At 43.1% G+C, this 70,746-nt stretch overlaps 1 protein-coding gene across 1 annotated transcript; it reads right to left on the bottom strand.

The window, feature by feature from the left end:
- Positions 1-36,990: 36,990 nt before the first annotated feature.
- Positions 36,991-68,531, bottom strand: PTP4A2 (protein tyrosine phosphatase 4A2). The gene is made up of 6 exons (XM_058718257.1): positions 68,393-68,531; positions 51,405-52,107; positions 47,767-47,859; positions 43,296-43,426; positions 40,359-40,433; positions 36,991-39,541 (listed from the first exon to the last, which is right to left on the bottom strand). The coding sequence occupies exons 2-6, from the start codon at positions 51,498-51,500 to the stop codon at positions 39,433-39,435; spliced, it is 504 nt and encodes a 167-aa protein (XP_058574240.1). The 5' UTR covers positions 51,501-52,107; positions 68,393-68,531; the 3' UTR covers positions 36,991-39,432.
- Positions 68,532-70,746: the final 2,215 nt, after the last annotated feature.

Below are 70,746 nucleotides of genomic sequence, written 5' to 3'. Positions count from 1 at the left end.
ATATTTTTTTTAAATTAAAATAAGGGGCGCCTGGGTGGCTCAGTCGGTTAAGCGTCCGACTTCGGCTCAGGTCATGATCTCGCGGTCCGTGAGTTTGAGCCCCGCCGTCGGGCTCTGGGCTGACGGCTCAGAGCCTGGAGCCTGTTTCAGATTCTGTGTCTCCCCCTCTCTCTGACCCTCCCCCGTTCATGCTCTGTCTCTCTCTGTCTCAAAAATAAATAAACGTTAAAAAAAAAAAAAAAAGAGCGACCAGTGAAACAAGGCATAGGTCCCTCTCCCTCCCTCTCAACTTTCTACCTTTATTTGTATGTTGGCCCCACACCCTCGTGTCACACGGTCTCTTTGTGACCGATGAGAGACCCACTGGCAATTTCACTGACAGCCTATACCTCATCCCCTTGTGACACCAGAAAGAGTACCAGCCATGCTGTTAAGTATAATAGTGACAATAGTAACAGTAATAAAACCTCCTGTCTGATCGCCCAGCTTGAGCTACAGCATCGATCAATCACAGGACTGGCCTGTGAATCACGACCCCCCCCCCCGCCCCCGCCATGGCTGTGGTGTTGGGGCACCATGACAGCTCCACCCAGCTCACACAGGCCTGGGGGGGGCGGGTAGTTCCCAAGAAGCCATAAGCCAGTGGAGGACCACAGTCCACTGTAGCAGTCTAGCACTTTCAGACAATGAAACAGGAAGCAACCAAGTTAGAGTGTGCAATAGATCGGAGACTGGCTAACGAATGGTGACCTCGAGTCAGACAAAGCCACGTGATGTGGCTAAAATTTAAGTAGGTGCTACCCCGGATAGTATTCGCTCCACAGTTAACATCTGTGGGGCACCAGCCTTGCTCCAGACACCGCTCTACGAATCAGTGAAGAACAAAAGAGACAGAGTATCTGAGAACACCTGTCCTCGTGGAGCTTGGGTTCTGTCCTTCGAGCTGGGCGACCCTAAAAGCACGACGGAATTTTTTTTTTAATTTTTTTTTAACGTTTATTGATTTTTGAGACAGAGAGAGACAGAGCATGAAGGGGGGAGGGGCAGAGAGAGGGGGAGACACAGAATCTGAAACAGACTCCAGGCTCCGAGCGGTCAGCGCAGAGCCCGACGCGGGGCTCGGACTCGCGGACCGTGAGATCGTGACCTGAGCCGAAGTCAGACGCTTAACCGACCGAGCCACTCAGGCGCCCCAAGCACGACGGAATTTAAGAGCCTATCTGGCTCAAAAGTCTTTACTGTAAAATGGAGAAACATGTTTACATACCTTAAGAGATAAAGAAATGCAAAATCCATCCCCCTCCTTGGGTGGGAGTGCAGCCTTCTTTGAGGAAAGAGAATTAGATGATATGAGTAACTGGAATCCAGAGCATAGCCTACAGGTTCTAGGTTACAGAGAGGCAGTCTAGAAGAGTGATTAAGCACATGCATTCTCAGCCCAAATCCCAGTTCCACCACTCACTGGCGAGGTGACCCGAGACAAGTTCCTTATCTTCCCTGTGCCTCAGCCTCCTCATCTGTTGGTTGGAAATGAAAATTGTGTTGGGGCACCTGGGTGGCTCAGTAGGTTAAGCATCTGACTCTTGGTTTTGGCTCAGGTCACGATCTCACGGCCGGTGAGTTCGAGCCCCGAGATGGGCTCTGTGCTGACAGGGCAGAGCCTGCTTGGGATTCTCTCTCTCTCTCTCTCTCTCTCTCCCTTTCTCTGCCCCTCCCTGCTTGCTCTCTCTCTCTCTCTCTCTCTCTCAAAATAAACAGACTTTAGGGGTGCCTGGGTGGCTCAGTCGGTTAAGCATCCGATATCAACTCAGGTCACGATCCTGCAGTTTTTGAGTTCGAGCCTTGCACTGGTGGTGCAGAGACTGCTTGGGATTCTCTCTCTCTCCCTCTCTCTCTCTGTCCCTTCCTCACTTGTGCTTTCTCTCACTCTCAGAATAAATAAATAAACTTAAAGTTTTTTAAATAAATAAACAAACTTTTAAAAAAATTGTACTTTTCTAATGTGACTGCTCATATAAAACATATTTAATGGGGGGCCTACCAAATGCCAGGCATTATTGTAGGCATTTAGGAGAGAGACATCAGGGAATAAAACCAAAGTCCTGGCCTCTAGCAGGAGAGATAAACAATAAACACAATAGGTAAGTAAATGATACATCTTTTCTCCAGAGATGGTTAAGTGTTGTGGGAATAAAAAGCAGAGTAGGGGGAAGGGAACAGAGGAGGTGGGGCGGGGTGGGGGGCTGGCTGCCATATTGGTAGGGTGGTTGGAGTTGGCCTCCTATAAATGGTGAGATTCAAGTGAGGACCTAAAGGAGGCGAAAGAGTGAGGGGAAGCAGGTATCCGGGAAAAGAGCTTTCCAGGCCCAGGGGGTAACTGCTATAAGGAACTTGCATGGGATGTTGGGGGAACAGGAGGCCAGCGTGGCTGGAGCTGACGAGGAGGGAAAGGAGTAGGACAAGGAATCAGATCGCAAGGCCCTGGAGGCCACGGCAAGGATTTTGGCTTTTATTCTCAATGAAATGGGAGTCATTGAAGGTTTTGAACAGCACAAAGACAAGATCTGATCCACATTTTAAAAAGATCCCTCCTGGGGCGCCTGGGTGGCTCAGTTGGTTAAGTGTCCGACTCTTGATTTCGGCTCAGGTCATGATCTCACGGTTCGTGAGCTGGACCGGGCTCTATGCTGACAGCATTGAGCCTGCTTGGGATTCTCTCTCCCTCTGTCTCTGCCCCTCCCCGGCTATCTCTCTCTCTCTCTCTCTCTCTCTAAACAAATAAATAAGCTTAAAAAAAAAATAAAAGGATCCCTTTGGATACTATGCTGAGAGTAGATATAAATGGACAAGGCAGAAGGGACATCAGTTAGGAAGCTACTGTAATAATCCAAGTAAGACTCAGACAAGGGTGATAGCCGCTGAGGTGGTAACAAAGGCCAAATTCTGGATGCAGCTTTACGGCAGAGCCAACGGAATTTTGCACTTGGAATATGAGATGTAAGACAGAGAAAAACTCACAGATTTTGGTCTGAGCACCTGGAAGGATGCTCGTCAACTGAGGTGCAGACTTGGTGAGCAGGTGATTCAACCCCCTGGTGAGCAGACTTGGGGGTGGGTGGAAGATCAGGGATTCCGCTGTGAATACGTTTGACTTGAGATGTCTACGCAACATGCCAATGGAGATGTCGAGCAGGTGGTTGGATACGTGAGCATGGAATTGAAAAGAGAGTTTTGGACTGATGATGTAAACTTGGGAAGGAGGGGCACACAGATAAGTGTATAAAGACCACGGGATGGGACGAGAGCGGAGCGCCAAGCGGGTGAGGGGGCATAGGGAGGAGACAAGCAGCATGTCCAATATGAAGAGAGAAGACAGAAGAGCAGAGAGAAGAACCACAGAGCGGCCAGAGGTGGTATGACAGGGAGTTAGGAGGAAACCCCAGAAGGAATTACATCCTGGCCCCGGACATGGCTTCTCCAGGAAGAGAGAGTCATTAGCGGTCAGGCACTGCTGATGGTCAGGTAAGATGAACCAAGGTGATTTAGTGGGCGTGCTGGGGGTGGAGGGGGGGCAGGGGAGAGGGACAACAATGCCTTTGAGGAGTTTTGCGGCAAAGGTGAGCTTTTTTAAAAAAAATACACTTATTTATTTACTTATTTTTGAGAGAGAGGGAGATCACGAGTGAGGGAGGGACAGAGACAGAGGGGGGGGTGGGAGAGAACCCCAAGCAGGCTCCACACTGTCAGTGCGGAGCCTGACTTGGGGCTTGAACTCACGAACCATGAGATCATGCGTGACCCGAGCCAAAATCAAGAGCTGGACGTTTAACTGACTGAGTCACCCAGGTGCCCCAAGGTGAGCCTTTTTTTTTTAACGGGCTGATAGCTAGCAAGGAAAATCTAGCAAAAAAAAAAAAAAAAAAAAAAAGTGGGAGAGACCACGTGTTTGCTGTGTAACAGGTCACTGGCTGAGATAGGGAGGTGTTGGGAGGTTGAGAAGTGGGCAGCATGTAGAAAATAGTCACTTAAAAACATGTGAGCTTGAAGGGTCTCATGGCATACAGTGTGGCTGCCAGGCAGCCCTCAGGGCTCACTTGAAGTTTGTGGTCAAGAGTTGGGACAATTAAATAAGCTAATACATAATATCTGAAAAGCACTTAGAACAGAGTCTGGCATATAGAAAATGCTCTCTTAGTGTTAGCTATTATTATTTTAAATTAAGTATAGAAAGGCCCAAGAGAATCAAAACTTCAGCATTAGAAATGTTGTGATAAGAAGTCTGGGGTGCCTGGGTGGCTCAGGCATTTTAGCGTCTGACTCTTGATTTGGGCTCAGGTCATGATCTCATGGTTTGTGAGACTGAGGCCTGTGTCCGGGCTCTGCACTGACGGCATGGAGCCTGCTTGGAATTCCTGCTCTCCCTCCCTTTCTCTGTCCTTCCCCTTCTCGTACTCTGTCTCTCTCCCCCTCCTTCTCAAAATAAATAAATAAGCTTAAAAAAAAAGAAGTCTCCTAATATTTGGTATTTTATGTAGTTGTAATATTTAAGAGCATTTGGTCGATTAGAATGACTACTGTGTGACTCCAATTTCAATGTGTAATTGAAAAAAAATTAAATGAAGTAACTAAAAAAATATTATTTTAATGTAAAAGAGGGGACACCTGGGTGGCTCAGTCAGTTAAGCATCCAACACCGGCAAAGGTCATGATCTCACAGCTTGAGGGTCCAAGCCCCCCATCAGGCTCTGCACTGACAGTGCGAACCTGCTTCGGAGTCTCTGTCTCCCTCTCTCTCTGCCCCTCCCCCACTCACACTCGTTCTCTCTCTCTCCCAAAAATAAATAAATAAACATAAAAAAAAAAAAAGATTCTCTCTCTCCCTCTGACCCCTCCCCCTCTCTCAAAAAAATAAATTAAAAAAATGTGTAATTGAGACTTCTGATTGCAAGTTGAAATCTTACTAAAGTAATGCATAATATTGGAACATCTAAGTGAGTTTTGGGCTCACTGTATTTATTAATTTCCTATATTGATAGGAATTATGTTGTACTTAGCAAGATTCTGTTTAAGTGAGAAAATCTAAATACTTAAAAAGAAATCAAATATATTTAAATGTATTCGTGCAGGTTTACAATGTGAAGGTGTTTAGCTGAGTTTGGAAATAGGACCAAACATTTAAAGTCTCCTTAAAAATTACTCCAAAGATGCATTAGGCTTGTAAATAGAACAACAAGATTTGTAAGTTGAACATAAAAGCCTAAGAAGAACTAAGGTTTTGGGATTTGTAATTTTAATAAATTGACTCCATTTTTAAAACCAAAAATAAACCTTAATAGTCTTCTCTGCAGACAGAAAGAATCCTCAAGGGCACCAAAGGACAGAACCAAAGAACTCCAGGGACAGCTGCTTCTTGTGGGAGAAGCAATCAGAACCCAGAACAAGCTATGTTGCTGGGAGGGGCATGTTGGGGGCTGGGCGCTGGGAGTGGGCACAGTGTGAGGCTGGGGGAGTGGTGTTGGGAATGGTGACTGGATAGAGGGAGGAGGTGGTCAGCCAGCTGGGGTGGGACTTGAGAGTGAAAGGCTGTGTCTTCAAAGCAGCTGGAAGGTGTGGGTAAGACACGACAGAGGAAAAGGAGGCAGCTTCAGTCGGGAGTGCCCTTCACTGAACTGCCTTTCACGCTGTTCAGGACCCACCAGGGAAAATGTGAATTGCTTTTCACTTTTGTCACTGAACAGTCTTTCTTCCAACACAATCCCAAGCCAGAGGGACCATGTGAGGCCTTGGTTTAGGAGAATGTGGGGTGTCCAGGAGGCAAGCTGACAGTTGAGAAGGTCCCTGCAGCTCTGTCCTGGCAAAGGGCAGGAAATCTGGAAGGCATATGGAGTGTGGGTGGTAGGAAGGGGGTGCTGCTCTGGGCAGAGATCATTTCTGAGGCTTTTCCTCAGCGTGAAAGGAGCCACCCTCAGGACTGCTCTTCTCTTTCGGCCTGATTCCTGTCCACCAAGTAGCCTGTGGTTTGTTTCGTTACATTCTGTTTTTCAACTCCTGTCTATTTAGTGTTTACTCTGTGCCAGGCATTGTTCTCCGTTCTATACACAATCATCCTGTTAAATTCTCCCAAGAATTCAGGGTGGGGGTGGGTGTCCAGGGTCAGTTGGCTGGTTACTCCAGCCCTAGAGTCCAACTCAACCACGATTCTACACTGCCTTTCATTGGCAAAGTTTGCTTCCCAGAGACCTTGCTATCAGGCTTAACGATGGCAGTCCTAGCAGATTTCAGTCTCCTCAGGTATAACATGAGAATAATGCAGCCTACATATTGGGCAGTTACATCAAGTGACAGGAACAACTTGATAAAGAAGAAAATAGTTTCTTTAGGAAGACCCTGTTCCCTAAACCCAAGGGTAGTGCAGGAAAGGAAAAGAGTAGACCAACCTTGCTCATTCTATTGATGCAAAACTCCTGAATAAAATCATGGCAGAATATGAAACGTGATATTTCTTGTGCAACTGGGTTTATTAATAGACTGAGTTCGTGCTCTTTAAAAAATATTGGCAAAACAGGTCATGATCCCAGGGTCATGGAATCGAACTCTGGGTCAGGCTCCATGCTGAGCATGAAGCCTGCTTAAGATTCTCTCTCTCTCCCTCTGCCCTTCTCCCCTACTCTCTCTCGCTCAAATAAAAAAAAACATTTTTTAAAGATAAGCAAAGTGAGCCTAATAGTGTATTAGGAAAGAAATATGCCTTGATCAAGTGGTATTTATTATAGGAATGTTAAAACAGTTCAATATTAATAAATCTATTAATATAATTTATTATAGGAAATAGACTACAATAATCATTTAAAAGAAAAATATACCATGACCAAGTGTATTCTTTACAGAAATAAAAACATAGATCAATATGAGAAAATCTATTACTATAATTTATCTTATAATAAGGAGAAAAAGAAAGCCATACAATATTATTAAAAGATAGTGAAATTGCATTTCATAAATTTAATATCTATAACTAAATTTTACAAATCTTAGTAAAGTAAAAGTGACACTTTCATATGATTATTGCTTTCAAATGTCTTAAACCAACTTTAAGCTCATGCTTCACAATAAAACTCTAGAAATAGTTTCATTAGTAAAGAACAATCTTGGGGTGCCTGGGTGGTTCAGTTAGTTAAGTACCCAACTCTCGGTTTCTGCCCAGGCACAGTTCGTGAGATCAAGCCCTGTATCAGGCTCTACACTGAGCGTGGACCCTGCTTGAGATTCTCTCTCACCGTCCCTCCCTCTTTCTCCCTCTGCCCCTCTTTCCTGCTCCTGTGCTCTAAGGTAAAATTTTTTTTAATTTTTACTTATTTTTGAGAGAGAGATACAGAGTGTGGGGGAGGGGGGCGGGTAGAAAGAGAGAGGGGGACATAGGATTTGAAACAGGCTCCAGGCTCTGAGCTGTCAGCACAGAGCCTGATGCGGGGCTTGGACTTGGGAACGGCAAGATCATGACCTGAGCCAAAGTCGGAGGCTTAACCAACTGAGCCACCCACCGCCCCATCTAAGATAAATGCTTTTAATTTAAAAAAAAAAAAAAGAAAAAGAACAATCAAGGATCCCTACTACAGTGCTTAATTAACAGTTCTGAACATTCTAGTTGATGTAATTAGAGAAACACATTAAAGGGGTATAAATATTACAAAGAATGAGGCAAAATAATCATTATTTAAAACTAATATGATTGTATATCTGGAAATCCTCCCCCAAATCCATTAACAATATAAAGTGGGTCCAAGAACGTGGCCAATTACAAAATCAATAGACAAAAATCAATAGCATTCCCATCAAACAATAAAAAGCAGAGGGGTCTAGTTTGGATATTGTGCTTGCGTAGAAAATATGTGTATTTGCTCAACCGGCTTGATGAGCTGATGAACATTCCAGAGAAGCGTTTCAGTTAGGAACCAATTCAAACAGCAGTTAGGACAGCTAACAGGGGCCCAACTGAGTAAGGGGATTTTAAATTTTTTTTTTTTTTTTTTTTTTTTTTTGGGACAGAGAGAGACAGAGCATGAACGGGGGAGGGGCAGAGAGAGAGGGAGACACAGAATCAGAAACAGGCTCCAGGCTCCAGGCTCCGAGCCATCAGCCCAGAGCCCGATGCGGGGCTCAAACTCACGGACCGCGAGATCGTGACCTGGCTGAAGTCGGACGCTTAACCGACTGCGCCACCCAGGCGCCCCAGTAAGGGGATTTTATTTTGGCTCCAGGGTCCTTATGGTGGCTTCTTGTGTCTCCCACTCTGCCATTCTGCTCCTCTGACGTCACAGTCACAATAAGGAAGACGGGGGAATGCATATAGAAAATGCCACTGGGGACACCTGGGTGGCTCAGTCGGTTAAGCGCCCGACTTCGGCTCAGGTAACGATTTTGTGGGTTCGTGAGTTCAAGCCCCACGTCCGGGTCTGTGCTGACGGCTCGGAGCCTGGAGCCCGCTTCGGATTCTGGGTCTCCCTCTCTCTCTCTGCCCCTCCCCCGCTCATGCTCTCTCTTTGTCTGTCTCAAAAATAAATGAACACTAAAAAAAAAAATTTTTTTTTAAGAAAATGCAACTAGCAGAGTCTTCCACATAGGGGATAAAGTCGCCAAGCCACACTTCGGCACCACCACTATGGAGCCTTGATTTAAAAGAAAGAAAAAGGCTTAAGAGCTTTGAAAGCCAGCTGATTAGAGGAGAAGCAGAGGGAAGTTTGGAGAAACCCTGTATCTTCAAGGTTCCACTCCATGTCTGGATCTATGGGTGGGCAGCCCTCAATTTCACCCTTGGCTCCCAGAGACTATAGGAACATTGGCCTTCGCCGGATGAGCAGGGCCAGTGGGCAGGATTTTCCAAGAGCCTTCACAGTGGAGCCTCATTCGGAGGGGAGATAATGCCCCCTAGAAACAGGAGTTTATTTGTTAGTTTGGGGACCCTTGTACTGGTAAACTGGCTCTAAATTTTTTTTAATTAAAAAAAAAAAAAAGTTCTGATAGGTAGCATTCACTGATTTCCACTGTATAAATACTCCCAGTGTGGCCAATTTCAAGCCACCACGGTATAGCAACCAGCTCACAGAATTCCGGAATATTTAACAATCAGCTCTTAGCAGCCGGCACGTGCTAACTCTAGCATGCCATTCCTGGGAGCCCTTCTCTGGGGACTCCCAGAAATAACTGGGGTCCCCTTGAGGAGAGGCTGAGGATTTGCCATCATGTGGGTGGGGTGTTAAATCATCATAAGTTGAGTATGAAAAGGTCATCAGGCAATTAAACCCAACCTTGTAGTAACAAGCTGATGAAGTTAGATACTTGGGCTACATTTGCATTAAAAGCTTTCGAGGCGCCTGGGTGGCTCCATCGGTTAAGTGTCCTGACTCTTGATTTTTGGCTCAGGTCACGATCTCACGTTTGTGGGCTCCAGCTCCTCGTTGGGCTCTATCCTGACACCACGGAGCCTGCTTGTGATTCTCTCTCTCCCTCTCTCTCTGCCCCTGCCCTGGTCGTGCGCGCATGCACACTCTCTCCCTCTCTCTCAAAATAAACACATAAATAAGTAAACCTTAAGAGAAAAATCTTTTAATGCACATCTCATTGCACAATAGATAACCTTGCGGATCCATCCATTCGACGGGTATTTGTGGAAAACCTCCTCTTTGCTTGGGATGGTTTGAGACACTTAGGGATGAATAAAGTAAATAAAATAAAGTCCTTGTCCGGGGCCCCTGGGTGGCTCAGTCGGTTAAGCGGCCGACTTCAGCTCAGGTCATGATCTCGCGGTCTGTGAGGGCTGTGAGTTCGAGCCCCGCGTCGGGCTCTGTGCTGACAGCTCAGAGCCTGGAGCCTGTTTCAGATTCTGTGTCTCCTCTCTCTGCCCCTCCCCTGTTCATGCTCTGTCTCTCTGTGTCTCAAAAATAAATAAATGTTAAAAAAAAAAAAAATTTTTTTTTTAAATAAATAAAGTCCTTGTCCTCCTGGAGCTTACACTCTAGTACGTAGGACATGATGTCAGGTGGTTAACAGTTGTTACGAAGAACATTAGAGAAGGGAGTAGAGTGAGACGATCTTATTTTAGAAAAGGCTTTTGGGGAAGCCCTTGATGATTAATTAATATTTGAGCAGAGGTAGGAGTGAAGTGAGGGAGGGACTGAAGGGAGGGAGCCAGGCTCGGTCTAGGGGGAGCACTCCGGCAGAAGGAGCAGGGAGGCCCTGGGATGGAGGAGCAGGATCCCAGGGCAGCAGGTGGACAGGGTGGGGTGAAGTTAGACACACACAGAGAAGCCCCGTCGTATACACTGTGTGTGAAGTTTGCCCTACGAGGAAGACATTGGAGGGCTCTTAGCAGGGAAATAACCATATCTCCTTCGCGTTATAAAAGGATATTGTGTCACCATCATGTGGGTGGTAAGAGAGGAAGCAGAGGGCCCAATTAGGAAGTTATTGCTACAGTTTGGCGGGGAGATGATGGTGGTTTGAGCTAAATTAGTAGAAGTGGCAGAAGTAAGAAGCGGTTAGATCGAAACAGAGTTTACGAGGCTGCACACAGAACAGGATTTGAGATGATGGAAAAAAGAGATAAATCTCAGATAGCGCCAATATTTTGGTACTCCCTGTCCAAATTTGGGGTTTGCTAGGGAACAGCAGGTTTGGGGTAGGAAGAACTAAGAGTTCAGTGGATGACGCTATGTCTTTATTGAGTCTTTGTTTTCGAAGGATATTTTTGATGGATGAGTTCTGAATTGACGGGGGTTTTTTTCATCATTTTAGACATGTGGGAGAAAAACAACCATAAAGGTGACATTTTCAGACAGAGAAAAGCTGAAACCGTTGCCACTAGCAGATCTAAAGACTCTAAAGACATTCTAAATATTTTATTTCAGACAGGAAACGATCCCAAGTAGAAAGTCGACGTGGATATTGAATGCAAATAATAACAGTAATAGTAGTCATAATAATAATAGCACATTGAAGTTTAACAACTGAATATTTCAGTCAAAAGGCAAATATTGCCAATTGGATAATAAAAATGAGATTATATATTTATTGTCTACAGAAAATACCTTTCAAGTATAAACATGCAAAAAAAAGATTGAAAGCGAGAAGGTAGAAAGATCATGTCATGCAAATACTAAACAAAAGAAAGCAGATATAGCTAGATTAGTTGCAGAATTAAATAGACTGTAAAGTCAAAACCATTTCACAATGGGAAGGTAGAGGTCATCTCATAATGATAAAAATTCCCTTTAAGAAGATATAACAATTCTATGGGGCGCCTGAGTGGCTCAGTCAGTTGAGTGTCTGACTCTCGATCTTGGCTCAGGTCATGATCTCATGATTCATGAGATCAAGCCCCGACTCAGGCTCTGTGCTGACAGCCCAGAGCCTGCTTGAGATTCTCTCTCTCCCTTTCCCTCTGCCCCTCTCCCCCCCCCCAAAAAAAATAAACTTAAAAAAAAGGAAACATAACAATTCTGAATTTGTATGTACCCAATAAGATGCCTTTAAAAGGTATAAAGCCAAAAAATGGTAGCAATGACAAGGAAAAACAGACAAATCAACCATCATAGCAGGAGATCTCAACATATCTCTTTCAGTGATTGCTGGGACAAGCAGACAGAAAACAGTAAGAACATAGGAGATTTAATGATTAACAAGTCTGACCTCGCAGACACCTGTAGAACAGGGTATCCAGCAACTGTTGATTTCGTGTTCTTTCTCAGGACACGTGGAACATTCAGGACACGTCAGAAATCAACCATATCCTAGGCTATTAAGTAAGTCTGAACAAGTGTCAAAGTATTGAAATCATACAGATTATGTTTTCAGGCCACAGTGCATTTGTTACAAACTAATGAGGGAAAGGTAACCAGAAAATCCCTATATACTTGAAAATTAAGAATTATGCTTCTGGGGGCACCTTGGCTGGCTCAGGCAGAGGAAGCATGCAACTCTTGATCTCGAGGTTGTGAGGTCAAGCCCCACGTTGGGTGTAGAGATTAGTTAAAAATAAATTCTAGGGGCGCCTGGGTGGCGCAGTCGGTTAAGCGTCCGACTTCAGCCAGGTCACGATCTCGCGGTCCGTGAGTTCGAGCCCCGCGTCAGGCTCTGGGCTGATGGCTCAGAGCCTGGAGCCTGTTTCCGATTCTGTGTCTCCCTCTCTCTCTGCCCCTCCCCCGTTCATGCTATGTCTCTCTCTGTCCCAAAAATAAATAAAAAACGTTGAAAAAAAAAAAAAAAATTAAAAAAAAATAAATTCTAAAAAAGAAAAAAAAAAAAAAAGAATGATGCTTCTAAATAACTCATGTTATCCATTGACGGCAAACAATCATAATAAAAATGTCTTCTGGGGATGACGAAGAAAAATAAGACTATAGAGGCTAGTTATTGGAGTGAGGGTGTTTTAAGGTTGTTGTGCCCGGTCCAGGGGGAAAAAAGACATCGATTAATTTTAGACGTTGATGAGACGTTGACGGCAAGGTGAAAGTTACTAGGGTAACTACTGTAAGAATAGGATCAGAACGTATTTCTTCCGGACTGATGGAAGGGGGCAGAAAAAGAAGATGATGAAATAACAGACCTCTCGTAATCGATAGAAGAAGCAAACAAAAGTATAAGTAACAACACGTCAGATTTGAATCCATCTGGAATCCCACGTGGGTGGCAAAATGTTTCCAGCTGTTTCCGGGGACTGGGTGGGAAGGTGGTGCGGTGTGGGAAGATTTCGTTGCCAACAGAGCCCTGGCCCTGGGAGTACTGGCACCAGGATGTAGCAGACATCGCTGATTCCCCCTCCCACACCGCTCGGAGGGATTTCTTCAGACGGCTCCAACCAGCTTCCGGTTTCCGCGTCACGTTATCTGAAGGCTTTTTCCAAAGCTGCAGAAGACCCCTGTGCCCTGAGAGTGACGACAGGGTAGGTATATAAATACCCCAGCTCCCTCGCCCCTCTGATGAGCTCACTTAGCTCTGGTTGCCCAGTGTGGTAGCTGGTGATAACATACCCTTCCCTGGCGGCCTTCCCAGCCCTGTGGTGGGATTTCCCCCACTCTTCTGTTGGTGTTTCTTGCACTTTCTGAAAAACTGTGTGCACTTAAATCCATGTTTCAGGGTCTGCTTCTGGGGGAAGCAGGTACTGTGTTAGAGAGAGGCTACTGGACCCAAGTGGCTTTTGGACGCAAGAGCCGCCTCTTAGTGGCTGCTGTTCCCAAGGAAACCATGGACCGGGACCCGTGGGAGGACCTTGTCTTTTTGACTGGGAAGGGCAAGACTCAGGGTTGGGCTGGTCAGCGTCTAGGCCTCAGCCGGCAAGAAAACCTGGAGGGTTCAGGGCGCTTCTCCTGGGGGCAGAGAGGACAACAGGTGAATCTGCTTCTGAAGAGCGCATGGCCTCAGGCAGCCTGGGCCTGCTCGATGACAGGGATGGTCCAGATCAAAGACTTTCTGGACACAGTCCCCAGGGAAGACTGAGTGTCTTTGTTGGCAAGTACATAAACTTTCTTAAGGGGAAATGGATCCAGGGCTGTGGGGCCTCCATTTATGTTTCAAAAGAGCTAGATGGGGGACCTTCCAGGTTCCTTTCCTCCTAGGGCTGCAAGAAAAGGACTTTTTTTTAAATTTTTACTTATTTTTGAGAGAGAGACAGAGTGCGAGTTGGGGAGGGACAGAGAGAGAGGGAGACACAGAATGCAAAGCAGGCTCCAAGCTGTCAGCACAGAGCCCAGTGCAGGGCTTGAACCCACGAACCGTGAGATCATGGCCTGAGCTGAAGTCCAGCACTTAACCGACTGAGCCATCCAGGCACCCCTGGAAGAAAGGGACTATAAGGAGTCTTATTTTAGTAGTTGGGACACAACACAACTGAGAGGAAAGAGAGTGGGCTATAGAATGAGCAGAGCTCCACTCAAATCCCTGTGTTGTCACTTGCTGGGTGATGTAGACAGGTGACTTAACCTCTCTGAACTGCAGTTCGCTCACCTGTGATACCGGGATTACAACTGTATTACCTTATAGGATTCTTGTAAAGATTAAATTAAATATTGCTTATAAAGTGCTTGGTGTAGGGACCCCTGGGTGGCTCAGTCAGTTAAGCATCTGACTTGGGCTCTGGTCATGATTTCAGTTTGTGAGTTCGAGCCCCACGTCAGGCTCTGTGCTGACAGCTCAGAGACTGGATCCCACTTCCTATGCTGTCTTTCCCTCTCTCCCTGTCCCTTCCTCCACTTGCACTCTCTGTCTCTCTCTCTCAAAAATAAATAAACATTAAAAAAAATTTTAAGTGCTTGGCATAGTACCTGGTACATAAGTAGTAATCAATAGATCGTACCATAATTATTATATTTGCCACAAGCTTGCTTATAATAACGAAGAAGAATGGAAACAGCCTAAATGTCTACCAGGAGGGGATTGGTTAAATAAAGATATTACATCCATATATACAGCAGGTTGCTGTGCAGCCATTAAAAATTATGACGCAGATCTATACTTGTTAATGTGGAAAACTGTTCCTGTACAGATGGTCCCCAACTTGCAACGGCTCGACTTTACGATGCTGGGAAAGTGATATGCATTCAGTAGACAGCGTATTTCAGATTTGAAATTTTGATCTCTTCCTAGGCTAGGGACACGCCGTACCATACTTTCTTGTGACGCTGGGCGGTGGCGGCCACAGCTTCCAGCCACGCAATCAGGAAAGGGAATAACCAGCCCATTTACAACCATGCTGCATCCGTACATCCATTCTGGTTTTCACCTTCATCACACCGTTCAATAAATTACATGAGATAGTCCACACTTCGTTATAAAATAGGCCTTGTGTCAGAGGAGGCCGCCCGACCGTAGGCTAAGTATGTGTTCTGAGCACGTGTCAGGCGGACCAAGCTAGGCTATGATGTTCGTAGGTCAGGTACATGCAGTGCGTTTTCAACTGTACAATATTTTCAACTAACAGTGGGTTTTGGGGGATGTAGCGTCATCTTTTTTTAAAAAAAAATATTTTATTGGGGGGGTGCGTGCCTAGGTGGTTCAGTTGGTTGAGCATCTGACTTCTGCTCTGGTCATGATCTCACAGATCATGAGTTCAAGCCCTGCTTCGGGCTCTGTGCTGACAGCGCAGAGCCTGGAGCCTGCTTTGGATTCTATGTCTCCCTCTCTCTGCCCCTCCCCCACTCACGCTCTCTTTCTCTCTCTCTGTCTCTGTCTCTGTCTCTCTCTTTCTCAAAAATAAATAAACATCGGGGTGCTTGGGTGGCTCAGTAGGTTACATGTGCGACTTCAGCTCAGGTCATGATCTCATGGTTCGTGGGTTCGAGCCCCGCGTTGGGCTCTGTGCTGACAGCTCAGAGCCTGGAGCCTGCTTCAGATTCTGTGTCTTCCTCACTCTCTGTCCCTCCCCTGCTCGCTCTCTCTCTCTTTCTCAAAGATAAATAAACATTAAAAAATAGTTTAAAAATAAATAAACATTTAAAAAAAATTTTTAGGATATTATTTTTAAGTAATCTCTACAACCCAACGTGGGACTCAAACCCACAATCCCAAGATCAAGAGTCACAATGCTCCACTGACCAAGTCAGCCAGGTGCCCTGAAGATGTAACCCCGTCTTAAGTCAAGGAAGATCTGTATTTATTACAGAGGAAAAAAAGCAGGTTATGTCTCAGCATATATCCTTTGACCTGATTTTATGTTTATACCCAGCTTTGTATAACTGTGTATGGATGAATATGGAATGCTAAGTAGAGGCACTTGGAAGGATGTTAGGAAAGAGATACACCAAATGGTTAACACTGGTTATCACTGCAAGCTGAGTACCTGAGTAGATTTAATTTTTCCTTCTGCTTATCTGTACTTCCATCTTTTAAATAACTACCGTGTGTGATGTATGTAATAAAAATAATAAGAAAGGAAAAGATAAAAAATTTCTGGTCCAGAATAAGGGCTCCAAATGAGGTCTGCCCGACACAAAGCAGAGCCAAAATGGAATGAGGTTTTTGGGTTTTTTCCAAATGAAAGGGAAGCTTTATCCAGCTTATTTATTTATTTATTTATTTATCTTTGAGAGAGAGTGACAGAGACAGAGTACGAGCTGGGGAGGGACAGAGAGAGAGAGAGAGACAGACCCCGAAGCAGGCTCTAGGCTCCGAGCTGTCAGCACAGAGCCCGACGCGGGGCTCGAACCCACGGACCGCGAGATCATGCCCCTGAGCCGAAGTTAGACACTTAACCAACTGAGCCACCCAGACGCCCCAACGCAGCTTGATTTTAATTGTGACAACGCATAACATACAGTTTACCATGTTAACCATTTAAAATGTACGGCTCAGTGACATCAACCATTTTCACACTGTTGTGTAACTACCACCACCATCCATTTCCAGAGCCTTTTCATCGTCTCGAGTCGAAACTGAGCCCCCACTAAGTCCATTCCCTCCTCCCTTCAGCCCCTGCGACCCCCATTCTAATTTCTGTCTCCAAGAATCCGACTGCTGTAGATACCTCATAGAAGTAGAGTCATACACGGGGCGCCTGGGTGGCTTAGTCGGTTGAGCGCCGACTTCGGCTCAGGTCACGATCTCGCGGTCCGTGAGTTCGAGCCCCGCATAGGGCCCCTGTGCTGACAGCTCAGAGCCCGGAGCCTGTTTCAGATTCTGTGTCTCCCTCTCTCTGACCCTCCCCCATTCATGCTCTGTCTCTCTCTGTCTCAAAAATGAATAAAAACGTTAAAAAAAATTAAAAAAAAAAAAAAAAGAAGTAGAGTCATACATTATTCGTCCTTTTGTGGCTAGCGTATTTCACTTAGCATTCCTTATTTTTGGAGGCTAAATAATATTCCATCGGGTGTCTGTACAGTTCGTTTATCCACCCACCTGTGGATGGACATTTGGGTTGTTTCCACCTTTTGACTGCTGTGAATGGCACTGCTACGGACAGCAGTGTTTTACCAGCTTTTAAATAAAAGGTCACCGTCCATCAGTCTCTGGCTGGCCTCTCTCCAATTGCTGATGAGGTTGAGACTCAGCTAACATTCAGCAAGTAGCTCTGAGCTCCAGGAACGAGGCTAAGTGCTTTCAATCCATTGCTTTATGTAAATCCGCAAAACAGCCCTGTGAGGGAAGTAAGCCACGATTATTCCCATTTTATAGAAAAGGATACTCAGGCTCAGAGAGGTCCAAGTGTCATGTCCAAGGCCACCGTATCAGGATGGGCTAGGTTATGCTGTAAATACCAGATGCCTCTCCCTGCCCCCAGTTCTCAGAGACAATTTTTCTTCTTTGACAAATATTTATTTCTCACTCGCATTACATGTCCTCATAGGTCAGCTTGTCTGTCCTCCATGTGACCTTCAGTCCAGGCCTCTCAGGGCCATTGCTGGATTTACGGCAGAAAGAAAAGAAAAAGATGGCAATCCACAAGCTAGCTCTTAGCGTGGCTTAGCTGAGAAGCATCGTGGCCATTTACACCTGCAGTTCATTCACCAAATCAGCTAATAATGTGTAACAAATATATATAATATGTATGTAAATGTATATATACAATTGTATATATATTTACAGATGTATATAGTGTGTGTGCATGTAATGATCTTGCCTGCCTACATTTTACATATATATACATTATATGCTATATATGTTATATATTCTACATAACATATACTATGTGCATATTATGTGTATATATAATATACGGGTGTGTATATAAAATGTAGGCAGACAAGACCAGTGGAAGAAGGTCAAGAAGGTTGTTTGCTGGTGATGTAATTATGGATATTTTGATTTTATGGATATATAGATATTTAGAAAAAAAAATATTTCTGATGTGCCTTGACATGGGCATGAACTCCTAGGGCTCCTGCAGTGAAAAAGGAAGGCAATGAACAAGTGATTTCCATAAAGTGTTACGGAGTCCCAAGAACCTGAGAGTAGTTAAGAGTTTTCCCAAAATTGCCCAGTGACTCAGTGGTTAAGGACACTTAAACAGAGTGTTTAAGGCCCATAGCCTTAGGTCTGAATTCAAAATCTTGGTTCCATCACCTTAGCCATGTGAGCCACCCCTCCACTCCAGGCAAATTACTAAACCTCCCTCTCAGCCTCGGTTTTGCGTTCCGTAAAATGGGTGTTTGTAAGATTCGCTGAGATAACGCTTATAAAATCCTGAGCTCTGTGCCTGGCGCACAGTGAGTCGCTGATATTTAAGAAGACGTTCGACCCAGGACTTCCAAATCCAAGTTTGTTGCCCTTCCCAGACCAGGGCCCTGCCTCTGGGGACTGGGCCTACTTCCCCAGTCACCACGGTGCTCCCTGCCTTGCGGTAGGGGCTTCATGTCTCTTCAAAGGTAATGACTGACAAGAAGCTGTTATCTCGAGAGAGAGAGAGGGAGCTGGGAGGCAGGAGACAGGATGCTACGTATCCTTCTGAACTGTTCCAAAAGACCATTTACTTGTTCCCGAATTCCTTTCAGATTTAAAAATATGAGAATGAAGTTATTTTAATGATTTGAATTCATGAACTATTCAGTGATTCCTTCAGCGGAAAGCGCTTTTCCCTCTGCAGAGCACGGTTTTCCTCAAAGTTTATAGTCTGAGGACCCGCTTGTGTTAGAATTCTGTGCTCCCCCCACCGCAGGCTCCAGTGAAACAGAGTTTCTGGGGCGGTGAAGGAGAAGGAAGCCTCCTTAGCCTCACTTTTAATTAGCTCCCCTGGTAATTCTTAAAGACACCAAAGTTGAAGAACCACTGCTTTACGAATCCTCTGGCATATCAAGGGCTTAGAAATGTTACCTCCCCTTTAGTCTGCCCTCACTGAGATTATGTTACAGTTTGGTGGGCCGAGAGAATCCACCTGTAACTTTGTCGTTACCTGCTGTGCAAGCTAAAATTATTCACTTCCTCATCCCGTGGTCCTACCAATACCAGTGGTCCAATGCTGCCGGACTGGTTAAATAATGGAATATTATGTAAACATAAAAAAAAAAAAAGAAGAATAGGCAGGCCCTTTCCACTGTAGTGTGGATGAAGCCCTAAGATATGTACAGGGGAAAAAATCAAAGTGTACCACAGGGTGCTTAGCCTGCTAGCACTCGTGTAAAAAGTGCTACACGCGCACACACACACATACAAGATGTACACACGCCTGTGCTCATACACGCAAATCTTTGCACCTGCAGATCTCTGGAAGAACATACAAGGGACTGGGCGGGGGGAGGCTGTGGTTGTCTCTGGGGACGGGAACTCAGTGGCTAGGGATGTGGGTAAGAGAAAGGCTTTTCTTTTTCTTTACATTTGTTTATTATTATTATTATTTTTTTTTTTTTTTTGAGAAAGAGTGCGGGCAGAGGAGGGGCAGAGACGGAGAGAGAATCCCGAGCAGGCTCCGCGCGGCCAGCACAGAGCCCCCACGGGGGGGGGGGGGGGGGCCTCGAACCCACGAACCGTGAGATCATGACCTGAGCCGAAATCAAGAGTTGGACGCTTAACCGACGGAGCCACCCAGGCGCCCGGAGAAAGGCTTTTCACAGCACTGTGTACCCACCCTCGCTCTTGGATTTTGAACCATCTGAGCGCATTCCTTTTTCAGAAATAAATTAAACGCCAGTGTAAAAACGTGCTGCCCAGGCAGTGCCGTCTTTAAGGTCTGAATGTTCGAGACTTGTTCTCAGCTCATCCTATGGCTCCCTGTCCCTCAGACCCTTTTCATCCCAGGCTGTCCTTGCCTGGAGTCCATCACTGTCGTCGTCTGTCCACAGACAGATGCTGATCGCACTGTTATGCCAGACGACTCTGCCGGCACTTAACATTCCAGTCCGGTGGCAGCGAGAGCGCACTTGAAAAAGATTCCCTGATGTTAGATTTTGGCAAAGAGCAAGAGGTCAGTGTGCTTATGTAAGCCAACATTGCTCTCAGATGTGACGTGCCCAGGAAGCCAAGGTGTTTGCTCAGCCCAGTGTGACAGCAGGGCTTGCACAGGACCAGAGGCAGCGCAGGGGGAGGCAGGAGGGAGGGGACTGAGTCCCAGTCCTGCTGAGGGACCTTGACCAATCCTAACCGACTGGCTTCAGCAAAAAGAGAAATATATTAAGAATAACCTAAGGATGGGGCTTACATCCTTACCTAAGGATGAGCCTGGGTGGCTCAGTCAGTTAAGCATCTGAGCATCTAACTCTTTCATTTTGGCTCAGGTCATGATCTCGCGGTTCTTGGTGGGGCTGAGCCCCGCATCCAGCTCTGCGCTGTCAGCTTGGGACTCTCTTTCTTGGGATTCTCCTTCTCTCCCTCTCTCTCTGCTCCCCATCCCAGAAAGAGGGAGAGAGAGAGAGAGAGAGAGAGAGAGAGAGAGAGAGAAAGAAAGAAAAGGAAGAAAGAAAGAAAGAAAAAAAGAAAGAAAGAAAGAAAGAAAGAAAGAAAGAAAGAAAGAATAAGGAAATAAGGAATAAAGAAATAAGGAATAACATAAAGATACCATATGATCCAGCAATTCCACTCCTAGGTATTTACCCATGAGAAGAAGAAATGTTATGTCCATACAAAGACTTGTACAGGAATGTTCATAGCAGCTTTTTATCTGTAATAATCCCAAATGAGAAACAGCCCAAATGCCCATCAATAGATAGATGGATAAACAAATCATGGCATATCCACTCAACAGAGTACTACCCCGCAGTAAAAAAAAAGATACTTGCCAGAACACGGGTGAATCTAAAAGCAATTACACTGAGAGGGGGAAAAAAAAAAAAAAAAAAGCCAGACAAAAAAGAAGGCACACTGCATAATTCCATTTATATAAATCTCTAGAAAACGCAGGCTCATCTACAGTGACAGAAAGCAGATTAGTGGTTGCTCAGGGGTGGGAGCGCAGGGGGCGGGGAGGGAGGGATTACAGAGAGGCAGGAGGAAACTCTGGGGAGTAGTGGAGATAGTGGTGATGGCTTCATGGGGGGGGGCGGGTCACGTGTGCCAAAACTTACGAAATGACTTTACATAGGTGCCGCTTACTGTATATCAAATACACCTCAACAAAGCTGTTTTTAAAAAAAGAATCTTGGGGTTACCATGTGAACTCCAGAAACAGGTTATGCATTTTGGGTTGAAGGAAATGTTCTATATCTTCACGGAGGACTTTACATTTGTGGGGTTTTGTTTTGTTCCGTTTTGAATTTTATTTTTAGGCCATCTCTATACCTACCACGGGGTTTGAATTTACCACCCCGAGATCAAGAGTCGCACGGTACTGACTGAGCCAGCCAGGCGCCCCTGTGTATTTGCGAAAGCCCTTTGAATTGGGTACTTAAAAATCAGGGTTTCGTCACATACACATTTTACCTCCACGAAACTGATTTTTAACCAACAGGACATACACATGAGCATGTGCACACACCCACCCAGAGAACAGGTTAGCAGCTGGACCCCAGGAACACCTGACACCCACCTCCCACTCCAGCAAACGTGCTCTCCCTCCGTCTTTCTCTCCTGTGTCTGGTTCTCCATATGCCCACAGCATTCTTCTCTCTCTCTCTAATCGTCTCACCCATCGATTCTTTTCCCGTTGTCTGGCCTAAAAGGTAGAACCTTTAGCTGCCAATACTCTCTGAGCTTTCTATGCTAAGGCCCAGGCATTAAAAAAAAAAAAAAAAAAAAAAAGCTACAAAATTCTTGGGGAACGATTTGAGGTTGTATGTTGGGCTTTAATTCACTTATTCAAAAAAATATGGAGCAGGGACGCCTGGGTGGCTCAGTTGGTTAAGTTTCTGACCCTTGATCTCAGCTCAGGTCATGATCTCACAGTTCGTGAGTTCGAGCCCCATGTTGGGCTCTGTGCAGACAGTGTGGAACCTGCTTAGGATTCTCTGTCTCCCTCTCTCTCTCTGCCCTTCCTCTGCTTCCACATGTTCTCTCTCTCACTCCCTCCCAAAATAAATAAATAAACTAAAAAAAAAAAAAAAAACCAGAGTGGGGCGCCTGGGTGGCTCAGTGGGTTGAGCGTCTTACTTCGGTTCAGGTCATGATCTCAGGGTTTGTGAGTTCGAGCCCCGCATTGGGCTCTGTGCTGTCAGTTCAGAGCCCACTTCGGATCCTCTGTCCCCCACCCCTCTCTCTGCCCCTCTCCTGCTCATGCTTTCTCTCTCTTTCTCTCTCTCTCAAAAACAAATAAACATTTACAAAAATATGGAGGGGCGCTTGGGTGGCTCGTTCAGTTGGGCGTCCGACTTCAGCTCAGGTCATGATCTTGCGGTCCATGGGTTCGAGCCCCACTTTGGTCTCTGTGCTGACAGCTCGGAGCCTGGAGCCTGCTTCGGATTCTGTGTCTCCCCCTCTCTCTGCCCCTCCCCCATTCACACTCTGTCTCTGTCTCTCAAAAAATGAATAAATGTTAAAAAAAATTTTTTTTAAAATACAGAGCATCTCTTGCTGGCATTGTGCTGAGTCCTGGGGTCCCCTGGCGAACGACACCAATGAAGTCTCCGCCCCCGTGTGCCTTCCAGTCTAGTGAGGAGACAAAGCAAACTTCAAACCAGGATCAGCACTTTAAAGAACAAAAATGAGGGTAAGGGCATAGGGAGTGATGGGGCATGGGGTAATTCTAGATAAGGTCGCCAAGGATGGTCTCTAAGGAGGTGACATCTGAATAGACATGGAGGATGAGAACTCAGTTCTCCGAAGATCTGGCTGAAGAGAAGTTAGGTCCGGGCAGAAGGAACAGCAGGTGTGAAGCTCCCGAGACAGGTGTGTGAGTCACTGCGGCTGGAGTTTCGTCAGGAGAACGGAAGGGGATGAGGGCAGATGGGCCTGAGGGCCTTGAGGGCAGCAGAGGAATTCGCATTTCATTCTCTGTGGGTCAGAAAGCCTCTGGAGCAGCTAAAGCAGAGGGCTGGCTTGATGTGATTTTTTTTTATTTTTTTTGTCATGGGTCAAGAGAGGAAGCAGGGAAACCGTAGTGGCAGGTGCTGGAGGTTTGGCGAAGGGACTTGTGGATGGGTTGGGTGTCGGGGATGGGATGGGATGGGTTGGGATACGTTGGGAGGGAGAGGGGAGAAAGGTGGTGTGTAGGCAAAGGCAGGAATAAAGTGACTTAATGTGGCCAGGGCAGAGTCCCGCTTGCCAACAAGGCCCTTCCCACGGTGATCATGTGGCTGAAGACGGAGAGATGGGGCGAGCAAGCAATCAAAGGAATATGTGCCTGTTTTAAATTCTCTCTCTGAGTCCCAGTAACTAGGTCTGGAAAAGGAGATGGTTGGAATAGCTTCAGTGGTTCTCAGCGGGGGTGGAAACACTGGCATTTAGAGGAGGGGGCTGGGGATTCTACACATCCAGAAATATGTAGGACATCCCACACGACAACGAATGGTCCCATGTCCCACTTTCGAATATATGTCCCACTGCAAATTTATGAAGATGAGAAGCCTGTAAAGAGCTATCTGAGCCTAGAATCGAACTCCATTTTACATACTAGGATGGTATAAATTTTTTTTAATGTTTTTATTTATTTTTGAGACCGAGAGAGACAGAGGATGAGCAGGGGAGGGGCAGAGAGAGAGGGAGACGCAGAATCCGAAGCAGGCTCCAGGCTCTGAGCTGTCAGCACAGAGCCCGACGCGGGGCTCGAACTCACGGACCGCGAGATCATGACCTGAGCCGAAGTCGGACGCTTAACTGACTGAGCCACTGAGGCGCCCCAATACTAGGATGGTTTAAAAAAATATTTCCCAAGGGGGCACCTGGGTGGCTCAGCCGGTTAAAAGTCCGACTCTTGATTTTGGCCCAGGTCAGAATTTGACAGTCATGAGAGCGAGCCCCTCGTGGGATTCAATGTGGAGCCTGCTTGGGATTCTCTCTCTCTCCCTCTGTCTCTGCCCCTCCCCTGCTCGTGATCTCTCTCTCTCTCCCAAAATAAATAAACTTTAAAAAATAAAACAAAATACATTTTATAAATTACTTGCCTTTTATTTCTTTTTTTTTTTTTTTTACTGTTGAGATTGCACTCCTGAACACATTATATATGTCAACTCCCTTACTCTTCAACACATTAGTATGAAGTAGACACTGTCATTGCCCCATTTTATGGATGAAGAAGCTGAGGCACAGAGTAAGACCCCCCCCCCCAGCTCACACAGCTAATAAGCAGCTGAGCAGGGATTCAAACCTAAGAAGTTTACTCCAAATTTTATATGCTCTAAAGCACAAGCACTATATCATATAGACTTTAGGTAGGTTTTCTGTGGATTTTAGTTCAGGATAGTAAGGTCGTTACTAAATATTGATAAGGATGAAACCCAGAGGGCATCTGGGCCCCTCCCAGCTCTAAAATCTGTTCACTCTGGCTGTGCTGCTACAGAAGTTCTCATTCAACTTAACCTTATGCTTGGAAGCTTGAGGAACTTCCTGAAGAGGAACAGTGTTATGTCAAATTAGTGAAGCTGGCTGGTGACCCGGCAGTGAGTGACCCCTTCTCAACAGAAGTTCGGTGCTATACTACGTCCTGTGACTCAGGAAAATCTTTCCTTGGGAAATATTTTTTATTGTGGTAAGACACACATTACATAAAATTTGGCATCTTAACCATTTTATTTTATTTTTTAATGTTTATTTGTCTATTTTGAGAGAGTGAGAGCACGCAGGGTAGGGGGAGGAGCGGGGGGGGATGAGAGAGAGAGAGAGAGAGAGAGAGAGACAGAGAGAGAGAGAGAATCCCAAGTAGGCTCCACACTGTCAATGCAGAGTCCCACACGGGACTCGATCCCACGATCCTGGGATCACGACCGGAGCCGAAACCAAGAGGCAGACACCCAACCGACTGAGCCACCCAGGCACCCTGCTCCTCCCTCACTCATGCGCGCTCTCGCTCTCTCTCTCTCTCAAAAATAAAAAATAATAATAATAAAAATAAAGGGTGCACTGCAGTAACGTTTAGTACCTTTACGATGTTGTGCAACCAGCACCACTGCCTTGTTCCAGAACATTTCATCACCCCACAGGGAAACCTTACATCCCTTACACAGAGCCACTCCCCCATCCCCCTCTGCCCCAGTCTCTGGCCACCACGAATCTGCTCTCTGTCTCTGAGAACTTATCTATTCTGGATATCTCCTAAAAGTGGAATCACGCAACACGTGACCGTCTGCGTCTGGATTTTTCACTCGGAATAATGTTTTCAGGGTCCGTCACGTGTTGCAGCACGTGTCGATATTTCATGCCTTTCACAAATCTTTCCGTTGAGGTAAAGTTCACACAGCAGAAAATGGCACATTTTAAAGTGTACATTTCCGTGTCGCGTGTTGCTAGGTAGAGGAACTACCACTCTACCTAGTTCCAAAGCGTTTCATCGCCCCCAGATGAAACTTGTGCCCATTAAGCGGTTGACTCCCATTCTCTCCTCCTCCACTAGCCCCGGGCAACCATCCGTCTGCGTTCTGCATCTACGGATTTATCTCTTCCGGATATTTCTTATGAATGCGATCACATAGTATGGGACCTTTTGTGTCCGGCTTCTTTCACTAAACATGATGTTTTCAAGGTTCATCCACACTGCAGCATACATCGGTACTTCATGCCTCTTTGTGGTTGAGCAACATTTCCTGGTATGCACAGACCACATTTTGTGTATTGTCTTCGTCCATTGATGGACACCTGGGTCGTTTCCACCTTTCGGGCATTGTCAATAGTGCTGCTACAGAAAGATATTCGTGTACACGTTCTTGTTCGAACACCTGCTTTCCACTCTTTGGGGCCGATACCAAAGAGTGGGATTTCTGTGTCATCCAGGAATTCTATGTGAGTTGCTAAGGAGCCTCCATCCGGTCCACCATATTGCACATTCCCAACAGCAATGTTCCGCCTTCTCCATCTCCACACAACCCCCCCACCCGCCCCTGCCTAACAATTTTTCAAAAAATTACTATGGCTATCCTGGTGGGCAGGAGGTGGTGTCTCATTATGGTTTGGATCTACATTTTCCTAATGACTGGTGACATTGAGCATCTTTTCATGTGCTTATTAGCCATTCGTGCATTTTCTTCGGGGAAATGTCTATTCAAGTCTTTAGTCCGTTTTTAAAAACTGGGCTGTGTGTCTTTTTGTTGCTGAGCTGTGCCTAAGGAAATCGTTTTAAATTTGCAAAAGCATCTAAACATAAAGATACTCACCACAGTATTATTTGCGTTAGGGAAAAGATTGAAAGTGACACTAATGTCTGACAATAGGGGATACGAAGACAATCCCTGTCCTCCAGGGGCACACTGTCCTGTCAGCAGACACACACACAAAAAAACAATAAATTCAGCAAGTCCCATATTGAGGGTGTGCACCGGGTACCAAAGGAACTCGGGAGAGGGGTGGAGGGTGTCAGACAGGGGAAGAAATGTGAGGGTAGGTGAGTACAAGGCAGAAAAATGGTACTCATCCAGAGCTGTGAAAGAGAAGGATACAACTAGAGAAACACAAACAATTTGGGGGTTTGTGGTGTAAGTTTCAGGCAGAGAGGCAGGAAGGAGCAAGAAGGTCTTTTGTGCTAAACATTTACCTGAAAACTCAGGGAGCTTCCAAAGGGGGTGAATTCCAAACATCAGCTTCATGTTTTGGAAAGATCATTCTGACAGCCACATGGAGGATGTGCGACGGTGGGGCCAGACCGGGGTCTCGTCAGGAGGGGTGTCACAAGACAGAATGAACCAAGCAGTGGCTATCGGGAGAGAGGAGGTGAGAAGGCTGGGGATCAGATATGATTCCTAGATCATCGTTCCTGCCTGATATGGGTTTGATCAGGGCTTCCCCAACCCCCGCCCCCCCCCCAAAAAAAAACCAGATATGTTGAAATCCTAGCTCCCAGGACCCTAGGATGTGACCTTATTAGGAAGTTAGGGTCATTGCAGATGGAATCATTAAGATGAGGTCATCCTGTACTAGGGTGGACCCTCATCCAATATGACTAGTGTCCTGATAAGAAGACAGCATGTGAAGACAGAGACACACAGCGAGAAAGCGACGTGGTGACGAAGGCACAGACCAGGATGTGCAGCTGTTAAGCCAGGGAACACCAAAGATTGCCAGCAAACCACTGGAAGCTAGGAAGAGGCAAAGAGAGAATCTCCCATAGGTTTCCAAGGGAACATGGCCCTGCTGACACCTTGATCTCGAACTTCCAGCATCCAGAACTGCGTGACAATAAATTTCTGTTGTTTAAGCCACCCAGCCCGTGGGACTTTGTCACAACAACCCTAGCAAACAAATACATTCCCACCTGTTCAGGATACCATCCTGGCATAGTTACTTAGCTCAATAAATACCAACAGCTAGCATTTCTTGAGTGCTTACTCCGTCAGGCTACGTTTTGAGTGTTCTGCTCAGAGCAACCCATTCCATCGCCTTAGTTCCCCGTGAGGAAGAGTCTATTACTATTTTCGCTTTCTATTTAAGGAAACGGAAACCCAGAACAGTCGGACAAGTTTCCCAAGGTTACAAAGCTAGGTAAGTGGCAGAGCCAGGATTTGATGCTTGGTAGGCTGACACCAAGCTCTAGCGTTCTTGCACAGTATGCTACAAAGCCGTTCTAATAAATATTTGCTGAAAGGTTCAATGGATGGATGAATGAATGAATGAGTAAATCTGGATATAGTACCAGAGTGAAAGACGGGGATGATGAAGAAACGAGAGGGATCGAAGATCACTCCCTGGTGTCTGGCTCAGATGACTTAGTAAATAAGGCATCTCTGTTGTAGAGGAAGGAAAAAAAAAGGGGGGCAACGTCAGATTTGAAGGGTGGAGGTTGAAAGCTGAAGAAGCAATGAATAAATACAGTCTTGAAATGCTGAGTTTGAATTGCTGTGAGACCAGCGAGTCCAATAGGCTGCTGGACAAAAGGCTCCGGCACTCCAGAGAGAGATGTGGTTAGGAATTACAGATTCAGGAGCCCTCGGGGCTCTTCGTGTCAGGGAGTTGGATGAGATCACCGAAGCAAGCTGTGTGGGAAGAGACAAGCAGACCACCCACCACGGAGCCCTGGGGAAAACTGGAATTCAGGAGGCCAGTGCAGGAAAAGGAGGCTTCACCTACTAGCACAGGGTCCGTCACAGAAGGGACAGAAGTCAGCTCGTGGTGGATTGAGGGTTGAATAGAAAATAAACCAGAGGGTAAACAGATGAGCTGCAAGTGAGAGAACGCCATGGCTTTGTGGTCTGGAGTTCACGAGCAGATGCAGAAATGACTTTCCACAGTGCCGTGCTGGAGTAGCTCCTACCCCGTGACTGGTAAATTTCAGGAATTGGGCCATTATTTAAAATTAAGTTGCAGGGGCGCCTGGGTGGCTCAGTCGGATGAGCGTCTGACCCCGGATTTCAGCTCAGGTCATGATCCCAGGGTTTGAGCCTCACATTGGGCTCCATGCTGAGCGTAGAGCCTGCTTAAGATTCTCTCACTCTCCCTTGGCCCCTCTCCCCTGCACACGCACACGCACTCTCTCTCCCGCTCTAAAATAAAAAAAAATTTTTTTAACCTGCTTGGGATTCTCTCTCTCTCTCTCTCTCTCAGTCTCTCTCTCTCTCTCTCTCTCTCTCTTTGCCCCTCCCCAACTTGTGCTGTCACTCTCAAAGTAAATAAATAAACTTTAAAAAAAAGAGAGAGTTTGGGGCACCTGGGTGGCTCAGTCGGTTAAGCATCCGACTTTGGCTCAGGTCATGGTCTCGTGATTCATGAGTTCGAGCCCTGTGTTGGGCTCTGTGCTGACAGCTCAGAACCTGGAGCCTGCTTCAAATTCTGTGTCTCCTTCTCTCTCTGCACTGCCCCTGCTCATGCTCTGTCTCTCTCAAAAATAAATAAACATTAAGAAATTAAATAAAAAGAGTTTGGCAAAAGTCAACAAATCATTCTGTGAGAACCAGTTGGCTCCATGGAATTTACAATAAAGAGCAAAGCACATTTTATCATTTTTAAGTTATATGTTACATCCTTTATATCAGTAAAATTTACAGTAAATTATTGTACGTGGGGGTATACACACACACACACACACACACACACACGTTGTTCAACCTCCTGACTCCACAAGGGGCAGAGAAGTCTCACCCCTTTAGGAACAGATCATTGGAATTAAGGTAGCGAAAGCCTTCAATGCTGAGGGGCTAGAAGATGCACTGAATTTTCCCAGGAGGATCATGACTAGGGGTGGCCTTTAAGGCCCAAAGAACTCCATGCACTGAGTGATGGGGAGGGTGACAGAAGTCAGTAGCAATGAGGAGTAGTGGTTGTAACAGCCTGATGGTAAACGGTCTCAAGCTGGTATTACCCAAGGGCAGAAGAGCAATGGTCTGAACATGGCCATGGATTGCCAAGCCCTCATCTCCCACTGGCCTTTGTAATACAAGGGTCATGGGAGAATGAGTAGCCTCCATTTTTGAGGTCCCAGGGAAAGCAGTATCCTCAGGGGATAACTTGGTTTCAGTTAATAACAGCTTTCTCTTACTGAGTGCAAGGGCAGTATAGTGTGGTGATATGATCAGGGTTTCTGAGTTAGACATTTCAGGCTGGAGTTCTGGGTCTGCCACTTCCTAGACACGTGATACGGGGCCAGCTACATACCCTCTGAACCTTCATGTCCTAATCCATAAAATGGAGATAATACAACCTCCCACTCAAAAGATAATATCCCTAAAACACTATAAGCACAGCGCCTGGCACATGATAAAGTTTCAATAAATTGCAAATATTTTTGTGGCTATGCAAGTGAAAAAGCAAAATAGTCATAAAATTACAACTACACATGGCAGGAGGCAGGAGAGTGACAGGAATACATCGTGATATTAACAACAGTTGTCCCTGAATGGCAGGACCATGGGGTTTATTTCTTCACCTCCTCTGTATTTCCCAAAACTTCTACAACAACCCTACTTTGGCTTTCATTCGGAAAAAAATATTTTTAAGTTTATTTATTTATTTTGAGAGACAGAGAGCAAGAGAGCGCACCCAAGCAGGAGAGGAGCAGGGTGGGGGGTGGGGGGGAGAGAATCCCAAGCAGGTTCCATGCCCCCATCAGCACAGAGCCCAGTGTGGGGTTCCATCTCACAAATCCATGAGATCCTGACCTGAGCCAAAACGAAGAATCTGTCACTTAACCGACCAAGCCATCCAGGAGCCCCAGAAAAAAATACTTTTTAAGCAAGCAAGGACAGTGTATAGCAAGGAAAATCCTCATTAAAAAAAAAAAAAAAAAAAAAAAAGACCAGTGTTGTCTCAGGGCATGAGAAAAAATTTTTAAAGTCTTCTGTGGTATACACAGGCCTATCACCCTAGCAAATTATTGCAAAGGGCAGAAAAAATATTTGCAGAGTTTAGCATTCCCAAATCATCTTTTTTCACCAGTAAAGAAATGAGTAAGTTCAAAGACTGTCTCCTCTTCTCTATTTTCTGTCTCATCCTATGATTTTTACATTTCAGGAGGACTTTTCATGAATAAAAGTGCTATAAATTAATCTAAACATGATTCAAATCTTTAATTTATGTATTCATTAAAATTTTACCTGTTATCAATCTTAGGGTTCCAGGTGTTAATGGCAATTCTAAATGAAAGTCAAATGTAATCATTTGCATAAAAGCATTAGAAGATGATTAATTGGTATTTTCATACAGCTGTGATCCATTCGGCACTTCAAGAGCTGAAAAAAAATTTCCCCTAAAAACATTTACCTACAGTAATCCTCATGAAATTGCAGAACACCTTTCAGTTTTTCATGCACTCAGCTACATTTATAGCATGTTCCTTACTGGAGTCACATTTCATATTTCCTGATTTTAAAAGACATTACAATTGTGCACCCTTGAAAATTAGGCTGATTTCCACACCATTCCTTGAATATTTATGTGTTCCATTCCTACAGGAAGATAAAGATTAAACCTACTTGTATGAACACATTCCCATTTGTGTGTTTTAGCATGATCTGGGGAATATATTCCAATTTCAAGGGGCCTAAACTTGAGGGACCCTAAAAAAAATAAGTCACAGGGCTTAGGTAGAAAAGTGTTTTCAGAAAAGTGATTCATCTCTGCTGAATAAAAGCTGTGGCCCTGGCAGCTCAGATCCGGTTACGATCGCTAAGGCATGTCCAGGCTGGTTATCTAATGCCTCTGCAGGAATTTAGGCCACGCATTAATGCACTGAAGATAAAATCAATTTGAAAATTTCTTAAATCAAATACCAATCCTGGAGTACGACTCTATGTGCAGGGGAAGCAGCCAACAGTAATAGGAAGCCAATTATAAACTATAAACCACTCTGCTCAAACATCCTGGTTTGTCACTGGTAGGGCCCATTACACAGTTTGCACAAGTTAAATCCACTGACTAGACAGAATGGCTTGCTAGACACACACATGTGTGCTACACACACACACGCACACACACACACACACACACACACGCACACAAAGGTGCAGCTCAATTAACAGGGACTCATTGAGTGCAAAAACCCACAGCAACATCCTGAACATAAATATCGTCCCATTCTGCTATGGCAGTATAGGCAAGCATTTTAGAAATCAGGCCCGAATTCAAATACTGGCCTAGCCAATTACTTAGTATTTCCCTCCTCAGTTTCCTCATCTACAAAATGGGGTTAGCAATGAGTAGAAGCCCATGGAGATTACATGAGAAAATGCATGTGAGATTCTGAGCACAGCTGTACTCGGCCGATGTTGGCTAGGATTCACCCCGTGTTCCTTCATCATCCTGACTGCCCTGACCCCAGAACAGCAAAGACATGGCACTGTGGTCACACGGGCCAGCGAGTCTTCCAGGGCGGTTGACCAGGCTGCAGGCAGTGAGGTGTTCTAATTGCTTTCGTTGCATGTGTGATCTGCAGAGAAAACAAGAGGTGGGGGCCATCTTACAAATCTTTCCCCAAGGCCAGATATCACAGCTGATGAAATTACTCCCTTGAAATGTGAATGCAGATACACCAGTCATCGTTTCGTGTAATCCAGGCTGGTGGCTGACAGAAAAGATAGTTTTCTACCCTATTCCTCTGCGGCTCCCTTAGATGAGGCCCCAACACCTCTGTCCTGGCCTCCTGCAAGCCATCGTCAACTCACCGTCCATAAACGGTCAACTTCTACTCTCTGCAATTCATTTTCCTTCCTTCAGCTGGTATTGGTTGCATGAATAATACGAATCAGGCACTGGGTTTACAGGTACGGTCTCTGAAGAGTTTCTTGGGGGCATGGGGTGGCTCAGGATGTTAAGCTTCTATTAATTTCGGCTGAGGTCATGGTCTCATGGTTCATGGGATCAAGCCCCACATTGGGCTCCATGTTTGCGATTCTCTCTCTCATTCTCTCTCTGTTCCTCACCTACTGGCACACTCTCTCTCAAAGTAAATAAATAAACATTTATTTATTTATTTATTTATTTATTTATTTATTTATTTATTTATTTATTTTAATGAATGTTTATTTACTTATTTTAATAAATGTTTAAACATTTTTTTAATGTTTATTTTATTTTTGAGAGAGAGAGAGAGAGACAGAGCACAAGCAGGGGAGGGGCAGAGAGAGAGGGAGACACAGAATCTGAAGCAGGCTCCAGGCTCTGAGCTGTCAGCACAGAGCCTGATGTGGGGCTTGAACTCCCAAACCGCAAGATCATGACCCTTTCAAGTTTACACATGCTATTATGGCCACTACTTGAAAAGTGCCTCCAGCACCTTCACAGAGCATTGCACATAGTAGGCTCCTTTACCTTTCTCAGAGACCTTCCCTGACCATCCCATCTAACTCCATACATAACCCCAGTCACTAACCCCTTACCTGCCTTATTTTCTTCCAACTTTCAGAGCGTTAATCATTATCTAAACATATATTACTTGGTGGCGTACCTGTTTATCCTTTCATCTCAGCTAGAATTTAAGCCCTGTCAGGGCAGAGCATTTCCTGCCATATCCTCAGTGCCTAGAACAGTGTGTAGTATGTGGTGGGTACTCAAATACTTAGTGACTAGATCATCTCTCCTCCTATGGGTGCTTCGGTCACAGCACTTAACACGCCGTTTGTATCATCAAAGTCTAGGCTCTGTTGGTTATGAAGCAACGGACACAAACTAGGGACAAGGGACACGAGGGACAAGGGAAGGGGCAGGAATCACCCAGAAGGCCTCATGGCAAAGTGGAACTTGGCTGGGGCCAAGGCATTTCTACCCAGCTCCCGGGCCATCGTCTTTATGTTTTGCTCCCTAAGCTGCAACTCCATCCTCCTCCTTGTCCTGTGTTTACTCAGCTCACCTATGACCCAACATATGCACCGGCCCTGCTGGCTTCTCAACATCCAAGAGTCTCCCTCAGTTAAAAGTTTAGCAGCCACACCTTAGAATTTGCGGGCCGCTGGTTAGCTTTGGGCCAGCTGTCTATCTCTTGACCAAATTAGTTGTAGCCTTGGGGATGGAGAGGGAAGCACAAGAGAGGAGTGTCTAGCACGCTTCCTAGAATCTCAGGACAACCAAAGCTGCCTGGCATAAACCATCCCCTCCAGAGATATCAAATCATGCCACTTCTCCCAAACATACCTTCCTCTTTATCCACTCCCTTGTATTGTTTTTCCTGCCTGAAATGTATTTTCTTCAAAGCCCAGCCTCGGTACATTCACAGTGTTGTGCAGCCATCACCATTGATTCCAGAACATTTCGTCACTACAGAAAGAAACCCCATACCCATCAGCAGCCACTCCACATCCTCACCCCCACCCCAGCCCCAAGCAACCACTCATGTTTTCCATTCTCTCAGGTATGTATCTAGAACTGGATATTGGATACATTGCAATTGCTGGGTTATATGGCAATTCTATGTCTAACTTTTTGAGGACCTGCCAGACTGTTTTCAAAAGAGGCTGCACCACACTGTCCATCCCCATCAGCAAGGTATGAGGGCTCCAGTTTCTCCACACTCTTGCCAGGACTTGTCACCGTCCACCGTTTTCTTTTTTTTATTTTAGCCATCCTAGTGGACGTCAAGTGCTACCTCATGCAACAGCCTTTTCTACCTCACACGTCAAAGCCCAGTTCAAATGTGACCGCCATGGAACTTCCTAACCTGCTCCAGGCCAGATTGTCACTCATTCTCCATAATACCATCATTTATCTATTGATCTATTACCATTCCTGAGCACCCGGTACATGCCAAGCACTGTTCTAGGTGAAGATACAGTGAACGAAACCAAAAATCCCTGTGCCCTGTGGAGCTGGCAGAAAGAGACAAAGTTTGTGAAATGGTTGTTAAGGACTAAAGCATAGCCACACAGTAGAACATGCCAATGGGGGGGGGGGCAATTCTAAAGTGAAAGTCATGGAAGGTCTCACTGAAGTTAAGTTGAGCAGGAATTGAAATTGTCTGAACTATGGAACATCCATGAGAGATGTCAAGTAGGTTTTGAATAATGGGTCTGGAGTCCAGAGAATAGAGTCCAGGTAGATAAAGCAGAGGTGGAGATCATGAAGAACCAGAACCTCAGACTAAGGTGTGGCTGCTAAACTAGGTGAAACCTCAGAGTATGAGATCTGTCCTAGAAAGCAAAACTCTGTGTTCATTTTCTATTGCAGTTGTTAACAAATTAACACAAACTTAGTGGCTTAAAACAACATAAATCTATCATCCTACATTCTGTAGGATGTCCCACATGGGCCTAAATCATGGGCAGGCTGAGTTCCTTTTTGAAGACTCTAAGAGAGAACGTTTCCTTGCTTTTTCCAGATTCTGGAGGCCCCCTTCCTCTATCTTCCAAGACAGCGACACTGCATCTCTCGGACCATTCTTCCTTAGTCCCATCTCCTTCTGATCTCAGCCAGGGAAGATTCTCTGCTTTTAAGGACTCACGCAATTAGACTGGACTCATCTAGATAATCCAAGACAATCTCCCCATCTCAAGATCTTTAACCACAGCCAGAAGTCCCTTTTACCATGCAACATATTTACAGGTTCCAGGGATTTAGAGTATGAACATGGGGTAGTGGGTTGGGAGGCATTACTCCTCCTACCACAATAAATGAAAGCATTTCAAAGAGTGACTAACTATGTCATATGCTAACATGTCAAAAAAAAGGTAAGGATTAAGAACTGACCATTGGACTGGGGCGGCTGGGTGACTCGGTCAGTTAAGCGTACGACGTCAGCTCAAGTCATGATCTCGCCGTTCTTGAGTTCGAGCCCTGCGTTGGGCTTTGTGTGGACAGCTCAGAGCCTGGAGCCTGCTTCGGATTCTGTGCCTCTCTCTCTCAAAAATAAACATTAAAAAAAAAAAAAAATTGACCACTGGATTAAGTACCACAGAGGTTCTAGTGATCTTTACATGGGCAGTTTCAGTGGAATCAAAATCTTCATTGGAATGGGTTCAAAAGACAAAAGTAGAGTGTACAGTTGCATAACCCTTTTGAGTTTTGCTATAAAGAGCAAAGGGGAGGAGTGTGGGTCAAACAGGATTTTAACATGGAAGAAATAATAGTACGTTCAAAGGCTGACAGGAGTGATCTAGCAGAGGTAAGTTAATGAACAGAAGGAAGAATGGCTGGATCTGGGCCCTTTGAACAGTGATGGAATCTAGTACACAAGTGTTAGAGCTTGCCTGAAGAAGGGCCAGGACAATCTGTCCATACAACCAAAGGAAAGACTGAGCATACAAGCAGAGATGCATGTAGGTAAGTAGAGATGCCATCAGGCAGGAGCCTGCGGAAATTTCCTTGTTTCTATTTTCTTAGTCTGGGCGGGGGAGGCCGCAAACTGAGACAAGGGGGAAAGAATTAACATTTAAGTGTTCTCGGGGAAAGTCAAGGAGTAAATAAATCAGAGAGAGAAATGAAGCAGGATTGTCAGACGGTACTAAGGTCTATCTAAGGTCACGACTTTATTTATTTATTTATTTTTTTAATTTTTTTTTTAACGTTTATTTATTTTTGAGACAGAGAGAGACAGAGCATGAATGGGGGAGGGTCAGAGAGAGAGGGAGACACAGAATCGGAAGCAGGCTCCAGGCTCTGAGCTGTCAGCACAGAGCCCGACGCGGGGCTCGAACCCACGGACCGTGAGATCATGACCTGAGCCGAAGTCGGACGCTTAACCGACCAAGCCACCCAGGCGCCCCAGGTCACGACTTTAAACACAGACACGGAGTCAGCGTGTCCAGTTGCACAAGTGCACACGTGCAAATAAGGGGGCGGACTGAACTTCACCAAAAATGGAGGTTAGCCAGGCAAGTAAAATGAAGCAAGAGATGCGGCAGGGCAATTTGCCACGTAGCCAAGTGAATGGAACAACAGCCCACTGAATGGAAGCTAGATAATGAAGACCAGAAGGTGGGAACTTTAAAACAGGGAGGAGGCTCAATGAACTGTAAGTCACACAGTACTGTATCTGCTTACTCTGTTCTTAACATCTACAGATCTAACTCCTCTCCTAAACTAAGGTCCTCACAGTGCGAACAGTGTCTTGTCTTCTCATCCTTAGTACCCATGCAGATAAGCTTGTTTTCTGAATGAATGGATGGATGCTGACCCATGGTTTGAAGGAAATTCCCCACCCCAGACCTAGGATATATAATGTTCCTCCTTCCTTACTGTTCTTTAAGAGTTCAAGTAAAAAATTGCAATGCTTCACCAAAACCTATGGTATAAACAAATCCTTTGGTCCTAAAAGCCAGCAAGTTATTGGGAACCCACCTCTTCCCGAGTAGCTTATATAAAAAAAAAAAAAAAAAAAAAAAAATCCCGTGGAATAAGATGCTGAATTCCTACAATGTTGTGTCCAAGAACTGATCCCCGAAATGTACCAGATGTATCCCAACTGCAGTTAAGTTCGCCGTATTGAACACCTGGGTGGCATGAAATCTTTCAATTTCCCAGCCTCTAATTACTTCACCTCCTTGCAGTAATTAGCAGGATCCAAAACAGACCTTGAGAATACTAAGTTTTCTAAGGAGACATAAATGAAATTCAACCTGGGGTGGAGAACAATACACAGACAAAGAGCATGTAAAATATGTTTTATTGTTCTTTAAAAGGGTTCAGGGTTTGGTTTTCAATCAGGCTGCACACCTTTCATCAGTCTGACATCTCTCTCACCATGTCAAACTGGCTTCAGCTAGCAATACTTCATTAAATCCAAAAGAAAAAAAAAACTTTTAATTTTGAGGAAGAAAATCCAGTTCTGAGAACAATTAACATTAGTATGTAATTTAAAACAAAATGAGGGATGATGTTTCTTGTCGCTTTATACACCCTTCTCCTCATACAGAACCAGGAATGTAATTTTCCTAACTCAGGCAGGCACTGATACTGCTGGACACTGCACACACATATACACCCGACACATGCACGCGCACGCACACACACACACACACACACACACACACACACACTCCCCACAAACAACAAAAATCAGAGCATGTCAAAGGGAAAAAGTTTGTTATTGTATTGATCAAAACCCTTGGAGTCAACAGACAGTCTGAGTTTAGATGGTATGCTGTTCTGATCTTGAACCTACGTTAATGGAATCTATTGTAACGTTCTGAAATAAAGAATTTTGGAGAGTACCATCATTTTTCACCTTAAAATTCTAGAAACAATTTCAAAAAGCATTAATTTTGTTTTGTTTTCAGGGATGGGGGAGGAGAGAACCTACATACTTTCATTTAGTTAAAAATCAGAACAACTCCAGCACAGGAAATAGGCAGTTCACATAGCCAGCCAACGTCTGAGGTATCATCAGTGTGAGACAAGGTCCCGGTCCATTCCTACTGGCCTAGCTGATCCTAAAAAAAATGGGAAGTTTATGGCTCTGCATAGCAAATTCCAGCAAGACAAGATGACCCTAAGCCTTTATTCAAATCCTTAGCAGCAGAGCACTATTAAGTAATGTTTAGATGAAGGGTGCAAGAGCCCTGGATGGTGTCCTTCAACTTGCTTTGTGAGTGCAGCCCGGTCACGACTGCTTTCTGCAGAAGAGCAGAAAAACAGCTTCTCTAGATCAGCACAATGAACCCAGCAAAGAATCTGTAAAACTGATACTACACCATTTCATGAACAACACAGTCCCTTTGCTATTCACTGGGTTGCTTTAGGTCTCTCTGCCACCCTGGATGGCCTGTGGACACATACTCACTAGGCATTGTTGGTTTTGAACCAGCGATTTTTTTTTTTTTAATCTCATAAAGAACCTAGTAAGAAAATAACAAGGCAATCAGTGGTTAAACTTAACTGTACATAGAGGGGGCAGTTTGGAAAATATGCATCACAGGCATTTCTCGAGTCCAAAATACCCCATCTTTGCTGTTACTCCTTCCACCATTCTCAAAAATTCATAGTACGAGTAAATCCTGAATAAAAATTTCAAACTATCGGCATTCTCTGATATCATGAGACAGAAAATCAGAGTAATGCTACGACCCACAATTTTCGGTGATGTACAAAGTATGCTCACTCTCCGCCTGGACACACCTTTAGTGATGGCCTGGAGCACTCCCCTTCAGAAAGCAAAAGTTTCTGGGATACCTACTTAGCTTCATTGGTTGGAAAAGAGAAGAATTCGACTCTCAGCTAAGTTCTCTGAGAAGAAAGACTCTTTTTAAAATGCCATTTCCCCACTAATTTACCAAAACAAAACCAAAACAAAAGGCTCTTGGCTACGTTGCCTAATGTTGAATAGGGTTTTCAAGAAAAGAAACTAACATGAACACCCCATCATCAGTAAAGACTAAAAACCACCTGGATCATATAATATATATGCCACTGCTTTTTTTTTTTTTTTTTTTTTGGTGTTTTTTGTTTCTTTTTTTTGTTGGTTTTTTTTTTGTTTGTTTGTTTTTTCTAAAAGTGCCCAGGTGGGCTTAAGGCTGCCAGACTGCACACACGTCTACAGCAACAAGGGCTTCTCCTATTCCATCTACAACTTGTATCGGGGGTGGGGGGTGGGGGGTGGGGGTGGGGGGATGGGGAAAGAAGAGAAGAGAAAAATATACGCCCACCACCACCAAAAAGAAAAAGAAAGTCCCACAACAGGGAGACCTATGTGCCAAGCATAATGGAAAAGTGTGCTCCCCAAACAGATGGTTCTGCACAGGCTAATGTTCTGCTGGTTTTCCTTAGAGACCTAGTTTGAAAAGTTAAAAAAGACAGGGGATTTTGATAATAATTCAATTCTGACAGAAATTCAAACTCCAACAATTAGGAGCAAACTCATCCTTCACTGAATTAATCCCTTTTTTCTTTCTCTTTTTCTTTTCTTAAACATTTTATTCATGTTATAGAGGGATTTCTTTTTTGCTTTTTTCCAATCATTAGGAGAGTGGTTGAGGAGTACTGAATCCATCGCTACTTTGGTGACACAGTTAAGATTCCAGATTCACATTTCCAGGTACCAAGAGTTCCCTCTAAATGCACAATCAAGTCAGCCTTCGTTTACACTTCTTTCTACTGAACACAGCAGTGCCCATTGGTGTCTCTGACACGCAATCGCATCTTAGGTCGGTATTTCTCCAGGTAAAGCAGCTGTTTGGAATTGAATGCTCCCCTTCTTTTTCTGAAAATACAAGAATGACAAACTTTATCATGGAAAAAAGCTATCTGATTCACTGAAATGCATTATTTATGGCCTAAGGCTTTTCTAACTTCACGCTGTGAAAACCAGCATATTCCTTGTACAGTATCACTTCTTAAGAGAAGGGGCTGATGAATGACCAAGTATTAAATGAAGCAGCAGGCACAGATGGCATTCCTTGAAATATGCCACCTTCCTAGAGCTGCTACCATACATTTCATGACCTCTTGTCACAGTCTTTTCTTTTCTTTTTCTTTTCTTTTTTTTTTTTTTTTAAAGAAAAGGCTGAAAGGGAAAGGACAAGGTATTAACTGCCAAAGAATTCTGGACAACAAAATAACATGGCCCATTATTCCAGATTGATGCCAAGATTCTGTCTGGGCACTACCATCCCGATTTTGTGCCTGAACAGGTCACTTAAGATTCTTAAGTGATTAACTGCTCCTCTATAGATTCTTCCTTGCCTCTTGGTCATAGCTGCACTTGAAAGGTGTTTTGGACATCCACTAAAAGAGTCACTCGATCTCTGAGACTCTACTACCTATTCATTTTAAAGATTCCTAGATATTCAAGCCATATTGGACAAATTCTTTAGCGTCCAAATTTGCCACCTAACTTAAAAAATCTTTAAATCTGGGAGCCAACAGTACTGTTACAAGTTTAGCACTTTCAATTTCTTCAATCAAACAATATTTTAAACCAACAAGTTACTCCATACTACAAAAGGGTACTTTCCGTAATTCCTTCTTCTTGTATGGTCTTGCTTTATGTGTTTCTGAACATAAAACTTCCTACTCACTGTCTTATAAACTGAACTGCATCTTCATACTTCATTCCACATTCAATCAAAGCAAGTGCAACCAGCACGGGTGCCCTATAGAGAGAAACGCATCTGTAAATATCCACAAGTCTTTAGAATTAAAGGATTTTTTTTTTTTTTAATTTTTTTTTCAACGTTTTTTATTTATTTTTGGGACAGAGAGAGACAAAGCATGAACGGGGCAGGGGCAGAGAGAGAGGGAGACACAGAATCGGAAACAGGCTCCAGGCTCCGAGCCATCAGCCCAGAGCCTGACGCGGGGCTCGAACTCACGGACCGCGAGATCGTGACCTGGCTGAAGTCGGACGCTTAACCGACTTGCGCCACCCAGGCGCCCCTAAAGGATTTTTTTTTTAACCCAGGATTACATATTACCAAAACAACACGAAGTTTGAGCTTCCCTTTTTTTCCGTGTACTAAAATAGCTGCTATTCTCCTTATACAAATGTCTGTATCATGATAGGGTCTATGGTGTTACCCACTTTTAGTAAAGCACTAAATTCTACACCTCGTTAAGAGATCTTTATTTAAAGCACCGTCACATTAGATCTCAAATTTTCACATTATATGTCATCAAAAATTCTTCATTGGCCTTTAACCAGTACTGTAGCAAAATAAGTGAACAAGTGTGTCATCCATACTAAGCATCTCAGAATTTTCATTACAAATCCATTTTAATACCATTTCCTCAACAAATACTAAAAACGTGCTACATTTCTTCAACAAAATCCTTTCTGTGAGCTACGAGAGTGTCAGAAAATTGGTATTTACAAACAGTTTTCTATATAAGTATCTTTTTTTTTTTTTTTTTTTTTTTTTTTAAACATCTAACAAGGGACGTTGAGGCCTGAGCAGGTCCCAACCTGTCCTTGGTTTGGAGATGCTATCTGCCTCATAAAGCAAAGGAGAGGGTTTGTCTTCTGGGAAGACAAAGTTGTCTCCTCTGAAAAAGCCTCCTACATAGTTGGATTTGGCATCTTCCAGGAATGGGAAGGCAGGGATTGGGGCCTAGGGAGTCTGTGTTTTCAGCTGAGGGAGAGACAGAAGACTGGATCCTGATCAGAGAGTCCAGAGTGAGATATAGTTACCTCCAGGACTCGTTACTGTGAACCCAGCTTGGGCTTCATGACAGTCACAGAAGCAGACTCCTTAACAATAAAATAATACACACACAAAAAAAATCTAACAAGGGAAATGATGTTTGAAAATGTCTACTACCTGGGACCGCAAGCTGGTACAGCCACTCGGGAAAACAGCATGGAGGTTCCTCAAAAAACTAAAAATAGAACTACCCTACAACCCAGCAATTGCACTACTAGGCATTTATCCACGGGATACAAGTGTGCTGTTTCGAAGGGACACATGCACCCCCTATGTTTATAGGCGCACTATCGACAATAGCCAAAGTATGGAAAGAGCCCAAATGTCCATTGATGGATGAATGGAGAAAGAAGATGTGGTATATATAGACAATGGAGTATTACTCAGCAATCAAAAAGAATGAAATCTTGCCATTTGCAACTACGTGGATGGAACTGGAGGATATTATGCTAAGTGAAATTAGTCAGGGAAAGACAAATACCATATGACTCCACTCATGAAGACTTTAAGAGACAAAAGAGATGAACATAAGGGAAGGGAAACAAAAATAATATAAAAACAGGGAGGGGGACAAAACAGAAGAGACTCATAAATATGGAGAACAAACAAAGGGTTACTGGAGGGGGTGTGGGAGGGGGGGAGGGGCTAAATGGGTAAGGGGCACTAAGGAAATCTACTCCTGAAATCACTGTTGCACTATATGCTAACTAATGTGGATGTAAATTTGAAAAAATAAAATTAAAAAAAAATTAAAAACTATATATATACAAAATTGCAACAAGAAAAAAAAAATCTACTACCTGGCACCAACTTTGGACTACCTGCTACAATAGGTACTAGTTACAAAACTGCCAAGTCCAGTTAGAACACTGCCTTCACCCTCAGAATAAAGACTGAAGCTTCTGACCCTGAAGAAGAAACTGTAAGACACTGATATGGAAAAAAAGGAAAACAGCAAACAAAAGGGCTAAGCAGAGGTAACAGCCTGAGTCACCACCACCTTGAGGCAAGAGCAGCCTGCACTAATGTTCTGAGTCAAAGTGCACGTCATAAACTGGCATTTAATCTGCTGCCGATGAGAGTGTTGCGGCACCATTCCACACAGCGCTCCAGGAAAAAGGCTTTGAAATCAACATCAGTTTTCATTCTCTCTACATCTCCTTTCAGGAGTTTGAAGCTCAGCCATCTTCTCTCCACCTATTAACTTCCCATTCATCTCAATCCAAAATTAACCCCATATAGATTCTTCAAAATCTAAAATTATTTTCATTTTGTTGCCTATTTCAAAGACCTAAGCCTTTGAATATGTGAAATAAGGGGGCGCCTGGGTGGCTCAGTCAGTTAGGCGTCCGACTTCAGCTCAGGTCATCATCTCACGGTCCGTGAGTTCGAGCCCAGCATCAGGCTCTGTGCTGGCAGCTCATGGAGCCTGCTTCAGTTCTGTGTCTCCCTCTCTCTCTGCTACTCACCACTCACACTCTCTCAAAAACGAATATTTTTTTTAAAAATTGAATATGTGAAATAAGGAGAAAGAAAAAAAATACTGAATTAAGACCATATTTTTTTTAACTCAAATAAGATAATTACATTGAATCAGTTTCAAAACAATTTCTGAGTGATCATCTACTAAACCTATTATGGCATTAGAATCAGACAACCAATGAAACACAAAAAGCTGTCTCAAGAAATCTACACCAGTTTTTGCTCTCATTTCCTTTTCTTTCAGGCAAATTAATATTTAGTGTCATAAATACAAATTTCTACCAAAGTGAAGTTTTTGATAATGAATTCACAGACAAAAAAGGAAGAGCTTACCTTCCCAATCCTGCAACACAATGCACTGCAACACAGCAACCTGGCTCTTCACGAAATTTGGTTTTTAACAGGTTCAGCCAATCGTCTACTATCTGATTAGGGGGTGGTGCTCCATCATCAAATGGCCAATCCTGGAAAGGAAAGATCTTTTACATTAAATTGTTATTTTCTCCAGGATAATATCTAATGCAGAATAGCTGCACAGTACACAGCGGGGATTTAAGTGAACTAACTGTACTTTATATACCTATTCTTAATACTGCAATTCTGATCACTATTGAAAAATGATCCAAGACCAAAATTCCTTCTCAAATACATGTAGTCAGCACTGTAAACATCTAGTTTTATCTGATGGAGATCTTTTATCAGAGTGATGAGAAACCAGTGTTCCTCAAATATTTTATCTGAATAAAGCAGTAATTAGACATAATAGAGAAAACTATAAAGCCGAGACAAAGAGAGGATAAACACCTGTTCAGTATGATGTAAATGTCCACTCTGGCAAAGAATACCATCTGACCTGTACAAATATTTTGAGGATTATCCCCTCAAATAGCTCTAAGTTATGATGTCTTTCCTTTAGAGGAAGACTCTCAAGAAATCACCAGTAGTTGGCATATCGTAACAGAAATATACTACCATCTTTGTGCTTATATATTAAAAAAAAAAAAAAAAAGCCAAGTAGCAAATATTTTTAAAAGTTCTGCCTAAAGTATACATATCCCATTTAACAAGCACAGTACCAGACGATAGGGTCCTGAGCAAATGGAGAACTTTTTCTTAAGTATCCCTTTCTCTTTATATTCACCAATTTGTGCATTTTTGGTTTTTTGTTTTTTAAGTAATCTCTACACCCAAAGTGAGCTGAAACTCACAATCTCAAGATCAAGAATTGCATGCTCGGGGCGCCTGGGTGGCGCAGTCGGTTAAGCGTCCGACTTCAGCCAGGTCATGATCTCGCGGTCCGTGAGTTCAAGCCCCGCGTCAGGCTCTGGGCTGATGGCTCCGAGCCTGGAGCCTGTTTCCGATTCTGTGTCTCCCTCTCTCTCTGCCCCTCCCCCGTTCATGCTCTGTCTCTCTGTCCCAAAAATAAATAAAAAACGTTGAAAAAAAAAAAATTAAAAAAAAAAAAAAAAGAATTGCATGCTCTATTGACTGAGGCAGCCAGGTGCCCCTTAGGTTGCTTTTTAATTAAGACCAACCTCATGTGCATTTATCATATAGGCAGAGGTTTATCTTCCTTTCTACCTAGCAAAAGACCTAAGAAACCAACATAAATCAGCTTTAAAGAAAGAGGGGAGGGGCGCCAGGGTGGTTCAGCTGGTTAAGTGTCCAACTCTTGATTTCGGCTCAAGTCATGATCTCGCGGTACATGAGACCGAGCCCAGCAATGGGCTCTGCTTGGACAGCGAGGAGCCTGCTTGGAATTCTCTCTCTGCCTCTGTCCAGTTCACGTGCATGGTGCACACTCTCTCTCTCAAAATAAATAAACTTTATTAAAAAAGAAAAAAAAGGGGAAGGGAATTCACATTTTGCAGTCTCTCTCTTCCATCTAGCTTCAAGGACAGAAATGCAAAAACACTGGGAATTTTTTTTAAACATAAGATTATCCTAATGAGATTGGATAAGGACACTTTAAGACACTAGAGAAAGAAAAAGAAAAGTGACAGAACACTAAATTGATTCTACACTCATGGGCACCACTAGAACATTTCATGTAGCCCATTAGCAATGACAACACATTATGTTTGATTTGTCAACTACACCCCATTATTAAATGGCTGTCAGTGTTACCATTAAAAATGTCACCATAGAGTTTAACTGTAAATAGCAGTAAAACAAGTTAGTGCCTTAGTTGAGAGCTTATTTCCTCTAATACTTCCTAAAATGTACCTAGTTAAGTAACAGTAATATGAAATATGCTTCACTTATATAAGCAGTCTCTACCAAAAAAAATCATTAAAATAATTTAGAATGGTCTGAACTTCAAACTGATGGACATAAATGAAACTACCATTATTAGTCTTCCAATATGCCTCTGATTTGTAAGAACATTAGTCAAAGGATTTGAAAAGTCTTATTTTGGGGATATGCCCTTATAAAGTGTTCCAAACCCTCCTCACCTACCAAAAGTAGATTAACGATCCACTTAAAATCTCTGTCTGGGAAAAGGAAAGAAATTCCAAGCTTAATTCTAAATGTTCTGGTTTTTTATAAGCTTAAATTAGACCTTTAATTTTATCTGATCACAGCTATTTGAAACAAAAACAAAACAATAGCCTAGATTTAAGGGCCTAACATAAATCCCAGCCCTACCATTATCTTCTACAAACTAGTTCAAGTTCTTTAGTTCATTTCTCTTTCATAAAGGTGTTTACCAACATTACTGATTCAAACAGACTATGGTCAACCCACAGTTCATTTTCTGACCCATGCCATCTGTCAAAAACGGATTTCTCATCTGGCCACTGGAGATCATACTCACAACATAGGAAAAAGAACTTGTATTCAGCCTAGTTTCAGAAAAAAACCAATTTTTTTTTTTAACACAGGGCTACATTTTATACAAGTTTCTACTTATTCCCCAGTGATTTACAGCCAGAGGACCTTAAAATCATTTAGAAATGGGAATGCAAGCAAATTATTACCATGCCATACTATTAAAATACATTTTTTTTTTTTTTTACAACATAATGCTTGGGGGCACCTGGGTGGCTCAGTTGGTTAAGCGCCTGAATTTTGATTTCAGCTCAGGTCTTGATCTCATGGTTCATGGGACTGAGCCTCAGGTGGAGCTCTGTGCTCGCAGTGTGGAGCCTGCATGGGATTCCTCTCTCTCTCTCTCTCTCTCTCTCTCTCTCTCTCTCTGCCCCTCCCCAGCTTGTGCGCAAGTGCACATATACTCCTCCCTCTCTCTCAAAATAAATAAATAAGCATTAAAAAAACAGGGCGCCTGCATGGCTCAGTTGGTTAAGCGTCCAACCTTGGCTCAGGTCATGATCTCACAGTTCAGGAGTTCGAGCCCCACGCTGGGCTCTGTGCTGACAGCTCAGAGCCTGGAGCCTGCTTCAGATTCTGTCTCCCTCTCTGTCTGCCCCTCCTCCACTTGCACTCTTTCTCTCAAACATAAATAAACATTAAAAAAAAATTTATAAACAGAATAAAAAATAAATAAATGTTTAAAAAAAAAAAAACCTAATGCTTGGTTGTTTTGTTTTTATGTTTTCACCAAAATGAAGGCGAGGAAACTTTACAGATCAGATATGAGACAGCTGCCTTACCAAGAAGGCATTTATTTCCTTTGCAACTGACTTTCCAACCACGGATGACCAATGCATTAAGACTACAAAAGTACCTCTCAATAAATAACCTTGTACCAATATCTTCTTTATTACTTTTTTCCTAACCAACTACTTACAACACCACAGTGTCTTCCCACAATCAAATCAAATAGCTCTAAGACACCTAAGACTACAAGGTCATTTCATTACATGCTCTTGCAATTTAGACAATTATTTACGGAAAAATAGCCTAATGCTCCTGTTTCTGATACATGAAATAGTGTATTTAGGGGCTAAGGAGGAATTTAAAATAATTCCAAGCACTTTATGCTCAAACTGAGCATAAATAAATCTAATCACACATGAGCTTGTTAGAAGCCCACCAAAACGTGTCAGAACCTATGCTGATTACTCTAGAGCAAGATGCCTTCTCCCTCTCCCTTCTTAACCTCTTCTCCAACCTTTTTGTCCCCATAAGTTATCCACAAAACATTAAATAACAAATAGCATTTACAAAGTGAGACAGAATACAGCTGACCCTCACACAACATGCATTTGAACTGTGCAGATCCACTTACATGCAGATTTGTTTTCAATAAACAGAGTACGGTACTTTAACGTATTTTCTCTTAATGAAATTTTCTTTTCTCTAGCTAACTTTATTGTAAGAATATAGTACATAATACCTATAACATACAAAATACGTGTTAATGGACTGTTGATGTTATTAGTAAGGCTTCTGGTCAACAGTAGGCTTATTAGTAAAGTTTTGGGGAAGTCAAAAGTCATATGTGGATTGGTGTCTCTAACCCTGCATTCAAAGGTCAACTGTATTTCCACGTGACTTAATTCCTGATGGAAATTACTTTCAGCTAGATTCAAAACAGTAGCCTAGAAACAAAAACTAAATATTGCAATAATTTCCTAGAGAAAACAAAATCAAATTTCCATTTTCTTGAAATAAGTGTACATTAAATTTTGCTTTTCATTTGTTGAAAATACTTTGCATATATAGACTTTAAGGGCACAAATGAACAAAACTGCCAATCTAAAAAGTTTAAAAGACTGCTATCAACATTGTACCTCCTAGAAGCTTAAAAAGCATACTGAATGTCCAGTTTTCAAAACAGCTATGTTTAAAAGGTACTACTAGTAGTTTGTAATGAAAAATGAAAACACTACACACTCACTAGAACGTGGATTCCTTCTTTTTCAACTGGAGCTTTATCATATGTAGCATCACAAACTCGAACCAAAGTTGTCACTCCATACTTCTTAAGTTCCTTTGAAGAAAAACAAATATAAGGGAACTTACTTTTAGAATCTGCAACCAAAACTTTAAAAGCATACAATTACGAATTGAAGCAATGAGACATCACTCTCAAAAGATCAAAATCATTCTCATTGTGGCAACATATAGAATGGACACTCAAGTTCTTAATGGAAGCATCATTATGATTCACCTTTATAAAGGGCAGTTTGGTAACCTGTCACAAAACCTTTGAAAGCACACACACACTATGACCCAGAAATCCTACCTCTGAGAATTTATAGTAACAAAGTAATTAAATATACACCCAAAGACTTAGGTACCAACATGTGCAGCATGGGCTGTTTGGAATGGTAAAAAGGTAGAAACATTAATGGTCCAAAAACAGGGGAACAGTTAAAGAAAGTATGGCATGGGGCACCTGCGTGGCTCAATCGGTTGGTTAAGCATCCGACTTTGGCTCAGGTCATGATCTCGCGGTCCATGAGTTCGAGCCCCGCGTCAGGCTCTGTGCTGACAGCTCAGAGCCCGGAGCCTGCTTCGGATTCTGTGCCTCCCTCTCTCTCTGACCCTCCCCTGTTCATGCTCTGTCTCCCTCTGTCTCAAAAATAAATAATAAAACATTAAAAAAAAAAAATTACAAAAAAAAGAAAGTATGGTACATCCATACAGAATACTGTGACAGCTATAAAAATAATACTAAGAAGGTTGGGGGGATGATAAAATATAATGTGATCCTATGTATATGAACGTAAGCGAATATATACATATATGTAGAGAAAAACATCCAGAAGACAGGTATTAAGAAGAGTTAAGTATTTTTAAACTGTCTTTTTAAAAATTTTTTAATGTTGATTTTTGAGAGAGAGAGAGAGAAAGAACCTGAGCAAGGGAGGGGCAGAGAGAGGGGAGACAGAGGATCCGAAGCGGGGCTCCATGCCAACAGCAGACAGCCCAATGTGGGGCTCAAACTCATGAACTAAGAGATCATGGCCTGAGCCAAAGCCAAAGGCTTAACCAATGGAGCCACCCAGGCAACCCTAAACTGTCTTTTGCTTATATGTATCTTCTGATTTTTACATACTAAGTACCACTGCTTTTTTAATTTAAAGAAACAAAAAGTGGGATGCCTGGCTGGCTCAGCTGGCAGAGCATACAACTCCATCTTGGGGCTGTACATTCAAGCACCATGTTGGGTACAGAAATTACTTAAAAATAAAATCTTTAAAGGGGCTTCTGGGTGGCTCAGTCAGTTGAGTATCCAACTCTTGGTTTCGGCTCAGGTCATGACCTCACAGTTTAAGGGTTCGAGCCCCACGTCTGGCTCTGCGCTGGCAGCACAGAGCCTGTTTGGGATTCTCTCTCTTCTTCTACCCCTCCCTTGCTTGTACTTTCTCTTTCGCTCAAAATAAATAAACCTAAAAACATTTTTTTTTATTTAAAAAAAAATTTTTTTTTTTTTTACATTTATTCATTTTTGAGAGACAGAGAGAAACAGAGCACAAGCGGGGGAGGTGCAAAGAGAGAGAGAGGAAGACACAGAATCCAAAGCAGGCTCCAGGCCCCGAGCTGTCAGCACAGAGCCTGATGCGGGGCTTGAACTCACAAACTGCGAGACCAAGACCTGAGCCAACGTCAGATGCTTAACCGACTGAGCCACCCAGCGCCCCAAAAACATTTTTTTAATGAATAATAAAATATTTTAAAAAATAAAAGGAAACAAAAGTAATTTTGAAATTAAGATTAAAAAGCGGTATCATGTTATAAAGCCAACAAACATATAATTACAGTCAGAAGCCTTGCTCCTTTAAAAATTTTCCTCCAGGGCGCCTGGGTGGCTCAGGCAGTTGAGTGTCTGACTTCAGCTCAGGTCATGATCTCACAGCTCATGAGTTCAAGCTCCACGTCAGGCTTTGCCCTGATAGCGTGGAGCCTGCTTCAATCCTGTGTCTCCCTCTCTCCACCCCTCCCCTGCTCTCTCTCCCTCTCAAAAATAAATAAACATTTAAAAAAAAATTTTTAACAAATAAAAAATGAAAATTTTCTCCAGTAATGCCTAATCCAGTGACTACCTATCTTCAATGGGTCACCAACATCTTTTTATAGTTGCAGGATAGTGGCTTCTGCCACTCTCGGAGTCTATGGCCAAGGAATCCACAGGCTGAAAATAGTATCACATAATTCAACCAGGCTTAAAGGTGACTGAACAAGCTAAGGGCACACAGGCCTGGAATCAACTTACACACTGTGTACACACAGTTAAGAAGCTCAGGGAATTATAAATATAAATAAGCAGGAACAGTGATATCCTACAAGTGTCCATCATTTGGTTAACTAAAGGGTAAAAGTTATTCTAATTGCTAAAGGACTTTATTTTTCAGAGAATGGCCTTCTTCTAAAACAGACTCAGGAAAGTTATTGCTATTACATGGAGTCAGTAATTTTAAAACACTTCAAAATACAAATAAAATCCTATTAAAATGAACTCCATAGTAGCCATTCACTGAAAGGTTATGGTACAGTTTTTTATAGTAAATGTTTGTGTCCTTATGAAAGTCAAAACCTCTTCTGAACTCCATTTTGCTATCTGTAAAATGAGAGGGGTAGATTTAGAATCCCTAGGAGTTCATCCAGCTAAGTTTACTCTATAAATACAGCAGAGAAAATGAAAGATCTGACATAAAAATGTTACCTATAATACCTTTCCTCCCCATAAGGTTTTGATCCTTGTAGATGATAGTTACGACTGATAAGTAGTTCTGGAGTAGCTTTTTATCAAAAGTGGCTAGAATATTTGAGGCAGACCTGGGTTTCAGGGTCAGAGACAGTTCTACTATATGTTGTGTACCTCTAGCCAAATTACTAAATTACCAAATTGCCTTGAACCTCAATTTCCTCATCTGTAAGAGGAAGAAAATAACAGTACCTATACCTCATAGGGCTATTCTGAGTAGTAAATAATATAACGCCTAAAACTGCGCTTTTTTTTTTTTTTAATAAGACTGATTATAACGTTGGGTACATACTAAGTATTCAATAAACATTATTTTTATTATTAAAAATCTGACAAAAGAACTGCTAATTACGTAGAAAGGATATTAAAAAAACCAGCACTAGACAATCTCCCCAAATTCTATAAGTGTTCTTTTAAAAACTGTTGTAGGGGCGCCTGGGTGATTCAGCTGGTTAAGTGCCCAACTCTGGATTTCGGCTCAGACCATGTTCTCATGGTTCGTGAGATAGAGCCCTGCCCTGGGCTCTGCGCTGACAGCACAGAGCCTGCTTGAGATATTCTCTCTCTCTCTCTCTCTCTCTCTCTCTCTCTCTCTGTCAGCCCTTCCCCTGCTCACTCTCCCTCTAAATAAATAAACTCTAAAAAAAAAATTGTTATAATTAACTCAACCCAATTTAAACAGAGACTGGGAAGGATGACCACCCATATTCCAATCACAGAAATAAATGGCTTTGTGGTAAGAGATTTCTTTACTAATGGTGTTCACTTATAATGGAACTTTACCTATAAATCGATCCAAAAAGTAGACCATACTACAATCTTACCTCTGTGAACTTGTTGAGGGTAGCATTGGTAGGGTTGTGAGTTATCAGAAAACGCATGTTCTCATAGGAGATCTCCACAGGGGCTGGACGGTTCATTATGGCAAATAAAAAGTGTGAGCGTGCGTGTGTAGGTGTGATGGGGAAAATGAAAAAAAAAAATCAATAAATCTTGAAATGTTTCACAGCAGAAAACATTAAAAAGACCACTAAAATGCCTAGTATCAATCAGTGTTTTCTCTATTCAACTTGTTTATTCTTTAAGAAGCTTCTCTCTTCAAGGTAAGCAGAAGTATTTAGAATCCACTTGAATCCAAATTCAACTTGGGCCTCAATGTCTGCAGATGGATACCTTCGGACTCCAAAAATTCCAACTACATACAAAACTGAAGTAGCCTTTACTACATTTAGGCACTAGTGAGACAAGTTAAAAGTGTAGGTTGCTTTCCACTTTTGTTTACTTGATGCTTAATTTTACTGGAGTCATTAAAAGAAATATGCTTGCAATTAAAAAAAAAAAAAAAAAAAAAAAGCCAACTGTTTCTGAGGCCAGTCTCGGTGTCCAGAGTCTTCAAGGCAATGTTAATTATGGCACATAGAAGCCCCAAGCTCACTTGTCAGCGAAAACGCTGTGCTGAGCCTGGCAGAAGTCTGCCCTCACGCTCAGAATCGCCATAAATGTGCAACGTATATTCCAACGAAAAACCTAGAGGAGAAAAGCAGAAATAAAATGAAGTGGAGGTTGACAGCATAGTAAACATGATGCTCAAAGTCATGAATACATTCTCTGTGAGCCCAAAGAGCTCTGAAATGCTGAAATGCCACCAAGTTTTAATTACTGTCATCTATGAAGACTAGGATAAAAATGTATACCAAGAGTTTTAAAAGTCCAAAATTCAAAAGTGTGTTTTTTCTTTTCTAAAACGGGATTCAGCAAAATTTCTGTGTCAGTAAGATTATTTGTAACTCAAGTCATTTTTTAAATGACTGAATTTTTAAATTCACTTAAAATAATTACTAAAAGATCCTTAAAGAACCTTCCGTCCATAGGCTCTTCGTAAAGTTCACAGCAATCTTATTCTTCTGCTTTGATGGTTAAGTCTTTCATAGACACACTTTGCTTAAAATAAGATACATCTGTAAATGGATGAAGGATATTTACCAAAATTCCACTCTGAGGACTGAATTCTTTCTATCCAAAGGATATGCAATGGCCCCCAATTATAACACTAGTCCATAAAGTACTTTTTGAAAAATTAGCTTATTTTCCTCACAACTCTGAGTACTTATTGCTACCTAGAAGGAATGAGGAAAGAGCATCAGAAAAGTGAAATGACTTGTCTAGGTAAATGTCTTCTGTTAATCCAATGTTTTTCCAATGTACCACACATAATGCCTGCTACCTCAACTAATGCATGAATCCCATCATCTCATTTCTAGCCCAGTTTACTTCTTTACTATTTCTCACATCACATCTCTTATCTCCAGAGTACAAAGCATCTAAAGGTCATTGATTCATACAGCATTCTTCTGCCCAAATATTAATCCATCCCCAAAACAAGGCAAAAAAGTGGCAGAATTTTTTAATATTATTTTGGGCCTGCTGCTTTGAAACACAGTAACCTTTATAGTTAGCTCAGTCAGAGTATCAAGATAATCATAAATTGCTCTGGGGATGCCTGGCTGGCACAGTCCGTAAGGGTTTGGAAGTGAGGATTTGGGAGTTGGAGCCCCACTTTGGGGGTAGAGATTACTCATATAAATAAATCTAAATAAATGCATAGCTCTGGAAATAGGGACAGGGTCTAAGTTCTTTCACTTGCCTCTTCTCAGCCACCAGTAAACGCTTATTTAGTAGTCTCTGAAAAGATGATTTGACCAGATAGAAAAAGACATGGAAGATAATGGCTACAGAACCATTTTCAGGAAGAAACTAAAATACATCTAAGAAAGAACCTAAGCTTACAAACTTTCAACCTATTCTATTTACAAGTCATCTTTTTATGATATTCTTATGGCACTGTATTTTGTTGTCAGTGACATACTTGTGACTATGTTAACCATGGACACAAGCACAAAACACATAAGAAATCCAAAATGGCATTCTAAGAACTTCAATACCTCAGCAGAAGTTATACACTACAGTAAAAACATGAAACTTCTATACTCAAACTAAGAAAAACAAGAATATACACCACCACTTTCCCAACTCCCAATTCTAACTCTAACCACAAAACACAGCCACCTTAGATTACACATTTCATAGAGTACTACTCCCTGTGCAGTCAAGGAATTTTAAAGCTACAAGAAACTTAGCAACTACTCTGATCTTTCGGGGGGGGGGGGGGGAATGATGTTTGGGAGGCAGATTAAAATAATTTAACTAAGACCACATCCCTAATAAGTAGCAGATCAAGGACAAGAACCCAGATCTCCTAACTCCACTCATGTTTCCAATTTTGACTAAGAGGAACCCACATATTTTTCAAGTCATAATTTTTTTTCATGCAACTGTAACTTTTCTTCAAATATTTGCTTGGATGTTGATCTGCAACTCTGTGACCTTAAATAAGGGGAGAAAAGATTATTAAAGTAACCACTCAACAATGGTTTGCATGCAGTGAAAACCAAAACACAAGGAAATTCTAACCTGTTTGAATCCCTTTGGTTTAACGATGTTATCACAGCTAATATGTGTGTCAGCTGAGGAAAAGCACTGAAAGACCTGCTTTGTAGGGATGGCCAGGCTTAAAAGGTTACAGCTCTAGCATTAAGTTTTCTACCTAGTCTCCAGTGTTTGTCTGCTCAGCAAACAAAACAAATGTTATCCCATCTTACTCCTCCAACTTCATTTTAGAAGGACCACTTCCAAGGATGAGGATAATTCGTTATTAGATTTTCAATTCTTAACACCATACTGAGATCCCCAGCAAAGGAATTTCTGCCAAATGAAACAGCATGTTCTATCAATGTTAACAGATACATGATAAAAACAAGCTTCTGCTCCTTCTCCAGCCCCCCTCCCCAGTTCAACTACACATCAACAGTTAAATGTTCTTGCACCTGTCAATTCAGACAAACTAATGTTAATTCCTGTAACAGACATAAGAACACAAAACAAGCAGTCTGTAAAAAAATCATAAACAACTCACCACAGCTGGAAAATACTCAAAAGTTACAAAGGCCTGTTATTTCAGCATAAACTTAGCACCTGCACATCTTACAGGAAAACTTTCTTCTAAAACTGTCTCACTGGCATTAATTATGTTATCTTTTAGAGAACTTAACTTTTAAAATGTTGAATTTGGGACATTTCCTATACAACATTTCCATTTTTAACAAAAGATGGTAACTTCACTGCAGGATTAGAAGGAATGGTCTGTGATAGAAAAATCCATTTGATTTTTTTTTTTTTTTTTTTAAGAGACAGAGACAGAGCAGGAGCAGGGCAGGGTCAGAGAGAGAAGGAGACACAGAATCCGAAGCAAGCTCCAGGCTCTGAGCTGTCAGCACAGAGCCTGACCAAGGGCTCAAACTCACGAACTGTGAGATCATGACCTGAGCTGAAGTTAGAAGTTTAACTGAGCCACCCAGGCGCCCTGCAACCGTTTTAATTTTTTTTTTTAATGTTTATTTATTTTTGAGACAGAGAGAGACACAGCATGAGCAGGGAAGGGGCAGAGAGAGAGGGAGACACAGAATGTGAAGCAGGCTCCAGGCTCTGAGCGGTCAGCACAGAGCCCGACACGGGGCTCGAACTCACGAACTGTGAGATCATGACCTGAGCCGAAGTCGGACGCTTAACCGACTGAGCCACCCAGGTGCCCCCCCGCAACCGTTTTAAATTAAGGAGACGAAGAGAGGAAAGAGGGAAAGAGAAAACAGAATAAAGAGGAGACTGGAAACAAGCAAGCAGAGGCCTACCAAGCTAAGATAGTGTACTGCCAGAAAGACTAAGTCAGTAACACAACAGAGACTACTTAAAGCTTTGAAAAGCGGTGTATTAGAGTTTAAATGTCCTGTGTCAAGTCTAGTCCTAACATCTACTTAGATGAGAATCAAAAACCAAAATACATGAAATTATACAATAACCATCAGTTAATCATGGTATATTCTTAAAAAGGAAAACTATGCCGAGGTTAAAAAGAATAACACACATCTATGTGAAATATGGAAAGATGGCTAAGAGACTAATAAGTGAAAAGAGCACATGATAGTATGAACAGTATATACAGAAATATCTGTGAGTGCTGTACAGCTTTCATACCCATCAATTATCTGGAGAGTTACAAAGAAGTAACAGTGGTTGTCTAGGGGGTGGAAGGGACTGGAGCTGGAGGCCAGAACTCTGAATTACTCTACCATAATACATACCTTTTGAAATGTTTTGTTTTTCATATATATATATATATATATATATTACTTTTATAAAATTCTAGGGTATGGGATGCCTGGGTGGCTCAGTCGGTTAAGCATCCGACTTTGGCTTAGGCCATGATCTCTCCATTCATGAGTTCGAGCCCCATGTCAGGTTCTCTGCTGTCAGCACAGAGTCCACTTCAGATCCTCTGTCCCCTTCTCTCTGCCCCTCCCTTGCTTGTGCATACACGAGTCCCTCTCTCTCTCTCAAAAATAAATAAATATACTTTTTAATTAAAATGAAATTCTAGGGCGATAAAGAACCCTACAATGATTTACAATTTACGTTCTCAGGGCACCTGGGTAGCTCAGCCCATTAAGCGACTGACTTGATTTCAGCTCAGATCATGATCTCACAGTCGTGAAACGGAGCCCCACATCAGGCTCCACGCTGGGCTGTGAAGCCTGTTTAAGATTCTCTCTCTCCCTCTCTCTCTCTCTCTCTCTCTCTCTCCCCCTCTCCCCTTGCCCCTCCCACACATGCATACTCTCTCTTCCCTCCAGCCCCCCAAAAACTAAAAACTACAATTTACATTCTCAACAGTGCTATAACCATAGGATTACAAAGAGCCTTAAGAGAGAGCTAGTCACTCTGTCCCAGGCAGGCCTGTACCTACACAATTCCAGACAGTTTTCTTCTTTGTTAAAGATATTAAATTATTGGGGCACCTGGGTGGCTCAGTTGGTTAGGCATCTGACTCCTGATTTCAGCTCAGGTCATGATCTTAGTGTTTGTGAGATTGAGCCCCAAGATGGACCCACACTAACAGCCTGCTTGGGATTCTCTTTCTCCCTCTCTGCCGCTTCTCCCACTCACACATGCATGTGCACTCTCTCTCAAAATAAACAAACTTTAAAAAAAAGTATTAAATTATTGAGTAACATTCAGGTTCCTCTTTCGCAACTGTAATTCTAAGTTCAAACATCAATGAACAGAATTTGAGGGCAACCCAAACTTACTAGGCATCCTTTTAAAAATCCTGTCAATCCACTCACATCAAGTTTTCCACTGAGAAATTACCCCTATTTCCAAATTAAATAATACAATAAACCCTCTAATTTGATGGGTCACACCAGTATTCACCAAATTAAAACAGTAAATTATAACATAAATGCACAATAAAGAATTCTAGACCTAAGAAAAAATCTAAGAGCAAAGGTCTAGAAAAACAAGTAAGCATACATTTACTGTTGCTTTTCTTACCAGAAATTCTACAGGAAGTCATGCAAATTTGAGTCAGCTTGGTTTGTACAAACAGGCAACATGAAAGCATTATACTGCATATAAGGCTAAAACCTTGCAACAATCTCTTCCTAAAACAAATTCATCTCACTTCAACAAAGACACCAGCACTTCTCTTAAACTAGAAATGAATAATCTGTCAACGGTAAAGAATTCATTCTTCTGAAGAGTTAAGACATCCTCCTTGCAATTTGGCTAATTAACAATTTATTAATAATTCAAGTATATATTAGACATTTCCTATGCATCATATACTTTTATAGATGCAGCAAGAGCAGTAAACAAAAATTCCTGTCAGGGTGGACCTTATATTTTAGTAGGCAGAAAAAGACAAACTATGCCACTGTTACAGAGGAAAAGGCAAAGTAGGGGAATCTACAGTGCCAGAAAAGAGAGGGATTCCAATTTTAAATAAGGCTATCAGAAAAGGCCTCCCTGAAAAAAGTGACATTTTATCCAAGACCTGGGGGTGTGAGCCAAATAAATATTTGAGGGAGCATTCTAGGCAAAAGGCATTAGCTGTTGCAAAGGTTATGAGGTGGGGCCATGCTTGGAGTGTTCTAGGAACAGCAAGGGGGCTAGTGCTACCGGAGCAGAGAAGGCAATGGAATGAATAGGGTCAGAGAAATAAGAGAGCCTTAAAGGTCAATGTAAGTATTTCGGTCTTGTTCCAAGAAAAATGATAAGGTTTCAAGGAAGATTGACAACTTATGTTTAAAAAGACCACTCTAGCCGCTATGTGGAGACAGATAATACGAGTAGTGAGGGCAGAAACAGGGAGATCTGGTAGGAACCACTGCTAGCCGTATCAGGAGAGAAATAGCTTGGACCATGGTAATAGCAGTAGAGGATAAGGAGGGATCAGTTTCAAGATATACTTTGAGGTAGATCTGTCCAGACTGGATGTGGGGTCTGTGAAAAAAGAAGGCCCTGAGTAACTCCAAGAACTCAGAGAAGCCTAACTTAATATTCTGAGTCTATTCAAACAATGGACCATAAAATCACCACAACACCACGCAAGAAGAGTAGGGAAACTTCTGTATCTACTGCATCCTGACCATTTGTGGGAAAATGTATCTTTTTTTTTTTTTAATTTTTTTTAACGTTTTTTTATTTTTGAGACAGAGAGAGACAAAGCATGAACGGGGGAGGGTCAGAGAGAGAGGGAGACACAGAATCGGAAACAGGCTCCAGGCTCCGAGCCATCAGCCCAGAGCCTGACGCGGGGCTCGAACTCACGGACCGCGAGATCGTGACCTGGCTGAAGTCGGACGCTTAACCGACCGAGCCACCCAGGCGCCCCTGTGGGAAAATGTATCTTAAAGACTGGTTAATTAAGGAGAACTCAACTTCGCTAATGAATCTTCTAGTTACCTGGTCTCAAACTGAAATCGTACTCTTCTTTCATACCCTACCAACTCATCAGAGCCTTGTAGAGACAACAGTTCTACTCTCTCTGCTACTTTGTTCATCCCTCGATGGTTGCCATTTATCAAGCTAAAATTGATTTATCAAGCTAAAATTGTATACATCTGGATCCGTGAACTTAGACAATTCAAATTAATGTTAGTTCCCCTCCCCTACTACAGTGGCAGGGAGTTGATAAGGAAAGAGGTATCATTAAATTCTACACAAATTAGGATCCAAAATATCTGTAAACAAGCTAAAAATACCAAGATGCCTCTTTACTGCTAAAAAAAAAAAAAAAAAGTTTCATAGTTACTGTCTTGGTTATTCCCACTTTTCCACTTCCTCATTTAAGGAGGGAACTTGAGAATCAAGTTCCAGTACAGAAATCAATAATCACTTATATAAAAAGAAATCATGACCTTGATGGTGGGAAAGTATCTTAACATTTCAGAACCAGCCTGAGATACATGGCCTGCCACTCAGAAAGGAAAGTCATTAACCAACAATCGCACCTGCTTCTGAGAACAGTGACCGTTATTTACTGAAGTCCTGTGGGCTCTGTTCCCACTCAAATGAAAAGGGAGTGGTTTTCAAATTTGTATGTGCCCTAGTGATTAGAAGTACTTGTCATTTTCTAGTAATTCTTACCTCTACAAATAACTATAAGATGAAAACTGCATTAAATATTTTCAATACCACACTTGAAAATACTTTTCAATTTTGTACTTTACTGTTTCTCTAAAAATTAGCAATTCTCCAGCTGAATTTGTCCCAAAAATGTTATTTTTCCTTTAAATTTAAATAAAATGTAAACGGTGGTAACAGGACTATGGCCAGTTTTCAGTTTTTCCAAAATAGTCATTTGAGGGGCGTCTGGGTGGCTCAGTCGGTTAAGTGACAGACTTCAGCTCAGATCATGATCTCACAGTTCGTGGGTTCAAGCCCCAGACTGAGCTCTGTGCTGACAGCTCAGAGCTTGGAGCCTGCTTCAGGTTCTATGTCTCCCTCTCTCTCTGCCTCTCCCACTCATCTGTCTCTCTCTCTCTCTCTCTCTCAAAAATAAATAAACATTAAAAAAATTATTTTAGGGGCGCTTAGGTGGCTCAGTAGGTTAAGGGTCCGACTTCGGCTCAGGTCATGATCTCACAGTTCGTGAGTTCGAGCCCCACATGGGGTGAGCTCAAGCCCCACTGTGGCCTCCGCACTCCACACTGTCTCTCTCCCTCTGCTCCTTGCTCACTCACGCTCTCTCTCTCTCTCAAAAAAAATTTTTTTTAGTTTTAATAGTTATTTGAATACTGGTAATAACATTAAAAATCCTAACAGCACAATTCTAATATTGGGCTTAATCTTATTGATTTCAGTAAATCTTTTGTTATTTTTTATTATTATTTTAGAGAGAGTGTATGAGCAGGGGAGAGGGAGAGAGAGAAAATCCCAAGCAGGCTCCACACTCAGCTGAGAGCCCAACGCGGGGCTTGATCTCACAACCCTGGGATCACGACCTGAGTCGAAATCAAGAGTTGGGACGCTTAACCAACTGAGCCATCCAGGCAACCTTTAAAATCTTTTAAAAGTTAAGTTAAATAGCTCTATTAAATTGATTCTATTTATTCACACTTTTCCTTTCTAGGCAAGGATATTACGGCTATCGTCTTCATGGGCTTTGCGTTTAAAGACTTTAGTTTACGTGCACTTTAAGACTCCCAATGTTATCAAGTTTAAGTTCACTGTTTTCCTAAATAACTGGTAACCTCCTTTATATAATAATAACTATCTCAAATTCAGCAGCACTCCTGTATAATCAAATTCTAATATTTGTTTTTTTCCTTTCTTACCTCCTTTAACCTCAAAAGGCTAAGTAATTTTCCTGGAAAACAATTTAAGTTTTAATCATTTTAATTTAGTTTCCAACATCACTATATGTACATTAACCCAGAACCACTGAATTGATTATTTCATTAATAAATACATTTGAGGTTCTGAACTTCAACTGTAATAATGCAAATTCAGTAGTGAAAATCCAGAAAAAAAGAAAAAGAAAGAAAGAAAATCCACAAGGACACCTGGATTCATCCTGTCAACACCACTTTGAAATATTTTCTGAGCTATATCAGGACAGTTAGAATGACTGTAACAGCTGTGAGTTCCCTGAGGTTGCAAAATAGATACTTGGGAAAAGGTTATTTGAATCACCTTTCAAAATAACCTACAGCACAGGAGCAGCATGCAAAGTAAGAACTTCCAGGCTATTGTTAGCATTATTTAAAATATATGTTTCAGAGCTGAGCAGTTTATGGGTCAGCTTAACTCTTTCATTTCCCCATTTTGTCAAATATATTGAACATTATTTAAAGGTCCTGTTTAAATATCCACCACTGACAGGGAGGGAAGGAAGCTATGCACAGGATACAGAATAAAAAACATTCCAAATTACATCTTGTCAGCATAAATTCTTTTGTTTGAGCCCCAGAAATTTTTCTGCTGTTAGGGCATTTTGGTCCAAGTTTCCCCTAAAACCGGTTAAGTTACACTTCACTTCCTCTCCTAAACTTGCTTTTTATAAATTACATTGTACTTCACGGCCATCTCTCTCTGTGTACTCACTGTAATACAAGATAGACAAGAACCCAAATCATTCTATTTGGAGCTGCCAGTGGCCTTTTAAAATATACTGTCTACCCACTAATTGTCCATGAATGGCTTGATGTTTATTTTCATAAAACACAACATTCACAATCTTTAAAAACCATACAGTGAAAGCAGTTGTTTCACATTAAAACACGAGAGTGAAGTAAAAATGGTGAAATACCTCTATAACACCATGTCAAGGGATTATTATTCTTTGCTCACCAGTTTAGGCCAACATGGATTCACCTTCCTTCTCTTCCAACTTAAAGAATGCAAAAGGTACTCTTTCTCGTCCTCTTCCTCCAAATGCTTACTGAGATGGGGGACAGTATGCCACCTCTGAACGATACTAAAGTGCAGCATATCCAATAGAACAACGAGCCTTTGTGGAGCTCTTTGTGTACACCATACAAACACTATCCAGGATCAAGAGCCTAAAAGAATCCACGTGGGTGAAAATATTTGATGAAGGACATTAAAATTTCATACTAATGCCACATACTTTGAAGACACAAAGTAAGTATGAGCAGAATGGAGGAGGATTACGACTTCTGAGGAAAGGTAAAACTTTTCTGACAAGACTGTAGAAACAGTGAAGGGCCATGGTAGCATGCCTTGAGAAAGGAAAGGAGTCTTTGGTTAAATAACTCTAGGAGGCCTTGAGCATGCTGAGAATTTCAAACCAATTTGAATGCAATAAAAGCTTTTAAGAATTTAAAAGTAGGAGTAGCAGTCAGGGAGTGACTCTTTACTCAATGACAGAAAACAAATACGTCACATTGGTGGACATCTTCTGATCTACGAGCACGTCCATAGTTACAAGCTTCACAAAAACAGACTCTCAACTTACTAACTCCTACCTCATAGGTGAATTATTTTTCCTAGTAAACAGAGAGAGGAGTTTAACTAAATTCTACTTGTTGACGACCTCCAAATGAAGATCTCATTTCACCAGAAAAACAATTCAGGGCATAGTCTATGACTTAAATTTGGACTGCTTCTCATCTTGGAAGATCTAAATTATTTGAGTAACTTAAACCAATCAATAAAGGAAACTTGTTTGCATCCACACGTGTGGTATGAAGAATAATGTCACTAGAATCTATTGTTTCTCCATCATATCCTTCTCAATTTGCTGACAAACCCTGCCGATGACTCATATCCTTCTGCACTAACCAGTCATTCTGCTCCCTCATGAGAGGCTTTTCATAAATAATGGAAAGTAAAAAACACATCAATTTGTTTTGCTACTAAAAACAGTAAATATCAGCATATGTCTATAAATCCAATTTACGGATACTGTGGTGATACAACCTAGTGAACGTCTCCTATAAGACTGCTCAAATCTCAACTAAAACTAAAAGAGGACTACAAGAAAGCAGACTGAATTTGAATTCTTGTCAAAGGATACATTAGTTAAGAGCCAACATTTTTGACCACTGCAGAAATAAAAACACAAAGTAATTTATCTGATCTGCTAAAGCAAATATATCATGTGTGCATTTTATAGCCAAAAGAATTAACATTTTCTGAGAAGAATGAAATTTCAACCCAAAAATACTATGAAAGGAATTAAATATCTCTAAAGGTAAAGACCATTCTAATGGTCAAAATATTTTTTCAAAACAGGCTCAACTAGAAAAGAGTCACAGAAAAGCTTAAAATCCTCTATCGTTTAAAAAGGCAATGTTGTGCAATGTAAATTTATATTCAAATGATGAAATTTAGTTTCTAGGCCCCTTAAAATGAAGTAGATGCTGTATTACAGAATGTATGGGTAAGAAATCCGTGCAAACAAAAAACATTTGTATTCAAATAACAAAAAACTGTTGGTATAATCTGTCAACTCCTCACAGTCATTTTGTCAGGAAAGATTTTGTGCCCTGTCAATCTATGCTGATTGAACAGATAGTTCAGGGAAAACCACCGTAAGACGTGCAGAAGGGTCATTTTCTGACCCAGGTCCTGTTAACTCCACAGGGTAACTGTGGAAAGTGGACAGAGCCCACAGTGCTGTGCAGCTTCTTTCTTAGAGGTGCTAGACTAGTGACAATTTCCGTTCAGCCCAGATAGATCTCCACTACTCCAAGGAGAGAAAACATACATACAATACCTACTTGGGCTCTACATCAAGCAGTCCTATAGGGCTCCAAGTCCCAAGACAGTGGCCAGAAGTCAAAGGAGCTAGAGAATGTGGTTCAGTCAGTAAAACAAAGGGTAACTAGAGAAAGCGACCAGACACCTCTATACGTATACACTAGCCCTAAGGATGAAAATGGATAAAAGGCTCTTCTAACATTCCAGATTAACAGACTCAAATCACCATTTCCCCCAAAATTTGTAATTGGTGGTATCCATTGTTCATTAACAAACCCAAGGTACAAAATTATGTGAACTGTAACATCACAGACTCTTGCTTTATCTTAGAAAATAATCAGGGGCGCCTGGGTGGCTCGGTCGGTTAAGTGTCCGACTTCAGCTCAGGTCATGATCTCACGGTCCGGGAGTTCGAGCCCCGCGTCAGGCTCTGTGCTGACAGCTCAGAGCCTGGAGCCTGTTTCAGATTCTGTGTCTCCCTCTCTCTCTGCCCCTCCCCTGTTCATGCTCTGTCTCTCTCTGTCTCAAAAATAAATAAGCGTTAAAAAAAAAAAAAAAAAAAAAGAAAATAATCATCAGTCTCTATATAACCCAACTAGTGTCTGAAGAAAACTCTCCAAAGAGCAAACAAAAAATATGCAGGTAACTGAAGTATCCTTTAAAAAGAAAAAAAACCCTAAAAACTACATTTCAAACAAAAGGCCAACTTCTTTAAGTTCATCTGCTTATGTATTTATTTATTTATTTAAGTAATCTCTCTACCCAATGTGGGGCTCAAACTCATGACCTTGAGATCAAGAATCACATGCTTCTCCGACTGATCCAGCCAGGTGCCCCAAGGCCAACTTCTTTAACATCTACTTAACTCCTATATACCTCCCTATAAAATGACCAGAGTTAACTCAAAAATCAAGTTTAGCCGGAGATTTAAGTACCTTAAGCCTCAAGGGGAATTTTTTTTTTTATCCACTGCCATCTATTTACCGATACTCTTTAACTTGGATTCCAAAACCTGGGATTCAACAACTGATTCTATAAATCAATTTCTTTATCTGTACAATTTAAAGAATGCCACTTACTCAAAGGATTATTATGAATTTTAAGTAAGATTTATGATTCAGCATACATAAGATTCTCAAGAAGGGAATGTTGAAATTTAAAGTGTAATAATGTTGGACATCACAAGTATCCTATGACCTCAAAATCTCTACCACTGCCCTACTCAATAAACATAACTAAATCTACCACGTTAAAATGATGGATCTTGATATTCAGTTGCTCAAAACGTTTAAAGATCCCCAACTTCTATAAGTAGTATAGCTGATTATACAGTACTTGAAGAAATCAATCTAACTTGGGTTTCACTCTAACAAGTTTCGCTCTTCCAAGAGCAACAGCTAAAAATTTATGTACTGCCCCTCTGCACCTTATCTGTAAATGTTTTTTCTAGAGGTTTCACTGGTTAACAATCCCATATTCCAACAAAAAGGTACAGTATAAAACCCTGTTAAATGAACCTTTAGTAAATTTCAACTTTGTCTCAAAATCATAAAAAGTTCTATAACTATTACATACAAAACTTCTACCTTTGAAAGAAAAAATGTTAAGGGGCACCTGTGTGGTTGTCAGTTAAGCCTCCAACTTCAGCTCAGGTCATGATCTCGCGGGGTCTGTGGGTTCGAGCCCCCCATCCAGCTCTGTGCTGACAGATCAGAGCCTGGAGCCTGCTTCCAATTCTGTGTCCCCCTCTCTCTCTCTGCCCCTCCCCCTGCTCACACTGTCTCTCTGTCTCTCTCTCAAAAATAAATAAACAAAAAAAAAGTTAAGACAAATTGTTAAACAAAGAGCTAAATCTTAAGAAAAACAAATCTATTTTACCTCATTTCACACAAATATCTTTTCAAGGAAATATGAGACTTTCAAACTTTTTAAGAAAGTTATACACAAAAGCATTCAAACATTTACTCTTCCTAGTGCCACCAAAGTTCAATGATGTTGTAAATGATTTCTGCCTATAAATTTGGTTCGTTCAAATTAAATATTACTAGACTGACTCATGGAGGGAGTGGTTTGACTTTTGCTGTTCTGAGTCAGAATATACCCAGTTCAGCAGTTCTAAACAATTTTTCATTTGTATAGGTGTCCTAAATGCTAGCTTTTTCCAGTTACTAAATATGACAAACTGTTGCCTTAGAAAGGTCTTAATGGTGATAATATTTTGAATCTATATAGTTCAATTTATAATTAACAAAGTGCTTCCACATGTATTTGCTCACTTGCCTTCACAATCTGAGTTAAGTATCTCATACAGCTGAACAGAAAAGACTTTCACATAGGAATGACAACTTCTAGTTGACTCTTAACCCCAGTAACTCTTTCTCTTTCCCCCAAAATAAAAAAACATAAAAGGCTGATGGGTTTCTTTAATCAGACTTTCCTCTCCCAGACATATCCCAGGTGCCTCATAAAAACTATGTCTCAAAGCACACACCCTGGGGCCCCAAGAGTTTCAAGGCAGAATCTCCACCCACATAAAAGCCTAGCTTAGGCCCCAAAGAGCCTCAAGTCAGCATCTCCTAAATGATCCCTTTGCCTCTGGCCATCTAGTCTTCTGCATTAAATTCAACATTTCTCATCTGTAGAAGCTGCTGGGTCACTGTGTGGTTGAGAAACCTCAAAGTGAGACAACCTACTGCGAAGGTGGTGATGGTGTAGTGGGAAAACCAAGGACTCGAATCAGACAGACCTGGGTTTTTAATCCAGCTCCAATTCTTATTATCTTGTGACCTGGGACAAGTTACTTAACCTCTTTGCGTCTCTATTATCTCTTCATCTCATCACTGTAAGTCATTGAGGGCTCAGCACTGAATCCCCAGTGCCTAGCAAACAAAAACCACTCAGTATGTGCCAAATAAACGTAAGTGAGGATCGCTACAACCTTCACAGTAGCTGTGAGATTTAAATGAGAGTGTATAAAAAGTACCTGGTGCACAACAGGCACTTAATACTAATTAGTCCAGTCCCCCACTGAATATTAGTTAACAATACTATTCACTACTTCTGAAAGCAGAGAGCATGGCATGCTAGTGAATGAGAAGGACACTCTAGAAAAAATATAATTTCAGACTTCTAATTACACGTAGATGCTTTGGTCTGTAATTCGATTATGTCTACTATCAAAAGGACTACCTTCCTCTTTGCTTATCATATTGAAAGACTCCCAACTTCTAAGAAACTTATCATTAAAGTGTAAAATCCATACCAAATACTCTTTATCAAAAACCCCTACTTCCACAACACAAGAATCTGGCAAAGTCTGTTAACAATGTCTATTCCAGGGGCGCTTGGGTGGCTCAGTCAGTTGAGTGACTGACTTCAGCTCAGGTCATGACAGCTCAGAGCCTGGAGCCTGCTTTGGATTCTATGTCTCCCTCTCTCTCTGCCCCTCGCCCGTTCACCCTCGATCTCTCTCTCAAAAATAAATAATCATTTAAAAAAAAAAAAAAGTCTTTTCACTATCCAATATGAAACGATTTTGAAAATGTCAGATCAAAATACAGGCAAACAACTTCTCACCATCTTCACCAACACAAGTGATTCTGGAGCCTTAATAATGTGTTGTTCCGCAGCCTTAATTTCCCTTCGCACATTGAACAAGGCATAACTTCACTCACTTCCTGTCTGAAACTACTGTAAATAATTACCATATTCTAATCCAGCACCAGTTGTAGTTTGGTGATTCCAAACAGACAAGGTCGTCTATGGTGATGCTAGAACTGCTGAACACTTTATATGTTTGTTTCTTGACAAACTCCAGGGAATAATAAACTAGCCTGTGGTTCATCATCATCTTCATCATCATCAGCATCATCATCATCATCATCACATTATTTTTTCTTAAGAGTTCTTCTCCAGAAGGGTAGAAAAGAGCCAAAACCTAACAAAAATTCTTTCCACTTAATAAAATACCTTTCACCTGAAAAACCAGCAGTACTTGTACAAAAGCGTCTATGCCTCTGAACACTCTAAAGACAAGAGTCGAGGATCCTGGGCAATAGACAAGTTAGCGTTCAGAGGGCCAGACTAGGTTGGGATGAAGACCATGTCCTTGACAAATTTAGAAATTTATATGGATGTCATAAGACATGGGGGAAAACATTCACCCTCCCCCCCCTTCCGAAAAAACACGACCGTTCTTTTAGAAATCGCAGAACCTGGGGCGCCTGGGTGGCGCAGTCGGTTAAGCGTCCGACTTCAGCCAGGTCACGATCTCGCGGTCCGTGAGTTCGAGCCCCGCGTCAGGCTCTGGGCCGATGGCTCGGAGCCTGGAGCCTGTTTCCGATTCTGTGTCTCCCTCTCTCTCTGCCCCTCCCCCGTTCATGCTCTGTCTCTCTCTGTCCCAAAAATAAATTAAAAAACGTTGAAAAAAAAATTTATAGAAATCGCAGAACCAGAAGATTATAATGCCATTGGAATAGACTCCTATACCTTTTCCTCATACTGGAACCCAGGAACAAGACGCTCTTGGAAAGAACTCTCTAACCGAGGACACGCGGGTTCACTATCGCCATACACAGCGATCACGATCACGGGGAGTCTCCAGGATGCCCGCTCACACGCTGGACAATCGCAGGCACACCCTTCCACGCTCCCTCCTCTGCCATTCACCCTCTCCCCGTCCTCCCTCTCACGCACCACTCATATTCCCCTCCACTCTACCCCATACACTGACCGCTCTCTCCCTCTCCCGCTTCCTCACTCTCCCCCATTTACCCCTGTCGCCTACGCACACTCCCCCAACACACCCCCACTGCCCTCTACACTCCGCCCGCACTCACACACACACATTGACCCCGGACACGGCCCCCAACTCTCCCATCCACACCCCCCACTCCGTCTTCCTCACCCCATATGCACACCCAGCCCTCTCCCCAACTCACACTGTCCCCCTCATGCACGCACATTCCCCACACACACACTCCACATTCTTGCACACGCACAGTCCCCCCCTTCCTCACCCACCCTCGTTCTCCACGCTTCCCGGCTGCGCTCCCCCCGCCCCCGGCCCGGCCCGGCCCTCCTTCCGGGGACGTGTCTCGGGCCTGCACTAATGGCTGCGGCGCCTCCCGCCCTCCCCTTCCCCGAGGCCCCGGGAGCCGGCGCGGGGGCCGCCCGGGAGGAGCGCACTCACGCTGGCGAGCTGGGGACTGGGCATTGAAGTCCGGCGGCGGCGGGAGCGAGGAGGCGCCTCTCTCCTCAGTCACCTCGGCGGCGGCGGCGGCGGCGGTAGCGGTGGCGGCGGCGGCGACGACTCCCCCCCAGCCTCGGCGCGCGACACCCGGCCCGGCCCGGCGGCGGCGGCGGCGCGTGTCCACGAGTCCGTCTTGCTGCTGCTGCTGCGGCCGCTGCTGCGTCTCCTGCTGCCGCCGCTGGCCCCGCTCCCGCCGCTGCCCTGTGGCGTCACCTCGCGCCTTGCCCGGCCGCCGCTGCCGCTCCAGCCGCTACCGGACGGACGACGGTTACAGCCCGGCCGATCGCGCCGCCGCCACCACCGCTGCGCGCGCAGCCGGAACCAGCTCCTGCCGCCGCCCCTCAGGGGGCGCTGCGGGGCGCGGCGCGCGCGCCCACTGGCCCGCCCCCCGCGCCCGCTGACTGGCTGACCGGCCGGCTCGCGGGGCGGTTGAGCCCGCCCACCTACCCCGCGGGGCGCTGACCCACTGCCCTCGGCGCCTCCCCAGCTCCTCCTCGTGGTTCGTTCCGCTCCGCGCTCCCGGCTGCGGAAGGCGCGTCCATGTGACCGGGGAGGGGGGGGGAGGCGGAACGTGGCCTGGGGAGTCGTTCGCCCACGTCGCGGCCCCCTCAACCCGCACCTGGGCAGAGGCGAGGGCCGGTGGCCGCTGTGTAACGTGCAAGGTCGAAGGGCTTTTTCCCGCATCCCGAGCCGCGAAGCCTGGGGCCAGATCCTGATGGGACGGGGCGGCGACCGAGCCCTTTGCCCGGGGATTTCCAGCTCAGAAGTGACAACCAGGGCAGCTCAGTACTTGGCTGCCCTTTCTCGAGGCCCCAAATAAATAGCGTGTGCGTCTGCAATTGTGAAGGATGTTTCTGCTTCTCTCCCCGCCCAACTCCGCGCGACACACACACACACACACACACACACGCAAACACACATCCTAGGAACCCTCCTTGACAGACCAAAATTCAAACTTCCGGGACGGAACTTCTTGGGCAAGTTATTTCCTCTCTCTGAGTATTCTCAACTATTAAGTGGAAATAGTTAGCTACCTCATAGGGCTCTTTTCACATACCAGTGATAATAATGTATGAAAAATGCCTGGGTTTCCAACCCAATGTCCCCTGTAACGACAGAGATTATCCTGGAGAATCTACTATTCTCTCTTGTGTTTGGAAGGTGACCACAAATTCTTTAATTCTTTGCCAGACCACGAGTTCTGAGTTTGGGTTTGGAAAATGTGGTCACCGGTGAGTTGGGAGAGTGGTCTGGGCCACTACTGGATGGCAGCCAAAAAGAGGAATTCCAAACTGGCTTGGGAGGAAGAGGGGAGGCTCACCCATGAGGGTTGGGGAGGAGGGCTTGATCTCCCCTGTCCACCCTAAAATGTCTCACCTGCCCAGAAATGCCACCTGTCCAGAAGGGGCTCCTGCCCCTTAGGCTGCTTCCCCTCCACCACACACATGTTCATCTGGCCCTGTGCGGAGAAGCAGTGGTCAGCAGTCATCATTAGGCCATCCCCACAAGGTAGACCTGGGGCATTGCTCCTGACCAGAAGGCTTCCATTAGAGCTTAGCAGTAAAAAGAAAGGTCTTATGACTCAGCCACATTAAGCCACAGAACAGAACCCAAGATGTTCACCACCAGCAGGTGGCCCAGGAGAGGGTATTCCAGGGCAAGGCTGGCTGGCAGGACTGTGTGGGAGTTGAGAGGCCCTCAAGGCCCTTGGATGAGGAGCACAGGCTCAGCTGCCATTTGCACTCTGTCTGCCTCCAGCAGGCAGCATCTTCTACTTCCTGGAAGCACAGACTTGAAACAGAGAACTGCCTCCTCCACAAAACTTGCGCTGAGTTTCCCGGCCATTGATTCTTCCACTAAAGTCTCAAAACACCTTATGCAGTCCCCTGTCATAGCACTTATCATGTGTATTGTAAATGCCTATTTTCATGATTCTCCCCTCGTTCGATTGACCTACCTTGGGCAATCTAGTACATGGTTGAACAAACGAATGAATCTTCCCTCATCTAGCTCTCAGCCTGGCCCTAAGATGTCAGTGAATAATACAATATCAACTAAGGAAAACAATAATGGCTATGATAGTAGCTACCAATTATTAAGTATCTACACTATTCTTTTTTTTTTTTTTTTTTTTTAATTTTATTCATTTTCAGAGGCAGAGACACAGAGCCCGAGCAGGGGCCGGGGCAGAGAGAGAAGGAGACACAGAATCTGAAGCAGGCTCCAGGCTCTGAGCTGTCAGCACAGAGCCCAATGTGGGGCTCGAACCCACAAACCCTGAGATCATAACCTGG

Source organism: Neofelis nebulosa, chromosome 2 (assembly GCF_028018385.1).
Source record: "Neofelis nebulosa isolate mNeoNeb1 chromosome 2, mNeoNeb1.pri, whole genome shotgun sequence".
Classification (NCBI taxonomy): domain Eukaryota; kingdom Metazoa; phylum Chordata; class Mammalia; order Carnivora; family Felidae; genus Neofelis; species Neofelis nebulosa.
The sequence above is the reverse complement of the archived record's forward strand: the minus strand, read 5'-3'. Positions and strand labels throughout refer to the sequence as shown.

Coding starts and splice junctions, on each gene's coding strand:
- PTP4A2 (XM_058718257.1), bottom strand. CDS start 51,500: ATGAACCGTCCAGCCCCTGTGGAGATCTCCTATGAGAACATGCGTTTT. Junction 43,427..47,766: donor AAGAAGGAATCCACGTTCTA/GTGAGTGTGTAG, acceptor TTTCCTTTCCAG/GATTGGCCATTTGATGATGG. Junction 40,434..43,295: donor TGTGTTGCAGGATTGGGAAG/GTAAGCTCTTCC, acceptor TTCTCTCTATAG/GGCACCCGTGCTGGTTGCAC.